The sequence below is a fragment of the Notamacropus eugenii genome, chromosome 4, assembly GCF_028372415.1.
Source record: "Notamacropus eugenii isolate mMacEug1 chromosome 4, mMacEug1.pri_v2, whole genome shotgun sequence".
Lineage (NCBI taxonomy): Eukaryota > Metazoa > Chordata > Mammalia > Diprotodontia > Macropodidae > Notamacropus > Notamacropus eugenii.
In genome coordinates, this window is record NC_092875.1 from 397,909,902 (window position 1) to 397,981,990 (window position 72,089).

The following is a 72,089-nucleotide window of genomic DNA, read 5'->3' on the forward strand; positions in this document are numbered from 1 at the left end:
GACCACCCTGGAAACCCAACTGAGGTAGAAAAAAACTACAAGGTTTGATTGCCTTATCTACAAATGGTTCCCTTATTAAGTAATTATTATAACCAGAATCTGTAATAACAATGATGATGATAACAGCTATTAATAATAACAATAATTAAATCAGCGAGGTCATAAATATGATTCAGGAAAATTTAAATCCTGACTAAATTGAGAAAGGAAAGATACTATGGAATAACTAGAAGATCATTATGAGAGTAAAACCAATTTTTAAAAAAATTCTGTCTGTTTCATTTTGATATAATTAATTTGTCTCCATGTAGATGTTAGGATAGGAAAGGACATTCAAGATTATCTAGTCCAAATTCCAGACTTAGTAGTCTAATTTTAGGCCAGTCATTAACCTCTTTGTTCTTCAGTTTCCATAATTGTAAAATGAAGGAGTTGGACTAAGATGACCTACTAGGTCCATTCCGGCTCTAAATATTTAACCTACTGATTCATAACTATTCACTACTGAAAGGAATTAAGGAGGAAGAAGGGCATGAAAGAGACATTTTATAACAATGTCAAAAGAAGGAAAATGCTTATCTGATTTTATTGAGATACACCTTCTTTTTTACTTTACACTTAATTTTAACTTTAAGCTCCAAAGTCACAGTGGACTAGCCACAATACAGTATGGTTTATAGTGCACTGGACTTCTGAGTTCAAATCATGTGTCATATATTTAATAGCTGTGTGACCTTAGATAAATCACTTAACTTGTCTAAATCACAGTTATCTAATCTGTAAAATAAGAAGATTGGACTCTAAAGCATTTTTTTGTTGTTTAGTCATTTTCAGTCATGTCTAACTTTTTGTGATCCCTCTTGGGATTTTCTGGAGTGGTTTTTCATTTCCTTCTTTAGTTCATTTTACAAAAGAGGAAACTGAGGCAAACAAGGTTAAGAGACTTGTCTGGGGTCACACAGCTAGTAAGTGTCTGAGGCTGGATTTGAACCCATGACTTCCTGACTCCAGGCCTGGTGCTCTACTAGCCTGCCACGTAACTGGCCTCTAAAGCCTCTAAGGCCCCTTATAGTACTAAAATCTATGATTGTAGTTGACATGTGTTTTGGATTAGATGACCTCTAAGATCCCTTGCAGCTCTGCATCCATGGTCCCAAAACCATGCCTCTCCCACCCTGAGAATGCAGGGATAGTAACAATATAACTGTAGAAGTCATAGTCACATAGCAGGACTTTCCCACATACTCTGCAAAAACAGGATCTGACTTCTCCAGGCAAATCCTGTTTACTGGCAATACAAATTACACTTGGGAGGAAAATAATCATGGATAATAAAACATTCAGCAAATTGGTTTTCCTCACCAAAAAACCTAGAGGAAAATGATTTTTATATCCTATAGGGACCCCCAAACAGCTACATTATTATATTTTCACATTTACTGACTAGCAGAAGCAATGAGAACCAGAAGCCTCACATAAGTAAGAGAAATATAAAACTGCTTTTCCATGCAAAGCACCCGTCTTGTGCTTTAAGCAGAGCTCTGGTCAAGAAAAACTATAACTAAAGGGAATAAAGGAGCAGCCCATAAAAGCCAAAGCATATTGGAATCGCTCTGATCTGATGCTCGCGTATGTGTTTCTCAAAGTTCTCCCCCTCAAAAAAAATCTTGAGTTCCAAAACAGTATATATTCCCACCATTTTGTCTTGGGACTACAGTTAGGTTCAGCCTGTCAAGCCTCTTCCCCAAACACTGGAAGGACTGAGACTGTAGAAAGAGCTCAGAACAGAAACAGGAATAAAATGATGAAAGAAACTCTGAAATGAGTCAGTTACAAAGACACACTCTTAAGAAACTAGTTCCTTGAGACAATATGAGACCTGCTTCTTCCAACATTCTTTTCTTTGTAGACAATTTGGGGGAAATGGGTACTCAAAATTCAGTTATCCATAGAAATATTCATGTAAGTCAGAGGATGTTTAAGGTCACAGAGTAGAAATTCTGATTACACTGATCTTTGCCTTCCCCTTTCATGTGACACATCATCCCATCTCACCCCTTTCCACAGTTCTTGTCCAAATTATGTGATCATGAATGAGTCCTTACTCCTCTGTGGCCTCAGTTTCTTTAACTGATAAATGACTGAACTGGGTCAGAAGATCTCCAAGGTTGCTTCGAATTCTGTAGTTCTAATCACTGGGGATGCAAATACAAGAAAGAAAAATAGTTCCTGACCACAAGGAGCTTACCTTCTAATAATGAAAGACAACAAATAAAGGAGAGCTACAGGGGACATGTGTGGTATCTGTGTAGAGATGGCAGTGCGTAGAGATGGACGGAAAAGAGTAAGAAGGCTTGATTTCTTTGACATAAGGCAAAAACTCAACTGTTAGAGATGGGGTACCTACAATTCAAGGTAGGCAGGGGAGAGGGGAAGGTCATGAAAATAAGGATTTTGATCTGATTATAAGCATCATAATGAGGAGCTGTCCAAGAATCATCATGGAGTCTGGTTCTTGGCAATAGTTCAAAGTTCACCTAACAGAGCTAGAGAACCCAGGAACAGAATCCAAGGGAAACAATTAAATAGTCCTTCCCCTCAAGACACAGTTTCCCCACGCTCCTGAGAAGATCAGTGGTTACACAAAGAAGACAAAAGAGAGAGCCAACAACTGGACTGATCAGAGAAAGTTTCATTGAAGAGTTTTTTGACACCCCAACCAAAGAAGAAAACAGAATTTTGAGAGGCAGAAATGAAGCTGAAATGTATTCTTATTCATGGTAGAAAGTGAATTGGAAACAGTAGAGAAGCTGGAAGCAGAGAAATCAACCAGAAGCTATCTGAACTAGAATACTGGCCATGGGAAAGAGGAAACAAGGGCTGTTTTAAGAGATATTCTGAAGATAGAACCAGCAGCATGATATCTCTTTAGATGTGAAGGATAAAATGACAGGGAAAGTAAAGGAAGACTCCAAAATTGCAAAGTCAAGAGACGGGAATAAAAATGGCAGTGTCTTCCACAGAAATAGGGATGTTTGGGGAGTGCCTGGAGGTAGGGATAACAGTTAAGTGCTTATTTCAATAATCCTAGAGTAATATAATATAGATCTGAGTGGAAAGCAGGAAGAGACAGAGTCATTCCAAAAGGAGAATCAAGGTGGGGAGACTAGTTAGATGTGAAAGGCTCCATGTCCAATTCTGGAATCCTTGGGGGATATAAATGTAAGTGGTGATGATGATGAAGACAATGACAGCAATGACAATGAAGATGAAGTTGATACAATGGAGATAATTAACATTTATATAGCACTTTAAGATTTGCAAAGTACTTCACCAATATTATCTCATTTTATCCACACAACAACATGGGAGGTGAGTGATATTATTTTCCCTGTTTTATAGCTAAGTAAACTAAGACAGAGGACTTGCTAAGCCATACTGTCTTATGTTTGAAAACCTTGATATTTAGGTATTACATTATAGCTGTGTAATGGAAGTTGAGATGTAGGTGTTCAGGACAAGGTTTTAGTCTTGGACTTTCCCCAGTTCTTTCATATTTAAAGTAGGAAGGGTACTTATTTTAACTACTATGCCACACTGGCATGAAAATGCAATGAATTGCTATGGATGCCAAAGCTCTTTGAAAAAGTGAAAAATGCTCTCTGTATAGGTTCAAGAAATGGTCATCGCTTTGATGTCCATGGTAAATCCTATTTCCTGTAGCCAACAGGGCCATGTTTTCCTACGGGCAACAGGGGTGGCAGGCAACTCAGGGCACACTGTTTAACAGCAGTACCATATTGACTCTCAAAATAATATCTAAATAAAGGCAGCTGCAGTATCTGTCAAGTTCTGTCAACAAGTGACATTAAAACAAGCATTTCCCAAGTCTGATCCATCAACAGCCTGACGGTAAGATTTCCCAACAGAAATGGCTTAAGAGATCTGTCTCACACTGATGATCACAAACTACAAGGATCCTTTTGGCAAACAAAGCTGATCTAACTTGCAATGAATGAATGTGACCCAAAGTCATCTCCCAAATCTTATTATAGAGAGGATGATGTTAGCATGCTGCAGCCCTGATTACAAAGAAGCCATCTTTTTCTTTAAATAACCCAAAGTCTCAAAAGCTATAAATTTTCTTTGCTTTTAATATGAGGCATTTAGATAAGGGTCAGATTTTAAAAGCTTATTCACAAAAGTTCATTCATGGCCTCTCATGTGATTTAAGCAGCTTTGGCTATATATAGGACATTAGCTTTTGCCATATGTCAAATTGAGACCTAGACAAATATTGTAGACTTTTAACAACAGACAATTCTCTCCACTCTAGTGCATCGCAAGATATTGTTTCCACATATGAGCTATTGATTCCAATTCAAAATAGAATCTCAGATTTTTAGGGAACCTTTGAGATTTTCTGGCATATAGTAGAGCAGCAACAATTGTATCTATAAATAAAAACCACTCATTTTCATTTTGTTTTTACCCATGAACAAAACCAAAGGTAGTCTCCATAAAAATATAGATTTTTAAAAATCACAAATTTCAAGTTGGAAGGTATTTTAGTGGCGATTGAATCAAAATAAATCAGGAAATTGAGGCACATAAGTTAAATGATTTGTACAGTGTTACAAAGCTAGGAAAAGTCTGAGGAAACTGAATCCAAGACTTTTTGACTCCAAGTCCAGTACCTTATCCACTATACCTCAAGCAGGAATTCCTCTAGTCACCTCCCAAGAAAAGTCAGAAAAGACTGAGCACCCCTTTCTTTGTAAGGGTGAGGGACTATGAGTAGGAAAAGCTCCATATAATGCTAGACTTTTCTTCTGAGTTACTTGATGTTACTGGACCTTTTTTCACCTCTTGTTAGTTATAAGGAATCTGGGACGGGGAGCTGGAGAGTAACAGAGACATTGGGAAATGTAAGTGATGTAAAATCAAAAGATATCAACAAAAGTTTTTTTTTAAAAAAACAGATCAACATGTTCTTATACTCACTCATACCTTCTGTCAACTTACTCTGAAAAGGATTTCAGATGAGTGAAATCTTAAATGTCTCTATCACAACCTTTTTTAAAGTATAGTACTTCACCTAAATGAACAGTGATTTCAGTTAAACCAAAATGACTTTTGAAGAATACAAAAGAAATTAAGAATCACAGACTACTTCCTTTCCCACTGTAATCTTGTTCAATTATTGACTCAACCAATCAAGTAATGGTGCCCCCAAGGCCTCCATGTCCCAGGTGGTAGTTTATTTAAACATAAAAATAATCCTTTAGACAGAAAAGTTTCCTTCCATCTATAGACTTCACACTGAGCCAGCTTATTCTAGCAGAGTCAAGGAAATGATTATGGGTTCTTAGCCAAGAGACTGAAAGAACTTGGACTGAGCAGAGTTCATCAGATGCTGAGGAAATAAGAACTTAAATGCCAGAAAATTGACAATGGTACCTGGCACTGGTCTTATCTTTCTTCATGCCACCTATATATTCATGCTCTCCTATTCATCTCCTCTTTTCTTTTCACTGCCAACACATTCCTTTAGTAGCCTCTTATATCACATGTAGATGGATGTGAAAGAACTAAAGAAGAGACTCAGCTAGAACATTATATCTTCTTCAAGTATGTGAAAGACTGCCTTGTGGCAAGGGGATTACATTTATTATCCAGAGAACAAAACTAGAAGCAAAGAGTGGAAGTTGTGAAAGGTGAATTCAGGTTCGATGTCAGTAAAAATTAGGGCTGCCCAGAAGATCTTTAAAGAAATGCTGGATGGAGACTTTGTGGATGTGTGGTGGTGATTCTCTTACAAGCACAAGTTAGACTCAATGACTACTGGAATCCCCTCCAACTCTGAAATTCTGCATTCTGTTTCTCTCCATTTTCTCTGACTCTTTGTCTCTCTTTCTGTCTTTCCCACTTTCCCCCTCCCTCTCTCTCTCTTTCTCTCCCTCTTCCCCCGTCTCTCTCTGTCTGTCTCTCTGTCTCTGTTTCTGTCTCTCTCACACAGAGAGAGAGAGAAAGAGAGAGAGAGAGAGAGAGAGAGAGAGAGAGAGAGAGAGACTTTTATTAACCTTCTATCTGAACTTTCTGTTTATAGTCCTTTTCCAATCCAGCTCCTAGAGATATCTTCCTGAAACCCCCTTTTCATCACGTCTTCATTAAAATCTAATCCTACCCCACCTACCTAATAGTGTCATGTGCAAAAAAATTTATTTTCTAGGCCAGGTTCCTCACTATTACATGTCCATGTCTGTATCTTCGTTCATACTCTTCTCCTTTCCTGGAATAGCTACCTCCCTCCTTCCTCATATCCAAACCTTACCTATCCTACAAAGTCCCACTCAGATTCTACTCCACCATAAAGCCTTCATCATTACCTTTTGCTGTTGTTCAGTCATTTTAGTCATGTCTGATTCTTCGTGACCCCATTTGGGGTTTTCTTGGCAAGATATTGGAGTGATTTGCCATTTCTTTCTCCAGCTGATTTTACAAATGAGGAAACTGAGGATTAAGTGACTTGCCCAAGGTCAGACAGCTAATAATAAGTGTTTCAGGCCAGATTCCAACTCATCAAGATGAGTCTTCCTAACTCCAGGCCCAATCTTCTATCCACTGCATCACCTAGCTGCCCTCTATCATTACTTTAGCTCACATTAATTTCTCCCCTTCCTGATTCTCTCCCCTCCCCCAACTACCTTATAACTCAATTTACTATGAAGGAGATGAAATGGAAGAGGAAGGTCAATATTTGGCATAAATGAAGTCTACTTTGACCTCTACACAAGAGATATTAGTGAGCACTCTCACAAATTAGTTAATCAGCAAGCATTAAGGACTTACTATGTTCCATGTATTAGGGATACAAATATAATGAATAAAAAAGCCCCTACTCATAATTAGATCACATTCAAATGCAAAAAACAATAAATACACATGTAAATATATGGCACTGAAATTTAAAGTTACCAAATACCAAATGTTAAATACAAAATAGACTGGGAGGAAGAGCAGAAGCACTTGAGCAGATCACTAAAGATTAGCCATCTAATGACACATAACCCAAGGACACAAGAAAGTGGGGCTCCAGAAGGAGATCAAAAATATGGTCATGTCCCATATTACAAAGTGACTTTTAAAACTTCACATCATTTGTAGTTCCAGAGAGATCAAATTGGATCACTAGCCTCTAGATTATTCACCCAAGCTCAACACCAAAGAGAGAGGCAAGACATCCACAAACCTATACTCCCACATATTTTGTTTCTCAGGTGTTGCTTCATCTCTTGGAGACAGCCAACTCATACTCTTTATCAGCCCTGCTCCTGAGAGCCACTTGGAGGGGATAAGACCATTTTGGGGAATAAGTTTTTATCAATATCATTTATTTGTAAATCAACTAACTTTCTCCCTCTGGGAGCATCTCCAGTCATCCTGATCTATGTTGTCATTGGATCCAGATGGCTGCAGAGGAGAGAGAGTGAGGTTGGTGACCTTGCACAGCCCTCCTTCACTTAAATCCAATTCATTTGCAAGTCATGGCATCACCTCCCTGGTGTCATGGTCTTCTTTAAGAATGGACAAGCAATAGAAAGAGAAATACTGTTTAAAGCTATGGTAGGCACTGTAAAATATCTGGGAGTCTACTTGCCAAAACAAACCTAGGGACTATATGAACACAATTACAAAACACTTTTTGCACAAATTAAGTCAGATCTAAGTAAGTGGAAAAACATCAGTTGCTTATCAGTAGGCCAAGATAATATAATAAAATGACATTTCTATCTAAATTAATTTACTTATTTAGTACCATACCAAACTACCAGATAATTATTTTCTAGAACTAAAAAAAATAATATCAAAACTCATCTGGAAGAACAAAAGGTCCAGAATATCAAGGGATAATGAAAGGAAATGTTAGGAAAGATGGCCTAGCCCTACCAGATCTCAAATTGCATTACAAAGCAGCAATCATCAAAACCACTTAATACTGGCTAAGAAACAGAGAGGTAGACCAGTGGAATAGATTAGGTACTCAAGACACAGTAGTCAATGAATATACCAATCTACTGTTTGATAAACCCAAGGACCCCACCTTCTGGGACAAAAGCAAAGCTCACTCTTTGACAAATATTCCTGGGAAAACTGAATAATAGTGTGGTAGAACCTGGGCATAGACCAATGCCTGAAACCATACACAAGATTAAAGTCCAAATGGATACATGATCTAGGTATAAAGATTGATACTATAAACAAATTAGGGGAGCAAGAAATAGTCTATGTATTTATCAGATGTATGGAAAATGGAGAAATTTATGACCAAACAGGAGATAGAGAACATAATGAAGTACAAAATGGATAATTTGGATTACACTAAATTGAAAAGTTTTTGCACAAACAAACCCAATGCAACCAAGATTAGAAGAGAAGCAGAAAGCTGGGAAAGAATTTTTGCAACTTGGGTCTGTGATAAAGGCCTCATTTCTAAAATATGTGGAGAACAGAGTCAAATGTACAAGAATACAAGTCATTCCCCAATTGATAAGTGGTCAAAGGATATGAACAGGCAGTTTTCAGAGGAAGAAATTAAAGCTGTCTATAATCATGTGACAAAATGCTCTAAATTAAATTAGAGAGATGCAAATCAAAACAACTCTGAGGTACCACATCACACCTATCAGACTGACTAGCATGACAAAACAGGAAGATGATAAATGTTGGAGAAGATGTGGGAGAGTTGGAACACTAATTCATTGTTGGTGGAGCTGTAAGCTGATCCAATCATTCTGGAGAGCAATTTGGAACTATGCCCCAAGGGCTACAAAAATGTGCATGCCCTTTGACTCAGCAATATTGCTTCTGGGACTCTATCCCAAAGAGATCATAGAAGTGGGAAAGGGTCCCACATATACAAAAATATTTATAGCAGCTCTCTTTGTGGGGGCCAAAAACTGGAAATCAAGGGGATACCCATCAGTTGAGGAATGGCTGAACAAGTTGTTGTATATGAATGTAATGGAATGCTATTGTGCTTTGAGAAACGATGAATAGGAAGACTTCAGAGAGGCCTGGAAAAACTTATATGAACTGATGCTGAGTGAAAGGATCAGAAACAGGAGAACTTTGTACACAGCAACAACCGCAGTGTGTGAGGAATTTTTCTGGTAGACTTTGTACTTCATTGCAATGCAAGGACTTAAAAAATTTCCAAAGGACTTGAGGCAAAATGCCTTCCATATCCAGAGAAAGAACTATGGAATTGGATCGCAGATAGAAACAGTCTATTTTCTTTTGCATTATGTTTTATTTTGTTTTGTTTTATGGTTTCTTCCATTCATTTTAATTCTTCTATGCAACATGTATTTAATAGGAATGTGCATGTAGAACCTATATAAGATTTTACGTCATTTCAGAGAGGGAGTAGGAGGAAGGGGAAAAAAATCTAAGATATAAGAAAGTGATTGTCAAACACTGAAAACAAATAAAATAATTTAATTTTAAAAAAATGGACAAATAATAAATTTCTCCTGCTATCCTTCCCCCTTGCTCCTCCCAGAGAGCCATCCCATATAATAAGGATTTAAAAAAACAAATCCATTCTTAATCCAGTACTACTCCTGGAATGCAGTATGTGTCCTGTTCCTTCTGGAGATCCATCAGCTCCCAGCATTCTTCTTTCCATGATGAATCTAGATTCATGTCTCTAAAAGGATGAATATCCTTGCCTTGTGTTAGAGGTTTAACCTGTGTTATTCTAGACCTATTCCAAGAGACAGGGAATTATGCTCTTCATGGACCCTGTAGAGGTAGGGGGTAGAGGGAAGAAGGTGCTCCTAAGCAGCTGCTCATTTGCCAACACTCAGGAAAAGAGCCTGCTAAGGAAAAGGAGTTGGCCACCCAGCTGCAGCTAAAGAGGAAGGCCTATGGTTCTTATGTGTACCATCATCCCGCCCCCTTCTACAAAGTATCCCTCAGGCTATCCTACTGAGCTTTCTTTTCCTTTTCCAAATTGCCATCATTTTTACACATTTTTCTTTTTTATTATGAACATAAAAATTATCAACAAACACAAACATTTCATTATATAAGGAACAAGAAAAAGGATTGTATAACTGTGAACTTCAATCTTTTTTTTAAAGAATATATTCAGTTTAACAAAGCAGTAACAAAATGGTTCTATTTGTTTGTGTTCCCTTTGGCACTTCCTTGGGTTTTCCTCTGTGCATTTAAAAAAGGATGTTTCACTGATGTTTCTTTCTCTTGCTCTCTCTATCTCTCTCTCCCTCTCTCCCCCCTGCCACACATACACATACACGTGTTTTACCACTCTTTAACACAAACAGCCCTACCTCTCACCTCCAACATATCTATTTTCTTCATGTGTGTAAAACTATGATGTTGCAGTTGCAAAGGAGGAAAGAGGAGAAAAGGAACCCAAAGAGTACTCATATTCTAATCCTAAAAATGTCTTGGGTCCTCTTGTCTCCCAGAATGGCCCTAGCCGTAATACAGCTTGCCTTATGATTCAGTATCTGAGTTGCCCTAAAGTATTTTCATTGTAGTTCAAAATGTTTGAATTTATGGCCTACAAATTCCTTAGTTTCCACACCTAGCCTTCTTTGGACCTCTTCTCAAAAATAGCTTTCCCTAAATAAATTTCCTTTCCAAACATGGAATTCTCTTCAGAGTTCAAGACAGGGCTTGAGTATCAGCAGGCGATATACTCCCTTTAAGGATAACTGGCATTCCCAGTCCTTTCCCCAGAGTTTAGCAAATCATTCAGCCTTCTAAAGAAACAACCTTCCTAGAGCCAATGCTCAGGAAGGAGATGTGGTCATATGATAGACCCAAGTGGGTAGTTTTCATCTATTCCTTTTTTGTTTGTGTTTATGTTTGCTTTGTTTTGTTTGAGACTGGTTCTCACTATCTTACCCAGGCAGGAGTACAGCAACCCAAACCCACTATTCACCAACATGAGAATTTTGACCTGTTCCATTTCTGATTTGTGCTGACTTGACCCTCTCTAGGCAGACTGGTACACTTTTCTTCTGACCTCTTGGAGGATCACCATACTTGTACTGTGCTTAGTGAGGCTACCCAACTGACTTTAACCCTGCTTCAGCTCCCAACTCCTGACCTCAAGCAATCCACAAACTTCAGCCTCCCCATCAGAAGGGACTGCAAGTGTGAGCCAATACACCCAGTCCTTGGTCTGTTTCTATGTCTCAGATTTTGGGCTACTAACTTCTGAAAGAAATATTACTTATATCTTCTGTCCTTCTATCACTGTCTGTCTCTATCTTTTCTCCCACTGAAAAAGCCATGCTTGGTAATAAAATATAAGAGAGGGGGAAAAAAGGAGATGAAAAAAACTAATCAATACATCAACTGAGTGTGCAGTGTTCCGAACCCATAGTCCCCCACTTCTGTGAAGAAGGGAAGGGATACACCTTTCTAATATCTTCTTCAAGGATAAGCTTTGGTCCTTAATATTTGAAACAAATCCCACTAAGTCCTCTTTTTTTCACCTCTTCCCCTGGAAAAGTGAGTTTGTTCTGCTTCTTACAGAGAGTTGTACAGTTTATGCGATAATTGTAAATTGAACTTCCCTTGGGGATCTGCTTCACTGTGTCTGTCTGTGTAGAAAACCTGGAAGTGGCTTCTGAAGGAGCCAATCTCCCACAAGGCATAGCTTATGATTCTGATTGTTCCCAGACTTGTTCCTTTGAGGTACCAGTTATTAGAGTCATTAATTTATAGATAAGGAAACACATCACCTACATTATTTAGGAATGAATGTCTCACATAGGAATTCTCATCCTGTGTCATGAAGCCCTTTGACAGTCTGGTGAAATCCATGGACCCCTTCTCAGAAAAATGATTTAAAAGGATAAAATAAAATACATAAGATTACAAAGAAAATAAGTTATATTGAAATACAGTTAGCAATCTTAAAAAAAAAACTCATAAATTCAGGTTAAAAACCTCTGCCCTGGGACAAACCTGAAGTCAGTTTAGCATTGTAGGTTACTTTCAAGGTGATAATAGCTGATTATGGGCAGCCAGATGATACAGTGGATAGAGTGCTGGGCCTGGAGTCAGGAAGACTCATCTTCCTAAGTTCAAATCCTGCCTTAGTCACTTACTAACTGTATGACCCTGGACATACAGTTTGCCTCAGTTTTCTCATCTATAAAATAAGCAAGAGAAGGAAATGGCAAATCATTCCAGTATCTTTTCCAAGAAAACCCCAAACAGGGTCACAGAAAGTTGGACATGTTTGAAAATGACTCAACAACAATAACAACTAGTTAGTGTCGGAAGAATGATTTAAACTCGGAAATTCTTCCTTGTCCAGTATTCTTTCCATTAAACCACAATGCCTCTAAAAACAAAAAGAGGCTTCTCTGAAATCCTTATTTCTTCCAGGGAGTATGAGATCAGATTTGCACCCCCCACACATATACCACATTTCTAAAGTCACCACCACAGTACACCGGATCACTCATATAATGCATACAAACAGAATACTGGTTAGCAAATTCTAACCCCTCAGTGGCTTAGTGGTCTGTAAAATTGAGTCTAAAGCTATATCTCCAAATTTCTAATGTCTGTCCTTAAACGCTACTCTGCACTGTTTATATTCTTTTGTTCAGAAAATTATAAGGACTGTTTGAATAATCATTGGTACCAACTGACTCTCAGAACTGGTATAAGTAATGATATATCTATATTTTATACGGCTTTATATGTGTGTATGCCTACATGTATGTATACACATACCATTTTGAAAATAGTTGCCTGTTACCTCAGGATTAGTCTACCTAAGTATGGGAAAGGACTTATCTAGTAGGATGACTACTAAGGGGTGAACTTTTTTTACAAAAGCAATTCACAAAATTATATAAATATATATGTACATATATACACATATATAAAATTATATATGTATGTATATGTGTGTGTGTCTATGTGTGTGCACTTAATATCTCTGAGTTGTGTGTGATTCCACTTTTCTTTCATCATGATGGTAATAGAATTATGGAAAAGAGGGCAAAAAAATTTAAAATCTCACAATATTTAAACCATCTGTGAACATTAGTTTAACTATTGGTGCCTTAAATGTGATATTCATATCCAATGGTCAATGTGTTGATTCACTACTGGAGGCAATGAAACATATTAATCGTGACATTCTCATTCCAAGTTGAGCCAGAAGCCATCAGGAAGTAGAAGTTAAAGGCTAGGCTAACTCACATTTTTCCCTTGGAGAGATAAATGAAAGAGTTAGTACAGTCAGTTCTATTATGCACAATTTAATTTCATGGAACATTTGGTCATCCTAACTTGTAGTATGACATGCAATATGAATGGTGAACATAAGCAAACAGACTTTCATAACTGGACTGGAGGTGCCCCAATTTTAAAAGCATTCAAGGACTATTTTTCAACATGTCTAGAAGAAAAGAGCTAAATAGACTAGATTGCCCTTGGAAAATTGTGCAGTACTTATAATAATTCTAGACTGCTCACAAGCAGCAAGGTGGCAGAAGAGATAGAATTCCAGGTCTGGAATCAGGAAGACTCTTCTTCCTGAGTTCAAATCTAGCCTCATATACTTACTAGCTGTGTGACCCTGGGAAAGTCACTTACCCCTGTTTACCTCAGTTTCCTCATCTGTTAAAATGAGCTGGAGAACAAAATGGCAAAACCATTCCAGTATCTCTTATCAAGAAAACCCCAAATGAGGTCATGAAAGTCAGATATGACTGAAAGAACTGAAAACTAAAAAGACTGCTCACACAGACGTACAAACACATGCTCATGAGATTACATACTCCATCTTTCTAAAACCAATACTCTTTCACTGAATGGTTGAAAATTGTGTAACATTAGTCTCCAAAGAACCAAATTTTTAAGTGCTTCAATAGTAAGCATACGCAAGTTTCAGTTTTTCACCAGCAACAATTCATGATCCACAAATAAAGTAAACAATACCTGCCAAGAATTACATGATAAGAAAAATAGGTATACTTATGACAGATCAGAACAAGGGGTTTCCAACAGAAAACTGAGACTCATGAAATGTCATTTGATCTAGAAGAAGATCTCCCAAGTGTGGAGGAGATCCTTGATGGAAGACTTATGATAAGACAAGAATAACCCATGATGAGAAGATCTGGATCACTAGGAATTGGTCATCACTGAAAGAAGTTCCCCAGATGAAGCAATCGTAAACATAAAGGTACAATAAACTATCAACGAAACAACTAAATCAAGCTTTGATTTGTAACCTTTTCTGATTTCTGGGATGTAAATGCTTACATTGAAAATTTATACATATAGATATAGATTATTACTTCATAACAATGGTGTAGAAGAAAGGCAGACCTACTGGAGCCAGCTCATGAGAACTCAATAGAACTGACTGTTAAATTTTCACCCAGGCATAGGGTATTGTAGTCTACTAGTGAGGAAAGAATCCAACACCATTGCGCTTTGGGTCTTGGGTTACATACACAGGATGCTTTGTAAATATTACCTACCTCAATTTCCTCATCTGTAAAAAAAAAAAAGTTTGATAGCTGCTAAGGTCTATGATTCTAAGAAGATAGTACAGATATTTCATAGATAAGGAAATGGAGATCCAGATAAGTGATTTATCCACACTCATACAACCAATAGAAGACAGAACTAAGATTGAAACCCATGTCTTCTACTTTCAAGACTTGGGTCCTTCACACTATACTGTGAGCCTATGTCTGTCTCCCTGGGGTAAAGGGAGAGCCCACTGAATACAGACTAACAGCAGTTGTTATTGTTGATTATCAGTTTATTATAGTTTATTAGATTATTAGATTATAGTTGATTGTTGCTGTTCAATTGTCTTTCAGTTGTGTCTGACTCTTCATGACTCTATTTGGGGTCTTCTTGGCATAGATACTGGAGTGGTTTGCCATTTCCTTCTCCAAATAATTTTCCACAGGAGGAAACTGAGACAAACAGACTTGCCCAGGGTCATATAGTTAGCAAGTTTCTGAGGTTAGATTTGAAATCAGGAAGAAGAACCTTCCTGACTCCAGGCTCAGCACTCTATCCACTGTGCCACCTCGATGCCTCCCAACAGCTGATAGCAGGCTGCTAACAAGTGCTTTCAAAGTCTGCTCAGGGATTATGACAGACTGAACCAATACCACTGAAGAGATTTGGATTCCCTTCACTGTTCTGGGAAACTCCTTAAGAACATAGATCCAAAGCTGTAAAAGCTCTCAAAAATCTAGTTCAACAACCTCATTGTAAACATGAGAAACCTGAACTCAAGAGAGGTTAAATTACTTGCCTAAGGTCAAACAGAGAGTTAGTAGCAGAACCAGAATTCTAATTCAGGTCATTAGACTTCAAACCCCTCACTCCACTCTGTCACACTGCCATTCCATATTCAGTTATTAGCAGAGTAGGATGCAGCTTTGGGGGTTGCTGATACTGTCTGTGGATGCCATCTTTATCTATAGTGACTGAGAATTGCCAGAGAATAAGATATCACACAGATGCCCCTTTATCCTTTTCTTTCAAAATTAGTTTCATCTGGGGTTCAACTTTAGGTTAAAACACATCTTTATTCTTCCAATATCCTATTTTCTTTTCTGATTCTAATTCATTTCCGTACTTTTTATTTAGTTCCTACTGTTTTAAAACTAGATTCTTCTATGCAGCTAAATCCCTTTCTTAGATTGTTCTTTAGTCTTGGAACAAAGAGTCTGGTCTTACACAGGTCTTTTTCCTTCAAAGGGTCATTATCATCATCATTGAATACTATTTATTTAGTCTTTCATGGAAATAACCCTTTTATACACCCACTTATAGTATATCCATTCTTGGTTAGCAGTTATATAATGAGTAGCTAGAGTTTCCATTATCTTAGGCAGCAACATTATTTTATGCAATATTGAGCCCCGTGGACATAGTCAACATGATAGGAATAGATTTTGCATTATTTATATCAATTTCTATGAATAATTAAGCCTATTACAGGTGCCTTTTTTCCCCAAAGTCTTCCTATCATATTTCAGTGAAAGTGGTGATTCTTACTTTCAGTCAATTAAACAATTGCTGCTGAGTGTCTTTTCAACTCATTTTTTAAATCTTCCATTGCTGGAGCCTGTAAATAAAAAGTAAATATCTAAAATAAGATACATTATGGTTTATATTCTTGCTTCTTTATATTGTTGAAATGCCATTAGCTTCAGGGTCATTTGTTTCCTTGTGTTCACAAGAATTATACACCCTAACACTGTTTAACTGAATCTAAAAACTCAGGAAAGAAAATGATAACATAGTGTCCTATATAAGTACTGAACTTCACTTCCAGATACTGCTACCATTCGCTCATCTTGCTAACCATTCTCCTGGTCTCTGATCTACCCTTTAAACCTCTCTCAACCATCTGCTTAGGCACTTTCATTTTTTCCTCATGCTTAAATCTCCTCTTCATTCACTGACTCATTCATTCTTTTACCTAGATACACACACACACACACACACACACACACACACACACACACATTCTTTTCATTACTCTTCCACTATTATGACATTTTTCTAGGACAAATCCCAACAACAAGAATGGTGACTGGCACATAGTAGGTGCTTAACAAATGCATCTTGGTTGATTGATTGAACCAACACTATACATTCAAATAAAAACTTAATAATTCAGTCCTTAGATCAAGATATTTATTTGAGTTACTTGGAAATGTTTGTATAACTAACTTACTGCAGTTTGCATCTGTTTCTGTCATTAACTCTTCATATTTTTCATGTTCTTATTTGTTTTTCCGTTCTTACACTCATTCTTCATTCTCATATCCTTCTTTTGTCTACCATCTTCTGTTCTCTTCCTTTATTATTTTCCCCTAGGTTATTCTGTTCAGTTCTAGCAAAGTTATTAAGGAGGGCATGATCCAGATTGGAGCCCTTTCACCTATTTTATTGACCCTCCCCCTTTTCTTCCCTGTTGTCCACCCCCACCATCCACCAGAGACATTTGTGTCTAATAGCAGACTCCGAAAAACCAAGAAGGTTTTAAAGCTCAAAGGGTAGAACTATGATGGTGTGAGGGCAAGAAAAGTAGGATATTTTGCTGGTTTTGTTTATACCAAGAAGTATAATGTCTCTGAATAATATGATTAAGGAGGATATTTCCCACTCATTATCTGGTCTGGGAAGATTTGTAGTAAGGTTCACAACTTTTGTTAATGAGGCACTGTTTCTCAAAGGATGGGATGCCCTTTGGCTCTAAAACATGTATAAAGACTCTGAGGTGCAGTTTTACTTTGGAGCTTAGTTTTTGAAAGAAGGTTTGTGTGCTAGATGAGAGACTCTGGGAAGCTACTAAGCAGCCCCTGGCTTCAAAAACCCAGATGTTGGTGCTTCCCTCCGGTAACCATGGTCAGTCAGTTGGACCTGTCTGTTGATTTGTGATGGACAGACAGAGGACACCATGTCTGTTGACCTTTGATTTCTCTGTATTTTCTCTGAAGTTCAGGATACTGACTCCACTGAACTAGGTGAATGACGTATATGCTTGATTAAAGGAATTATATACGTGCTTAATTAAAGTGATTGTTAACCCCTCAAAAGTTTCCTTTCCTTTTAGAGAAGATCAAAGAACCTGTCACAGCAGGCCCCCTGTGTATGTTGGGGTGCTTAGTGATACAGATGGGAGAAAGTCATACAGGGGACTGATATTTGAAGACTTGGGGTCAGTTTTGGTTTCATTTTCCTCCTCAGATGGTATGCTCTTAAATCATGCCAAACAGAAGTACCTGCCTACTCTGCCCCCATGTAAGGATGACTAGTCAGGAAGTTCCTAGAGAGGGAATCCAGAAGCTATGATTAAACCTGACAAAGATATCTGTCCCCATCTGGCTTTGTCCCTACACCCAGTAATGGCAGAAGTAGAAACAAAAACCCTCCCCTGAGCCGTAAGAGTAAATGTCTCATGGAAGTTTGGTTTGGTCTTGTTTCTTTAAAGAGGATGTTCCAGCTTCAGGAAGCTTTAAGTCAATAGCCTTAAAAATCAAATAGGAGGACTTGAAGGTAAAGAAAAGAGGCGGGGTGGGGCATTCACAAGCCCAAGAAGAGCTGGCTCAAGTAGGGACTGAGATAGAAAAATTAAGAGGGTTTAAAATAAGTGTTGGTGACATTTTCCTCAGTGTCTTTCTCTGCAGTTCCCCTTTTCAGTAACTGTGCTAAAACCCCTCTCTACTTGTTTTTGTCTTTTGTGGCTTATGAAGAGGAAAAAGGAGAAGAGGAGAGGAGAAGGGAGAGGAGGAGAAAGGAAGGGAGAGGAGGGTAGGGTAGAAGAAGAGGGAAGGGAAGTGGAGAAGAGGGGAGGGAAATTTGGAAGGAGAGGTGAAGGAAGAGAGGAAGGGAGGGAAGGGGAAGGGAAGTTGGAAGAGAGGGGGGAGGAGAGGAGGGGAGAGAAGGGAAAGAGAAGGGAGGGGGCGGGGAGGGGTATTGGAAGGGGAGGGGAAGAGAAGGGAGGAGGGAAGAGGAAAAATTTGGATCTCTTCCAACAGCAATTTTGGTACTTGGATTCAGAAATCAACTACACATCATCAGAAGAGAAACCACACTATCCTGAATGAAAATTTTTCTGATAGATCTTTGCAATACACAGTATGATCCAAAATGAGGATTTAAATTAATTGTCTGAACTCATTCCATGCTCCAGCAAATAGGCTACTTAATTTTTTGGAAAAAAAAAAATCTGAATGATCTCCAAGAGCTCATTTCCCAAAAGAAAGTATGAACTTGAGGTCAATTGGAAATGTCTTTGATTTGAATTAATTGTCTCCTCTGGCTGAGTAAATATGTCATTTAAAGTTTTAAGTGGGTTCAGACCCACAGAGTATCTTGAACCTCACATAGCAGACATTCTTTGGTGGTGGAATGCTGAAAGTTGGAAAATGCCTCTAGTCTCTAGTCTAGATAAATCTGTAATAAGTGTATCTGTCCAGAGTTAGCTAACTTCTGTCAGGCAGCATGGAATAATACAGAAAGCCGTCCAGGGACCAGAGTTCTAGCACTTACCCTGTCATTATTTGTTGAATATCATTTAACAAATAGCTTATTGCCTCTCTGTGCTTTTTAACTCATCTACAAATGGGAATAAAAGTACCTGATGTACCTATCTTACAAGGTTGTTGTAAGGATCACATCAGATAGCAATCATCAAGCTTCAAGAATATTTCAAAACAGCATGACACAGATGCAAAATATTAAATATTAAAATCACATAGTCATTTTCTTGACAATATAGTAATCTCCTTACAAACAATGAAGCACATTGTGGTTGTTCATCCTTCCTTCTCAAACAGGACCAATGACATCACTAGGGTGATGTCTTGACGTGTGCTTGGATTGAATTTAAATGAGGCAGAGCTTTATAGAGTCATCTGCCTCACTCTTCCCTCCAGAGTCATTGAAATCTAGCGGCAAAACAAAGGTTTAGATGACTAGTGATAACTTGGGACTTTCTAAATTAAGATCTTTCCCAGGTTTCCAATGAAGAATGTATAAACTTTTTTTAAATGAAAAGATAATGTTTAATAAATCAAAATTTGAATCAAAGCAGTGTGATTTCTAAGAGGACTTGGGTTTAAGACTTGGTTTTGTGATGTTGGGCAAGTCAATTACCATCTCTGGGCCACAGTGACCTCACCTACAAAATGAGGGACTTCGACTGGATGATTTCGAAGGTCCCTTCCAGATACTGATCTATGATCTTGAGATATCTCTAGTACATTTCCTCCCTGGTTGCCATTTGTTTAATTTTTGACACAATGAAGAAATTAGGGAGACTTGACTGTCAAATGGAAAATTTGGGTGCCTACGACAACTTCCCATTTTCACCCCCACCTTCTTCCTCACTCCCTAACTTTCTGTCAGACCCAATGCTCTACTCACTAGTGGCCCTTGCTGGTTTCTAGCTTTCATTCTCCTCTGTGAACCTAGGTTCCCTTGCTACCCAGCTTAGCCTACATAATTCTCTAATTCCTTTTCCATGAGAAAAGCACAGATATTTTTGGGATTAATTAAAGGGCTACTACTCTGTGGAGAAGCAGAAGACATTAAAGCAAAAAAAAAAAAGGAAAAATTACAAAGTTTACTGAAGTCTTCTCCATTTACTGTGATTCTAAAATACAAATGTTCAGGGGAAATATCTGTTTTTAAAAGTTTTACTGATTTCTTATACTTTTATATCACCCACACCTCACATATCACTCTCTTATAACAAATAATGAGGGGGGAAATGTTCAGCAAAACTAACTCATCAGTCAAGTCTGACATTATACAAGGTTTCCCACATTCATAACTCATTCTTATCTCCTTTAAGAAAAAAAGCGGGGAGGGGGAGTTGCATTGTCATACCTCCCTTTTGGAGCCAAGTTTGGTCAACATAACTTCACAGGGTTCAGTTTCAAATGCTTTGTGTTATTGTTCTTTTTCATTTACTTTATCATAGTCTGTTTATATTGTCTTTTTAGCTACATTTTATTTTGTATCCGTTCATAAAAATTTTCTCATGTTTCTGTATATTCTTCATATTCATCATTTCTTATTGTGTCATAATATCTTATCAAATCCATGTGTCAGTTCATTTAACCTTCCCCAATCAATGGGCATTTATTTTGTTTCTAGGACCTTGCTATGACAACTATTTTAGTACATATGGAGATATGGGAAATGTAAGCAAACACAACATGTTACGTTCAATCTGGCTTGTAACGTTTAAATGAAGTTATTTTCTATAATACCTCTGAACCATCCTCTTAGAGTTGGTTTGCTGATACAAATCCTTTAGACACTATAGCAGCTAGATGGTTTTTTTTTAATGATGAAGCAGATTTCTCAATTTCATAATCTTCATCTAGCATCTGGGTTCACCTCCTCTGTGGAGGCCCTTGTCCCAGGTAGTATGAATGTTTATGAACTCCAAGATCTCATGTCACATTTTTGCTGTGTCCTCTTCTAGGCTGATGTTTTTTAATGTTTGAATCCCTTCCCTTTCGACAGTCAGTTTGCTGACTTCCCACACATTGGCAGAGCTGAAATAATAGGCATGCCCTGAAGCCAATAAAAAATGGCCATCTTTTCCTAGCTCTTTTGTTTACGTTAGATAGTATCCAAGTTAATGATTTATTATCAGGTTCCTCTAACATCCCTTGCCCCAAACCATCACCATCACCTTGACGTTTCTAAACCTAAAGTTTCACAGTTCAAAGACACACACACACACACACACACACACACACACACACACACACACACACTCATAGACACATATCTTAACCAAACCATGAATAATATCCAACAGTCTCTTAGGCCAATAAAAGCAGGGTACAACAACATAAGAAAATCAACAATGATTCATCCTCTGTATTTTGGGGATCCTTTCCAGATGAGTTCCAAAGAACATTTTTGACTCAAAGCAACAATCAAGGGATAAGGTATACTAAAAGTCTAAGCAAACTCTCACATTGTGCAAATAATAAATTTTATTGGAAGAGACCTTCCTCTAATGACTTTTATATTCTAAGAGCTCCACTCACTAGTGGAACTAGCAACAATAAGTTCAACAATTTCAATACAGTTTCAAAACTCTCTGAATAGAAATTTAAGAGAAATGTTCAGTGAAAGCTGGTTGAGGCAGGGATTTGGACTAGCATTTCATTCATTGCTACCAATTCATCACTACAGGTCTTTTTTCCCATAGCACTCAATCTCATCAGCCCTGGGAGAGAAACCAGAAAAGACCACTTAGCAATGCAGAAGGTAATTTGATGGCCTGTTGATTTCTTTAATACGTCCAACAGCCATTTGCCACCCTACCCACTTTGCAGTGCCTCTTAGGTCTGAGGTATCATTTTGGAAAAAGCTTCATTTTCAAAAACAACTTCAGCTCAAACATTTATTTTTTAAAATCCTTTAAACCAGTCACTGAAAAAGTGGCTGCTGTTTGTCAAAGGATTTTCATATTTAGACTGGGGTAGGGGGAAGTATTTTTGGTTCTTTTTTAAACATAAATTCTGAAATAGGAGGCAAAGACAAAGACAATATTTTGCTACTTGACATAGATTGGAGCATGTAGCTTTAAAGGGCACAGTAAATGACATTCTTTGTTTTGATTTCTCTGGTTGTTGTTAGGTATGAGAGTGGGGGTGGGGAGTTCTTTCCTCTCCTTTTCAACATCATCAAAGGGTAGTTTTCAGCACTTGTTTTCTTAGAGGTTCTTAATGTGGGGAATGTGGACTTAATTGCTTTTGTTTCTAATATTTTAACTATATTAATACAATTAGTTTCCTTTGTAACCCTGTATGTTTTCTTTTGTGAATTTAAAAGCAGTTTTCTGAAAATAAGTCCATAGGCAAACTGATACAGAGGTCCACAACACAAAAAAAGTTAAGGATTTCTTTCCCACCCCCCTCAACACGCACTTAAAGCTTCAAAAGCTGACTCTATTTGAGATTTCATTTCCATTTCTGTATTCATCCCATCAATGCCATTCAGGATTTTCTGGCATTCAACTTTGTCTACTACCAGTCAGAGATACATAATTGGAAATTATGGTATATGAATCAAACAGGGGCTAAGGATAGGGTTAAGTGTCACCAAGGGTGTAGCCTCTGAAGAACAAAAAAGTTTGCCCCAGGACACCATAAGGTTTCTAGGCTGCTGAAGGACTGGCTAGTGCTGAAGGGACATGAACTGGAAAATGAGGTTGTAACCAGGGCGATGGTTATAAATTAGATTGTGAAGTGCTCTAGGGCAGGGTCTCTCTTTTACCTTTCTTTACATTCCCAGCACTGAGAACAGTTCGTGGCATATTATTAGATGCTCATCAAATGAATGAATGAATGAGTGATTATAGAAAGAAAATGCATCAGGAGATGTCATCTAAAATTTGCCCCCAGGGTAAAACCTCAGACATACAGACCTAGATATAGCTCTGTTTTAAACCTTTTCCTTTCCAGACTGAAAATCCCCAATCTTTGTAGTCAGTTCTTATAAGAAAGACCATGCTCCTACCTCTCCATTCATTCTTGTTTTGGAACTTCTATACTTCCATGGTATAATTCCTGAGGCTCAGTGACCAGAATTACATGTGTGTTCCTCAGGTAGATGCACCAAAACATTATTTATGTAAGTAGATAGGATAATCTTGCTTTATTACTTGTAATACTTTCCACAATCATATTTAATACTCTTGGCATTTTTTAACTGCATCTGCTCTAAGGCTGTATTCCAATGCTTTATTGTTGCATGGAGTCAGCCCTCAAAGGCAAAAGCCACAGAGCAAAATCCAGGGAGATCTCATCAAGCTGGCAGGGCCTCAAGGATGGACCTGATGATAGACCATGTGCTACTATATTAGATAAAGCCCAGCAGAAAGAATATTGACTCTGAAGTCAAAGAAATTGGGTTCACATCCTGTCTCTGATGTTTACTACCTATATGACTTTGGGCAAAACATTTCACCCCAATAAGTCTCAGTTTCTTCATCTGTAAATAAGAAAATTAGACTAGATGCTCCCAGCTGCTGCACCCCATTATCCCTTTATTTGTTGTGTTCCCCCATTTGAATATAAGCTCCTTGAGGGCAGGAACTGAACTGACTTGATATTTGTATTTGGATCCTCAGAGCTTAGGATAGTACCTAGAATGCAGGAAACAGTTAATAAAGGGTACGAATCTCCTTCTATATCTAGAGCTATAATTATCCCACTATGACAAATTGAAAAAAGTCCATCATCAATGGGTTGGTGATGGATTTTCTATCCCTAAAGTGTAGAGAAGTTTGAACCTGCATGGACAGCTGAAATTCCATGTCCTTGATTTACTCACTTTATCTGCACAGCACAATATCCCTAGAAGAAAATCTATAGGAACTCCTGAGTTATTTTTCCTCAATAGAGTCCCATGTCAAAGTCATAGGACTTAAGAAATTAGAAGTCATCTAGACCAAGCCCCTCATATTACATATAAAAGAAGCTAAAACCTAGAGAGGATAAATGGCTTGCCCTGGATCACACAGACATCCTTCTGGCAGAGCCAGAATTTGAACTCAGGACTGGTGACCCTAGTTTAAACAATCTAATGAACCACACTATCTTGCTTTAGTTCATAGTTTCCACTACAATTTTGGTCTCCCAGGGTGAAGAGGACATTTCAGGGAAGGCACTGGGCTGGGCCTGGGTGTTTAGGACCCATTTCACTTCCCATACATCACAACAAGCAAAGTAGAAGAAAAAGACATCCTAGCAAAGCATCAAAATACATTGCTGCCTTGATTTTCCAGTGTTTCTATTTTGGCATTTTGAAAATCAGCTTAATTTGCTTACAAAAGCAGAAACATAATACCAAGTAAATAGGCAAAAAAGAAATGTCATTTGTTGAATTGCAAAATCTGGAGCTACTCTCAGAAGGCTTGCAGGATACACAGCAAGGGTACTGCAGAGAGCAGTGCCCCTGACAGCTGATTCCATGAAGAATAAACAGCTTCTTTTATGTTTTTTGACATCATGTTATGAAAAAACTTCTCATTGCTTTCTCTGGAATAATTTCAGTTCCAATGCTATTTGCCATTGTGAGAGCAGACTTGGCAGGATTCCAAGCTCAGGTCAGGAGCCCTAACTCCTAAATCATCCCTCATCAATCCTTTTCATTATACAGACCAAAAGTTTTCCTGAGAGTTTGTGGTCAACTAGAGTTTAAGATACCTGCTTAATCTTTTTGAAAAAGGGCTTTGTCATTGTTCTATTACCATTAGGAATCCTGGAATGATGAAAATAGCACTAGATGGGGGGTTCAGAGATTCAGTTCAATATGATAAATGTTCATTAAGTGCCTACTATGTGCCAAGCATTGTGTTGCTTTCATATTTATTTCTTAAACGACCTCGGGCAAGTCTTTTAAATTTCCCTGGACTTAGGATAAAAAGTTAAAAATAAAAAATCCCTGACATCAAGGAGCTTACATAATACTGGGAGGGGGAGGTAAGGAATGGGGATAAATACAAGATATATCCAAAGTAATTTCAAGGAGTCTTACCAAGTGAAGCGATCAGAAAAGACTTCACGTGGAAGTCAGCACTTGAGTTGAGCCTTCAAGGGAACTAAGGATTCAAAGAGAAGAGAGAAAATATTCCAGGAATTAGAATTTTTCAAAATCACAGAGGTGAGAAATTAAATATTGTATAGAGAGAACAGGAATGAGGAAGTTTTGACTAAAACAGAGATTACATGAAAGGCAGCAATAGGAAAATAGTTTGGAAGGTTAAATAGGGTACAGATTATGAAGGTTTAAAAGCAAAGTAAAGAGTTTGTATTTTACCCCAGTTATAATAGGAAGTCATGGAATATCTTTGAGCAAGGGCGAGAGAGGAAAGAATGATATGGTAAGACTAGTTCTTTAGGAATATAAATTAGAAGCTCTAAGGAAAATGAATTAGAGTAGAAAAACTGAAAACAGTGAACTTCTTTAAGATGCTATTGTTATAGTCCAGGCAAGAGGTGATACGGATGATTAGGTGGTGGCCATGGGAGTGGAGAGAGTGGAATGGATTCTAGAAATTGTGTTGTTAAGGTAAGAATCTACAGTATTTGGGAACTGATTAGATATGAGGCATGGGAGATGAGGAATAATGAAGTGTTGAGGCTGACTATGATTGTGAACCTGGATGACTAGAAGGATCATGGTAACTTTGACAGAATAGGTAAGTTTGAAGAAGTGGTTTCATAAGGAAATAATGAGTTCCATTTAAACATGTTGAATTTGAGATATCTGTGGAATATCAAGCTGGTGATTGTTTATATAAGGATTGAACTCAAAAGATGAAAAAGGAATGGATATTTATGTATATATGGAATACCACTGCATAAATATGATTATTGAATCCTTGAGTACAGATAGAAAATAGATAGCAATGTAGAAAGAAAAGAGAATAGAACCTAGGGCACATCTGAGCATAGAAGGTAAGATATGGATGATAATCAATTAAAGGAAATTGAGAAGGGATGTAAGACAGCTTGGAGGAGAGGCAGGAGATGTAAGGGGGAATCATATTATAAAAACCCACAGAAGAAAGATTATCCAGAAGGAAGAGTTGACCAACAATTTTAAATGTTTCAGAGAAACCAGTTAGGATGTAGAAAATGCTATTGGATTTTGCAATTAAGAGTTTTTTTGAAAATCTTGAAGAAAATGCTTTCAGTCAAGTGATGGGTTAGAAACCAGAATGAAAGAACTGAGCAGTAAGTCGGAGGTCAAGAAGTGGAGACAATGAATGTAGACTCTTTTTAGAAGCTTGGCTGTGAAAGGGAAGAGATACATAATGATACCTTAAGAAGATGACATGATCAAGTAAAGTTATGGGTTTTTTAAGGATGGGAGAAATCTGGGGATTTATAGAGAGAGCAGGGAAGGAGCCAATGGGAAAAAAGAGAGATCTCAGATCTAGCCCTGCTTATGACTTACTATGTGGCCTTAGGGAATTCCATCAACTTCTTTTGGACTCAGTTTTCCCATTTGTAAAACAATAATACTTGTCTCACTCGCTTCTCAGGGTTGTTGTGGAGATCAAACAGGAAAAGTATAGAGTAATTCTCTGATACACATAAGGCACTATATAATTTTTAAACCTACTTCTGAAAAATTTTGCAGTCTCTGTAAAGTTTTTGAAAGGAAAAAAAAGGACAATGAAAGGCTAATGGGCAAACCTACGAAAGACTTTTTGTCTTCATTGCTGGTCATTTTTATTGCTTCTAAGCCTCAGGACTCTCCTCTCAGGACCTCAACCTTTTCCCCATACCTTTTGTGTCTATCAGTGAGTCTCAAGCAGTATCTTTAAAAATGCACAAACTACATTATCAAAATGTCATATGGTGGTTCTTGGTATTCAAATCATATACAACCAGGAAATTAGATGAATATATTGTAGTCACAGTCTTGCTTTAATCTAAATCTGAGACATGTTGTCAGATATGGATTTCTATGCCCAGCCCAGTCCACTCCACTCCATACAAACTATTTTTGTTCCATATCTCCCTCCACGTGAACCCTTCAGAATCCTGTATTCTTGCCATTCTTATGGCTTATCAGAAAACCATTCAGCACCATGGCCAGCACTATCAAAGCCTGAGAGTAACTGGCAGGTAAGCACTGAAGTAAAAGCAGACGGTGAAAATAACTTAACTAAACTGAAAAATTACTGTTCTTTTTAAGAGATTTGAATTGTTAGCAAAGTAAGAATAACACCCATGGGGACTTGAGGACACTGGGATCGTAGATCTAAAGCTGGAAGACTTCAGAGACCATCTAGTGCAATCCTTTCATTTTCCAGGTGACGTATTTGAGGCCATACAGTTATGAAATATCAAAAAAGATTTGAACAGTTCCCCTAACCCTAGAACTAATGCTTATACTACCATAAAATAGTGGAGAACTTTTCTTGACATAGGAATTCTGGGTTTTTTCCCCTAGTGTACTAATCACCAAAGAGACAGTTGGGTTAAAAATTGTATATTGACATAACTCTCCTAGGATTTCAGAATATCAGAATTAAAGTATCTCTGTGGCCAGTCATACCTGACAAGAATCTCTTCTACAACCTCCTTTTGAGTGATGAAAGAATGACTACTTTTTATAGCAATCTATCGCAATTTCCAATAGTGTCACATTTTAGGAAGGTTTTTTCATCTATCAAGCCAGATGTGCTCTCAACAACCTTCACCCTCTGACCTTAGTTTTGTCCTCTGAGACTAGGCACAATAAACTTAATCCCACTCTTTGACATGATGGCCTTTAAGTATTTAAAAATAACTACCATGCTCTCTCATAGGAATTCTTTCTTTCACACTAAAAATCTTCAGTTCCTTCAATTAAGCCACATGTGCTATTGTCACAAATAATCTCAAACCCCTGGATGGTTTTCTCTGAACAAATTCCAACTCATCCCTCAGATGCTTGGTTTTTTTTATAGCACCACTCAGTATGATTCCCATGTGTTAAAGAGTAAGTCTGTGATATGAAGTTTTTTTGAAAAGAGTTTTGAGTTCATTTCTAATAGACTCCCTAAGAGGAAGGATTATTCCATTTTTGTCTTGGCAGCATAATGGTAATTTAAATGGGAACATCTTTCTCATTCATTAATAGGCCTATGTGACTTGCCTACTGCACATGGAAGTCTGAGGCACATGGAGCCTGTGGTGGAAGGAGTTTACTGAACAGGTAGAACGGGAAGAGGTGAACCTAGAGTGGAGCTGAGAAAAAATTGATCAGAATCTAGTAAGAGCTAGGAAGGATGCAGGCAAGCAGGTAGCTGGCTAGCTTGAGTGAAAGAGCTAGTTTGTGATTTTGCTTAAGAGGGCCTGCTTGTGATTTGTTTAATGGAGTTGGTTTGTGGGAAGCCTAGCAGGGGGAAGGCTTGGGGATGGTGTTGTCCTCTGTGTTGTTATTGTGCATAAATTTTTGTTACTATGATGGATTTGGCTTTCTGGTATCTGAATAAATATTTTTATTCTGTCTTCCAAGTGGAGAGTCTTTTTGTGATTTTGTGATTCAGAATAGCACTGGGATATTCATGGCTGCTGTAGGCATTGTGAATATTGCATTGGTGCTACAGGCAGCTAAGTAGAGAGTTCTGGGTCTAGAGTCTGGAGAATCTGAGTTCAAATTCAGACTCATACTTTTCCTACCTATGTAACTCAGGGCAAATCACTTCATCACTTTCTGCCTCAGTTCTCTCAACCATAAAATGGTCATAATAATAACCTCTATTTTGAGAGGCTGTTGTGAGGATAAAATGAGATAATATTTTTAAAGTGCTTTCCAAACCTTAAGGTGCATAAAATGTTAGTTATTATTGTTATCGTTATCATCATCATCACTATTACCATCACCTGACATAATACTTGGAACACAGTAGGTTATTAATAAATGCTTATTGATTGATAGCTATTAACTATATGTGGCAATGATACATTTACACAGAGGAAAGGGAAAGCCCTGTAATTTGGAACCAAAGTGTCATCTCTTCTTAACCCTCACAATAACTGTAAGGTAAGTAAGACAGGTATTGTCATCTCCATTTTACATAAGAGGAAACTTAAAGCACAGAAAGGTTGATTCAATTGCCTAAGGTCATGCAGCAAGTCAATAGTAAAACCAAGGATAGAGCAAAATCCTTCTACCCTGCAGTTCCATATTCTTTTCTATTAAGAAAATTGTTACATAGTACTATAACAAAGTAATATATCCCATCATTTTTTAGACCTCTAGGCACTGCTTATTTCTGTTTCCTTGCTTTGCTTTCCTAAACATGAGGCCTCTACAGAAGCATTAAAACATAGACATCAATCATACATCAAAACACATCGATATGATAATACTAAAGAAAAGTCCAGCTGAGAAATCTACTTCCTCCCAGTCAGTCTTCCGACCTGGAGAAATTATCTTTTATCAGTGCCTTCATTTACATGGAGTTCCAATCTGCAGCAGCAGCATAAGGTTAGTCAAATACAAATCGGCTGGGGGAAGGCTTATTCATCTTGAGCAATTTTGCATTTTTCCTGCTTGGTAAAGCCTGGTGAAGCTTATGAATTAGGGCTATCCATATGCTAATTCTGATCCTGCCTCGAGTTCTGGAGAAAGAAAATGTTTGCTGCCTTTTAAAATGCCTGGAGAGAGAGGGAATGAATACACCCCTAAGACAGCTGCTTGACCCAGATGAATCAGTATCCCTCAGTCAAATTCATATTGGTGCATATACCATTTACCATCTTGTCTGGAAGATATGCTGCTTAAAGGAAAAAAGCAAACACTTGCAATTTTTTGTTGATCAATTTCTCCTTCCATGAGGAGAGAAAATCCTCCATTGGATTTGTTATTTGCTCATAAGCTTGAAAAAACTAAAGAAGGATGTTAAAAATACAATCCATAGAATCGTTTCCTTTCGCTTCTTGAGGGAAATACACAAAAACTGTTAACAATGCTTTAAGTCTTAATGCCATGATGTAAGTGTGGTAGTTAGTTATCTGTTTATCTTTGTGTTGATAGGGTAGAGACTGGATTGATGATTTCATACTGGATTCCCAGATGAAGAAACTAGCTCTACCAATGCAAGTGAGCACTTGTAGTACAATTTATAGCCTTAAAGAGTTGCCTGGTTACTGAATGATTAAGTGGTTTGCCCAAGATTACACAGCCTGTATGTTTCCATACCAGACCTTGGGCCCAGTTCTTTGTGGCTGAGAGGTCATCTCTCTTTCAACTATCTCTTTTATTTATCCTAATACATGACTCACATTTACTGCTGGTCTTAGCTTAAAACAGAAGTGATTCTCCGTTGCCTTCAGTCTTATCCTTCTTGTCTCCATTGACAGGAGTGAAGATTAAGTTGGAGAAGCTCTGTAGACAAAAGAAGCCTAGCCAATTTCTGGAGAGACTAAATGGGGTGCTGAATGACCTTTGACCCCCATTCTGTAATCCATCATGTACTCCAACATCATAGTATCAAATAATGCTTGCTAAGAAGTTTAAGGAGATAATATTGCTTGAGATCAGGTTGAGCAGGCAATTCTTGGTCATGAAAAGTCCTAAAATGTTGAGGTATGAGGGGAGAATAAGCAGTAAGCATTTAGCAGTAAGCAACTTGAACTAACCCATTTTACAGATGAGAAAATTAAGGACAAAGAGAAGGAACAGTTAGAGTGAATGAATATATCCCAAAGAGAGATGCATATAGACACTTAATAGCAGAGGAAGGATTAACTCTTATACCTTAATTTTTTTTTTATTAAGCCATAATACCATCTGATGACCATCAGTCTTGATATATACACATTTGCAACTCCTTTTATTTGGTCTATTTATCTCTCAACTTTTTCCTTCTTTATAAATTGTTGCTTAAGCCTAAATAGGATCTATATCAGGAAAAATTGCTTAAATTTCCCCCATGACTCTTAGAGATACAGGAGCTAGTTTGACAAAACTCTGATTTAAAAAAAAGATGATCAAAACTAATACCACTTAATCAAAATTAAAAGAATTAATGGCTTTCTAGTCAGAGGACCTGGTTTCATAGCTTACCTTTGAAGTTTGTTACCTGTGTAACCTTGAATAAATAGCTTTCTGAGCTTCAATTTCCTTATTTTTCAAAGTCCTTATGACTTGTGAGGTCACTTCTAGCTCTGGATCTATGATTTTTTATTTTTTATGTTCATCAATCAATAAACAAGCATTTAATAAGGGCCTATTATATATAGGCACTGGAAATGCAAAAATATAAATGAAATAGTTCCTGTCCTCAAGGAGCTTATCTTCTATTAGAAGGAAAGAAATAAGCATTAATGAATCACTACTATATGTCCAACATGGTGCTAAGCATTCTAAAATATTATCTCACTTCTAATAACCCAGGGAAGTGTGTACTATTATCATCTCCATTTTATAGTTCAGGAAATGGAGGGAGGTAAAATTAAGTGACTTGACCAGGGTCACACATCTAGTAAGTGCCTAAGGCTATATTTGAACTGTGTTTTTTCTGATTCTAGGCCCATCACTCAACACACTATGCCACTTACCTAGAGTAAAAAACATGTACATAAAAATGTACCAAACATACTTAAGGTTCTACCCTAGGTGTTATGGTAGATACAATAATAAATTAGAAGCACAAAGAATTTACATCTTGGGAAGAGAGGCAATGTATAACTACAGATAACAAAGGAAACTATGACAATGTGTTATAGTCACTACCAAGTAGAGAAGTAATACGAAGTAGGAAAAGAAATGGCCTAGGAGTCATGAAGACATGAGTTCAAGCCTGACCTATTGGCAGTGTGACCCTGAGCAGATCACTTAACTTCTCATATCTCTTCTCCCCCCAGGCAACTCGCTAAGACCAGAAGTTGCAGAAGTTGTCTATCTGCAGTTAGTAAGTGGAGTATACTCACCAAGATATCCCTATATCAGTAAAGTCACAGATAGGATTTAAAAAAAACAAAAAACAAAACCAGCAAGCTCACTCAGGCCTGGAATCAGTTGCTGGGGTGTTGATAAAGTGCTGGTCAATGGAAGAGGAAAGTTGACCATGCCTTCTGATAGAGGGGAAATACAGCCCCTGTACCTTCAGGATCACTGGAAGAGAATATGCTAATACCATTTAGGGAGAGAATGATGGATACTAGGGATTTTACTGGAACACTTGATATTGAAGCTTCACCCTGTGCAGTGGAAGGATGTGTTTTCTCCAGCATTTCCAGATCTCTAGAGAAAGAGAATGAAAGGCAGAAGGAAAAAGCTCAGGATTATAGTATAGGGCTGGCAGTGTGGTTGGTAAGCTAAAAAATGGCTAGCTCTGAAGGCAGAGAATCATATACCACCCCTGATATTTACTTACTACTTCTGTGATCTTAGGCAATCACTCAATCTTTCTGGACCTCAGTTTCCTAATCTGTAAAATAGCAGAGTTAGACTAGATGACTTCTGAGGTCTTGTCCAAGTTCAGATCTGTGATCATATGATCCTGTGAGGAAAGAGGGCTGAAACGTTGAGCTGTTGAAGTTTTGACACAGCAGGCTTTTTCAAAAGGACGAGGCAATGATTTGTAACTGTCTCCATAAGAAATTTCTTACTCATCTAGAAATGGAATTTATAGCCAGCATTTTCCCAGCTGAGACTACATGGCTATGGAGGAAAGATGAGAAAGTATTTGAGCAACCCAGGAAAAGACAAAATGTCAACTTTGAGTAGTAGGTGACTAGTCCTAACAATGGGGATAATGGGTAGGGATAGGATCAGTTTTGTGATCTTGCCTTATACAAGGCATGGGATTTCAACTTGCCTAAGTAGCTATTCATCCCTATTCATTAGCAAGTGTTTTTCTAACACCACACCTGTCCAATCATTCCGGTGGCATTTGCTATGGGAACATTGGGAGGTGGAGGGAAGCTTAGGTAGAGAGCAGTTTCTTTCTCTCCTCTTCTTATGACTTTGATTTCAGGAGGGCCTTGAAAGCATTCTTCTACCAAAGGATCTGGGTGCTACAGCAGCTTCTATGAGACCAATGATACCATAGTTTGCCAAAGAGGGTCAGGCAAGTTCATCTGGAACTATTCCACACTGCAGAGGTTTAAAAATTGTACTCTTTTACTCTCTATTTCACTTTAGTAAATGTACTTTAAATATCAACTGAGTAAAAGTATTTTCAAGGACACACTAAGGAGAGGAACAGGATCAAAGATGTGAATGGAATGGAGGCAAAAGTTAAACAAGTTATGAGACTATCCTTACCTGTACCAAGGGTTGTTAACCTCTCTGGTATAACTGACCCCTTTTTCATTCTGGTGAAATCTAGGGGCCTCTGCAGAATAAGGTTTATGATCAAATGAAATACATAAGTAACCCATTAAGCTAAAAAACAGCTATCAAAATATATATATTTTTTAAAGTTCACAGATGCCTAGTTAAAAATGCTGTCTAGACTTTTGGAAGCAGTAAGGGAGTTGCAGAGGCCGAGGATATTCACATGCGCTGAACTAGTGACTCCAGGCTGAGAACTGGGAAGTCCTGTTTGACATGCACATTTGCAGGAGCTTGAAGCTCAAACTATGGTGCCACATGGTGGCTCACCCAGACACAACACTCTAGGTAGTTATTTCAGTCACAAATCCTTGTTGTCAGTCAATCAATAAGCATTTATTAAGCACATATTATGTACCAAGCACTATATTAAATGCTGAAGATAGAAAGAAGGGAGAAGGAGGAGTCTCTGCTCTCAAGGAAATGAAAATGGATATTTGGAACAGTTTAACAAAGTTCTTATCACCACTTATTTTCAATTCACTGACCTTTGGATGATGCCAGAAAATAGCAATACTGTGTCAGTCTCAAGTGGGAAAAATCAGATTAAAGATGACCCAGAACTTCAAGTCTAGGCAGATCCCACCCCAAGACAGAATGACTGACTGAGGATGTTTTGAGCAGCAGGCAGTAAAAAGGCAATCCAAAAGGAAGATAATCAGTGTTGGATGACCTAGCAAGAGATCAGAAATAAAATCAGGGTGTGGTCCTGTTGCAGTTTGACAAGAAGATAATACCCACAGGTTGTTCAAACTGGTATGTGTTTGGGTCAGATAGGTTCAGTGGTGGACACAGGTAGGTACCCTACTAGTTGGACTACTGCCAACAGGCACGCAGAGCACGGTATCAGAAGAATGTAGGGGCAGGCAGAATGTCAAAGGTCTAGGCAGAGAGGTGCCACGATGGGCAGAAGTAGACATCCCAACAAGTGGATGTTTCCTGGGGTTAGGAAAATTTGGTAGCAGGAAGTGAAGTGGCAATCTAGGCAAGCTGGACTAACAAGTCCAGCAGTAGGCAGTGGGGAACTAGTTACAGAGCCTGAGATTCAGGGACATGGTAGGGTTCTAGTACAAGAGGATCCTGTGTGCCAGATAACCAAGGCAAAGTCATGAGGACAGAAGCCCAGTTATTGGAACGAGGGCATGCAGCTAAAGCCCAGGATGAACTGAGGCTTATGTAGAATGCCAAGGATATTGTTTTTGGCGTTATTGTTATTATCATTGGGATACATCCATTCTGTGGAATGCATGGTGGAAAGTTAACCAAGGATAGTAAAATAACGAAACTACGCATCTTGTCTTATGCTGCTATTTTCTCTAAGAAGAATGGCCTTGCCACTGGAAATAGAAGAACCAACTTGGGAAGGAGGAAATTGAAACCTAAGATATTGGAGGGCATAGAAAGGCAGTACTTCCCTGTTTTAAATAAGTTCACACCCTTCACCCAGAGAGATATATGCAGGGTACTGAAAGAAGTCACAAATAAAATTGCTGAATCACTGTCAGCAGCCTTTGAAAAACTGCACAGAAGGAGAAAGGTGTGAGAAAACTACAGACAGGCCGGTACTATCATAGTTTTCAAAAGGAGAAAAGGACAGGTTCAACAAATAATAAAACTTTGAATTTGATATCTATTCTCAGCAAAATTCTACAGTATATTGGTTTCTGAATACTTAGCTAGGAAACAGCTATCACAAGGACCTGTTTAATTAACACTAAGTATGACTCCTGCCAAAATACCTCCTCTCCTTTTTTTGATAGTTACTGGACAAGTTGATAACTTTTAAGAACGTTGTGAACATAAGGTCTCTGGCTTTCAGCAAGGCATTTCAATGCCATCTCTTTGGGGCATCAAAATAGAGACATGGGTTAGGTAACCTCTGAGGTTCCTCACCATAATTAAAATAACTGATATTAACAGAGTACTCTAAGGTTCCTAAAAGATTCTTCTACATTATTTCATTTGAACTTCCATAACAGCTCTGTTAATATAGGTCTGGAGCTTTTAATCATCCATATTTTAGAGACAAGATATCTGTGGCTCAGAGAGGTTATATAAATTGCCCAAGGTCATGCATCTATTGAGTATCTATTGACAACGGAGGGTCTAAGTTGGGGGAACGTTACAAACACTATGACAATAAGTGCCACAAAGCAGTTGCAAAAAAGAAATTTATTAAACCAATGGAAAAGTTGAGATGGGAAGTATATACTTCTAACATCAGAGGAAGAACCCTGATAACAACCGTGCAGAAGTTCCCATCATCTTGCTTTTGATGTAGGTAATAGCCTCACTAAGCTAGGCCATAGCAGCCCTTTTTATGTGGAATTGAATCCTTTGACTGAGAACCAGTTCAGCAATTCCATCTTATACAACACTAACCTATGGTTCACATTTATGTATGAGGGCAAATAAGGAAATTCCAGTGTGCGGATTCAGAGAGAGGTCACTGTATGTCTGAAACCTAGAAAGAGAGCACCTCTTGTTCAACCTGTCTTTATTTAAATAAACTCTTCAGCAATATTCCCTGTCTGCTACAGTATCAGAAGGAGGATTTGATCCCAGGTCCTGCTGATTTTAGGGCCATCACTCTGCCTTACTATGGGAACTTTCACCTCTAAGATTCCATAAATGTAAAATGAAGTTTTCTTGCCCTTTTCTCATTCTCAACAATTCTTCAAAGATAGCTGACAGTGATTTAGCAATTTCACTGGAAACCTCTCTGATAGTACAGTTAGGTGGATTTAAAATGACTTAAACAACTGGAAATCAAAAAGTATTCAGGAAAAGCACTGTCAACCTAAAAGGGGGAATGGGGATATCTCCAGTGGTGAGCCAGAGGGCTGTCTTATGTTTAACATTTTTATCAATTATTAAAATGCTTATCACAGTTTTAGCTAACACAAGACCTGGGGAACAGTTACTATTATACAGTAATATTAAACAGTTAATATTATACAGTAGTTGCCAGAATCAGGACCTAAAATGAAAACTAGCAGAAAACACATAAGCAGTTAATTCTTGGTTAGGACATGAATCTGGCTTAGCATCCAGGTCTCTTTGCTGCTAGAGCCCCATGGCTATTGTTAGACATCTGAGCCAGAGTTCCTGAACCAAGGTTATCCAGTTGTTTACAGCGAAGCTGGCCTCAGGACTTGCTCTACTGTTCCTGGCTCCTGATTGTCTAATTAGCCAGTTTGATCCTTACTGAGCCTTAGCTTCCAATCCAATCTGATCTATGTTTTAAGTGCCTACTATTTTCCAGGCATTATGCTAAGTGCTGGGTATACAGTTAATAAAAAGAAAGACAGTCTCTGCCCTCAAGGTTCACCATCTAAAAGAGGGAAACAATAGACAAAGGAGGCAAGAAAAGGAGTGACAGGAGCCAGAACAGGACAGAACAAAACACAGATTACCCAGCATGGGGGCAGCTTGTCCTATGGAACTGAAACCAGGAGGGGTAGTAAATATAAAGTGGAGTGATCTGAGAGTCCAGTTCCTGCCTCTTACAAAAGAAGGCATTGGGAGGAGTACTTCACTCTACTGCCCTCCAGTCAGAGGGAAGGGGAGGTTAAGGGACGTGATGTCAGCCAAAGTTTGAGTTAGCAGTTAGGCAATGAGATTAGAAGAGATTAGAACTTCTCTCAGAGGGGGCATCTTGTTCTAAGGAGTGAGCCTAGGGAGGGCAACAGATGCAAAATGGAGACTCTAACTCCAGTATGCCCCCTGACTCTTAACAATCTGTTAGATTCTGATCCCCCGTCTGATTCTATGTCTAGTGTTGTGTATAAGGCAGACTCTTGTGTTCCTCAGGAGCTATCAATCACTCAGCAAGAATTTTTTATTCATTTACTATGAACCAAGCATCATATCAAATTCTAGGAAAACAAAGATAAAAATGAAACAGCCCTACCCTCAGAGAGCTTACATTTCTGTTGAGCACACAACATGTACACATATAGTAAATACAAAATAAAAGCAAATTGGTTTGGGGACAAGTTGCTTGGCCTCCCTTGGGACCCATTTCTTCATCTACAAAACACAGTAGTTAAACTAGGTAGTCTCGCAGATCTCTCCCAGTTCTAAATTCTATAAACCTGGTGGAGATTATTGACTTAGCTCTATGCCTCCCAACTGTACTTTAGCCCCTGGATTTCTGACAGATGTTCATTCAACTCATCCGTCTCCCAGGTCTAACCCTTACTCTGTGCTCTTAGTTTTGCCTCAGTGTTCTGACTCTGGATCCAAGACCTGCTGCCCTTGACAGTACCAGTGCTGTCAGGGTCCAAATAAGTTACACACACACACACACACACACACACACACACACACACACACACACACACACACACACACACCACCACCACCACCACCACCACCACCACCACCACCACCACCACCACCACCACCACCACCCCCTTCCATTCATAATTGAGTTTTTAGTGAAACCTCTTGTCTAAATACCATGCATCAACAACACTACTACAATCTCACTTCTGCTTCAAAATTTAAATATGTCTAAATAGATCGGAAGAATGTCATCAAATCATGGAAAAAACATAGTAGATAATGTTGTAATTCTTTGCATTTCCAAATCAAGTGGTTAGAAGAAGGCTGTCAGTGATAAAGGGGATTACAGCAGCTAGAAGAGGTATCCACCAGCCCTGAGCTATATTGGAGTGATAGACTTGAGTCTTTTCTTAAAGCAGATAGAGCAAATTTTTCTCTCCCACACTAGAAAGCTATTCTCTTCAGACTTATGTCTGACCAAAGAAGAGATTAAGGACAAGAGCACAGGAACCCAAGTGGAAAGTAGAGTAAGTAGAGAAAAAAGGAGAATTGCCAAGAGAGAATTAATGCAACTGCTGAATTCTTATCAGCCTCATCCATAGCACTGCCCTATCTCCAAAGAACACTCTTAAAATCAATTCCTAAAGTCTTGGATAAACCCAATAACGGCTGTTGATTTGGTGTTTTGAGGGGAGAGGGAAGGTGTCTTCATCACTGCAAATTACCTTTTGTCCCAAATAATACTTTTAGCACATTTCCTAAACTGCATGTTAACAAGGCCCCTCTGGGATCAGTTCTGGTTTATACTCGAAGAGTCTTGCAAAGTATCTGACAGCGATGCCACCAAAGCCATTGGAAGACTAGAGCTGTATGCGTCCTGCCTCCCAATTCCAATTGTACTTTTTCCCTTTACCATGACTCTTTAACTTTTTACTTTCCAAAAAAACAATTTTCCTTCCTTAAAGCATCTGAGCACTCTGTGTTGTTTTGAAGAGACTGTTGTTTCTCTCTTTGGAAAAGAACACAAATCTCAGTTGTGATTTAGTTTCATGACTTCCATCATAAAGAATGGAAAAGATTTCCCTTTTTTCTTTCTAGGGCAAACTAAATAAACTAGGTTAACCCACAGCAAACCTAGGACACTCAAGTTGCTCAGATACCTGAAGCATTTTAATTTCAAAATTATATAAGCAGCCAATGACAACAGTCTCAATTATCACATAAAATTAGCATATGCTTTCTCTTTTTAAAATCTGGTCACTTCTCCATTTGCTCTTCAAGCCTCTCCTTCCCATCTCTCTCCACCTGGGTCTGATGTGAAGCTTTTCTCTAATGTCCAAGTCTGAAGACTCTGAATGAGAAATGCTGGTTTTCAGTAGACCCTTTCTGGTTTAAACCGAGCTTTGTATTTCTCAAAAGAAAATTCATAAGAGCTAAAGGAAAAGGAGCCAAGGAACCCCTTCTCAGGAAAGACTAAAGCTTACAAGGAAAAGGAACAAGAAAAAAGAGAAGCACACTTTTAAATGAATATACATGGATCAAGCAAGAGTTAGGAGGCAGGGAAAGGTGAAATAGCTCCTTAGGGAACAGTGACCAGGGAGCAAATGAGCAGGAAATAGATGCCAAGGACTGAGCTCAGCTGTGTTTGTGGTGCAGCATGTTCTTGCCACCCTTTTAGGGTTGTCACAGAAGGCACTTATTAGACTCATTCACTAGGACACATCTCTCCACACTTCATAAATTTAGAGCAAGAAGGGACTTTAGAGGTCATCAAGTCCAAACTCTGAATTTTATAGATGAGGCACAGAGAAGTTAATAAGTGACGTTCCTAAAGTCATGTAGCTTGTGAGTTTCTGAAGCATGATTCAAACACAGAACTTCCTGACTCCAAGTCTAATGCTATATTCGTTATTAATAAATAAAACACACTGAGTGTTTAGCCTATCTTTACACAGAGTTAGGAGGTAATATTGCCTAGTGGGATGTGCCCTGAACCCAAAGAGATACAAATTCTCTTTCTGGTTCTAGCACTACTCTAAGCCATAGACCTTTAAACCAGTCTGGGAGTTGAGGTGACTTGGGTCAAATCTCCCTTCTTTCACATACTGTCAATGTAATTTTGAGCAAGGCATTTAACCTCTCAGAACCCCTCAGGGCCTATAAGTTGAAGATGGTATTGATCTGCATTGGGAAACTTACTCCCTTTATTGGGATTTCTCTTCATCAGTAAAATCATTGGTTTTCTACCCTCCCCACAAAATGAAAATCATAATATGCAATTATTTTACCGTATAGGATTATTTCAAAAACCTGATGCCATCCACTCCATAACATACTCCACAACAAAGTCAAGGAAATTGCTAATCATTATAAAAAGCAAATGCATCATGAAGCGGCTTTAGAAAGAGCTAGGAGGAAAACAAAGAAGGTTGAGTTCAAGTTCTGGTGGAGGGAAAAGAAGGATCCAAAACAGCTTGAAATGATGAAGTGCAGCCAAAGAAAAAAGAGAAAAACAGGAGAAGAGAGAGATGGGTATAAAGTAGAATGGTTTCACTGTCTTTATGTTTTAGCTCAATGGTAAGCTTCAAATCCCAGCTGCTTGTCTTGAAAGACCGCGGGGAAGGGATTGTTCTCCTGGAAAAAAAAATTATTTTTAAAAGCAGAAACCAGAATTCCTTTCAAAGGATGTGCTAAACAAGATGGCAGAATGGGGAATAAAGGCCCAGCATCAAAAAAGGAAAAATTAGGCTCCTTAAAAAGCATCAAAGGAGCTCTATACTTATGAAATAGAAATTGATGGATTTGAGGGCATTAAAAGGACCATTAAGAGACTGCAGGAAATGGATGTAGGACAAAGCGGAGAGTTTATGTGGAATGAGTCAACCTCTGTATTACAGCTAAAGTCCAAGATCAAGTTCTGGAGCAAAAGAGAAAATACCTTCCCAAGACCAAAGTGTGGAAGAGGTGGCCACACAGCATTTCTCAGTTTCTGAGCATACAACAGAGGATACATAAAACCACTCTTGATTTCTGGGAATTCAAATTGAACAACCTCCATTTACAAAGAAAAAGTCTGTGGGAAAGACCAGGTCTCACAAATGGAACCCTCAAGGAAATTTTTTTTAAGAAATTCAATTGGCTGGGTAAAAGACAAGACTTTGGCACATAGGACCTCATGGATGGAACACTGTGTATAGAGACTCCAGAACATATGAGGAAGCTGCTAGGAAGATTCTCATCCATGTCCCCCTCCCTATGCGTGTGTATTCCTAGAGGTCAAGCCTTCTCTTCTTTCTCTATACTCTCTCTTCCTGATCTCAGCAGGTTCTATAAGTTGAACTATCATATCTATACAGACAGCTCACAAATCTACAAATCTACAAATCTAGCTTTCGTCTCTGAATCACAATCCCTTATCACCATCTGCAGAAACATCATGATCTCCCCTGGGGAAGGAGCACAGCAGAGACAGACCAGAGAGGGCCTCACTTGGAATGCAGTCCATGATGGATTAAGATGGAGGAAGGGATATAGAAAGTACACTATATGATATCTTATGGGACTTGGAGTCGGACATGAGTTGGAATAATGCCTCAAATTACTAGCTATACTTTGCTTCCATTACCTGGAGATAATAATAGCACCTTCCTCACAAGGTAGTTGTGAGGCTCAAAGATATAACATATGTGAAGTGCTTTGTAAGCTTTAGGATACCACATAAATATTACTTATTATCATTATTACTTAAATAGATGTTCTTGCTAAGAAGGTATTAAGTTCAGTGGTTTCAATTTGCCAAAGCACTGGGAGGGTTGTCAATGATCTTTAAATTTCAAAACCCTGATGAAATATACTACCTGCTCCCTCTCCAGTTTCAGCTCTGAAACTCGGTAGCAGCCATGTCACTCATATCTGTCCCTTTTCTATTTCCACTATCACCATCTTACTTTCATTATCCCTTGCCTAGATCAATGCTATAGCTCTTAGCAGTTTTCTTGTCTCTGCTTCCTACTCTAATCCATTCACCACACCTCTGGTAGATTAAATTTTCATATTTTCGTGTGTGTGTGTGTGTGTGTGTGTGTGTGTGTGTGTGTGTGTAGAGAGAGATGATGATGTTTGATGATGATGAGTCACTGGTGACTCTGGTGAGTCACTGCCTCTCACTGAGCCCCACCTGTGGATTGGGTAACTCCCACAAACTCTCTTGGTCTGTCCTTTGGATGTGGTTTCACTCAAACAATAAATCTGAATGTATTAAATACCTATTTAAAAGAATACAAACAAATAAATACAAAGTAATTAAAATATGACATAGTTTGGGAAAGAGGGTACTATCCGTTGAGGGACCAGGAAAGGTTGTGTAAAAGATGGTACTTGAGTAACATCTTGAAGGAAGAGAGGTATTCTGTAAGATTTTATTTTATTTTTCCAAACCAGTGGGAAATAAAGAGAAGAGGAAATGTCCCAGTACTACCTTCCATTCCAGTTCCATCTTATCACAACTTCATTCAACCAAAGATATTAACCTATTGCCTAGAAATATTGGATTTAATTCCCTACCCTACCCCCCATCCTGGGAAATTACAAAAAAGAATCAATAATTCTCTTTTGACCTGGAAAGACTTACATGAAGTGATACTGAGTGAAGTTAGCAGAAATAGCAGAACATGATACACAGCAACAACGTTGTGCAATGATTAACTCTGGTAGACTTAGCTCTTCTCAGCAGTGCAACGATCCAAGACAATTACAAAAGACTTGTGATGGAAAATATTAACCACATTCAGAGAAAGAACTATGGAGCATGAATGCAGATGGAAGCTACTACTTTCACTTTTTGGGAGGAGGTTGTTTTTTTTCTTTCTTGTGGTTTTTCCCTTTTGTTATGATTCCTCTTTCACGATTTGACTTGTTTAACGTGATTGTATAACCTATAGCTGACTGCTATATGTCTGAGGGAAAAAGAAGGAAGAGGACGGAGGGAGGGAGAAAAATTGGAACTCAAATTTTACAAAAGTGAAAGTTGAAAACTATCTTTACGTGTAATTGGGAAAAAATAAAATACTATTAAGGGAAAAAATAATTCTGTTTTGCTTAGCTTGAGCCCCTAACTAAAATAAAATATCTAGTAAAATGTATCCCACAATTGGAAAAAAGTATTTCAATATCTCTTTCTCATCCTTCTCCTTCTCCCTGCTTCTTTCAGAGAGCGATCATTCTCCACCCACCCCACACCCTTTTAAAGGTATTTCTACTGCATTTGTGCATTAGATCAGTAATGTAATAGTTGATCACAGTTATCATACTGGAAGAGATAAAAAGAAGCAGAAAGTAAACAAAATCTTAAGAAACAGAGATTCTGGGAATAGACTTCTTCAGGAATGGGGGAAGGAAAAAAAGAAGAGGGAAGAGAGTGAGCCTTCAGTGCATCTATTCTCTGCAGCCTAAATAGATTCAGCAAACCCAGTGTTCTGCTCCATGTTTCTTCCTCATTGCTCCTGTCCTATAGCCTAGCAATGTCTCCTGAGTGTTTCATGGTTGGAGTACTCTCTCTCCATGATTCCTGAGAAACTGCCAGTCCCCAGTATAGCTACTGATCGTGGTGAAAGAAAGTTCCTTCATCTTGCCCTCTTTGGTTGACACCCATTCTTCCTCTCTGGAGTACTGAAGTGCACAATCACAGGTGCAAGCTGCAGCATTCCCTTTCCTAGGGTGTGAGATTGTCAATCATAGTCTGGTCCCAGTCTGTCAAATGGTGAGGAGCTACACTAAAGTAGAGGCGGCATGTGAAATGACTCACACAATATATGACTATTAAAGGCCAAGATCAAATTCTAGCGTGAGATAGAAAAGACCTTTTAGAAAGATTTTGTCCACCAGTTGACATTATCTCCATTGCTGTGTTATGCATGTTGTACTTGGACTTGCACCATCTGTTGTGACACATGCTGGCCCCTTCCAGTGGGCCACTTATGCTGACCCTGTGCTGAAGGACTTGATACTCTGGGGTGGCACAACAATTCCTTGAGCTCCACGGTTGTAGTAGGGTGACTATGGAAAGAGGTGGCTGCAACACAGCAACGTCAGAGAGAAGAGCCTTCCTGTTCCATGGTTTGAATGGTGTTCTTGAACCCAGGTCAGGCCCCTGGCTACCTTTTCTGATTTGTGTTTCTTTCTGTGACAAAGGTGACCAAACATAGATCATGAAAGATGGACTTTTGACAAGAGGCTACCTCCAGGAGTTTGTGAGTTCCTGAGCTCCTTGTCATTGCAAGGTATTCTTCAGGATACTTCCTCTGGTACAGCTCCAGTGCTCCTCAGAGGAGAGATGACCAGCAGGGGGATAACCCAAGCCCTGGCCTGACATACCACAAGGTGTGAACTTGGAGGTAGCTATTCAGATAGGGCAGAACAAAGGTGAAGGTGAAATACTTTCCTAATAGTTTCACAAAATGATCCTTGTTTTAATATTTTCAATGTCAAGCTTCAAGGATATTATGATGGCAGTTATAAGTTACTATTTCATGTTTAAGACATTATTTCATACTAGTAAGTTTTGTTTTTTAAGCACCATACTATTACATGCATCCTGTCATATTGCTTCTCTCCTCAAAAATCTCCTACACTTTCTGGGCCTCAGTTTCCTCCTGTGAAAAAGGAGAAGATTAAACTAGATCATTGAATCGTAGAGTTAGAGCTGAACACAATCTCAGAGTCTATCCAGTTCATTTTACAGAGACAGAAATTAAATGGCTTATTCAAAGTGTATTAAATAATTTATTTAAAGTCACACTGGCAAAAAGCAGCAGAGATAGAATCTAAACTCCTGCCCCCTTACTGGAGATCCAGTTTTTCTACTGTACATTCTTCCTCCCTTCCAGCTCTCTATCAATTATTTTATATCCTTTAATAGCTATCCATTGCCTAGTGAGTAAAATTCAGATTTCTTGACCTACTATTCATAGCCCTCCACAGTGTAACATTACTCTCTTTCCAGACCTATATTACTACTCCTCTCTACATATTCAATCTCTGCTTTAATCAAAATGGACTAGCTACCATTTCTCATGCACGTCTTATCGTTTCCCTTTGTTCCTTTGATAGTACTCTTATACTTAGATTTTTTTTCAGTGCATTCAGAGCCCATTGCTAAAAACCAAAAACAAACTCCAAAAGTTTTATACGTAGTTGTAGAATTTTCAGTTTTGGTTTTTAAAAACGGTTCCTCTTTACACCATCAAATGAATCAAATCTCTTCTTCAAACTCCTGAAGATGCATAGATATAATAGCAAGCTGCCTTTGGCAAATTTCAAGTAAATACAATGAGAATTCTAGCAGTATTATCTTGTAAAATATAATAACAGTGCAATGGAGAAAAGAGAGATCACAGTGCTGCATAGGCATCAGCAAGTAAACAATTTTTCCAGTTCTAAAGGAAGTCAACATAATATATAGAGGAAGTGAAGTTAGTGCTTCAATGTTGGGTTTTTCTAATGCCAAATTGTTTTATTTTATATAGGAAAGTTGAACAATTTAAAAATAGCTTCAAGAATAGTACAGTTTCTTAAAGATGGAAGATTACCATGCATTTCTCCAGTTTCTTTTACTTATTTACTTTGGATACTCTCCCCATCACTAGAAAAAAGAAGAAAAACAACCCAACATCTCAACAACATACGCCTAGAATTTTTGATCCCTCTCCCACGATTTTGTGTGTTAAAATTTACAAAGTACTATCCATCCTTTAAAATCTAGCTTAAACGGTGGCTGCTCCACAAAGCCTTTCCTGATTTCCCCAGTGGATAATAATTATGAGACTTCATACAATACTTTTTTTGCATCCCTTTAGTGCACCTAGCATATGTTATAGTTGCATATAAGAGGGTAAGGATGATGTCTTATCAAAGCTTTCCATCTCTGCCAACCCAGGTGGCTGATAAGAATTTGCAGGATTGTCTCCCCAGGATCGTGACTCTCTGTTTTTCCTCTTCCCCTCTCCCTTTTAGCATGATCCCAGAAGGAGCTTTTTAACCGGAGTTTACTCACTTTGATTCCCCAAGAGAAGCAGAGAAATGGACTAGATTCATGATTTCCTTGATTATAGAGAACTCCCATATGAGGAATTCTTTATACCAATGAAGGTTGGGATCTTTTCTTAGAGAATTGTCTAGTATACTGAGAGGTTAAGCCACTTACCCAGGGTCATAAAGTTAGCAATACGTTAGAGGAGAGACTTGAATCTGGGTCTTCCTGGGTCTTCCTGACTTCAAATCTGGTTCTCTATCCATTACGTTTTGCTTCCTTCAGAATCACAGTCAACCTGACTTCAGAAGTCTCTTTTGGAAGAAGTTTCTTTTGTAAGTCTACATATTTTATTTTAAGCATTTAAAAATATTATTCTAAGAAGGAGTTCATAGGCCTCACCAGACTGAGAAAGGTGAGCATGGCACAAAAAAAAAAAAATGTTAAGGATCCCTTCCCTGGAACTTGCAATTTACTTTTAATAGTAGTATATTATATGATTCATTTCACACAATACCTCGGCTTGTTCAAGCTCCATTTCCCACAGCTCTTAATAATATGGTAATGTCCCCCAGTCCATCAATTTCTGCTTCATAAATATAGCTCCTTTGATACTCTTTAGGGTTTTTAATTTTTCCTCTTTCTGTCCCTAGGTTGTCCTAAGTCTTTATCCTCCCATGTATACTCTGGTACAGCACATCCTTTTCATAGGATTCCTTTTCCAATTTTCAAGAAATCATTTCCCAACTACAGAGCCATCCCTTCTTCAGTCTTTCAACATGGGCAGCTAGAATTCGACGGCCCACTTTCCCCTTAATCCAAATGTCATTTTCTGACTTCTTTAAAGTAAAATTCCAAAGGCAATGGATTTTAGATATTTGGGCAAAGATACCATGACTTCCTTCTTCCCCTTGGCTGCTGCTAGCTGCCATATTCTCTTTCTTTTTTCCAGCATCACTTCTTGAAATCTATCTTCTTTCTTCTCCTCATCTCATCCTGAAGAGGGTAAAGCCAATGAAGGAAATCAATGAAAATTTGAGAATAAATTTCTGAAAAATTGATATAAAGTGTCTGAACAATACATTTGCTTTGTCTCATGTCAGAGAACTGAAACTTGTATAATAGGTTAAGATTTTTTATAATTAAAAAAATATAAGGCTGAAGTAAGAGAATACATGAAAATAATATTGGAAAATATAAAGCATTAGACAGTTATGAGGCTTAATATTTTGAAAGGGAGAAGATCATTACTACAAAAAATAAGTTTACAAACCCAAATTCTTGACCCGGAGTCTACAAACTTAGATAGAGAGATAGAGATAGAGAGAGAGAGAGAGACAGAGAGAGAGAGAGAGAGAGAGAGAGAGAGAAAGAGAGAGAGAGAAAGAGAGAGAGATGGATAGATGGATAGACAGACAAACAGATGGACGGATGGACAGATGGACAGACAGACGGACGGACAGACGGACAGATGGACGGATGGACAGACAGACAGACAGACAGACAGACAGACAGACAGACAGACAGACAGACAGATAGATAGATAGATAGATAGATAGATAGATAGATAGATAGATGAAGACAGATTGTATATATACATATATATACACACACATATATATGACTGTATTTCAATAGAAATTATTCATTTTGGGGGGGCGGAGTCAAGATGGCGTAGTAGAAAGACGCACATACACATAGCTCCGAACCCACAACCCATAGAACAACTACAAAGAAGTAACTCACGGCGAATTCTGCACCCAGAGGCCACAGAACATTGGAGCAAGGGAGATTTCTGTTCCGGAGAGACCTGCAAACCTCTCGTAAAAGGTCCTTCGTGCTGCGGACTGGGCGCCGGGACTGGGAGCTGAGTACAGCCCTGCCGTGGCCGCGGCACCGAGAGGAACAGATCCGAGCGGGCTTCAGGGACGGGATCTCCAGCGGCCGCACAAGTACCTCCACCCACAAGTGACGGGGATCGGTGAGAGAGTCTCTTTGGCAGGTCGAGGGGGGAGTGGGGTGCCCCCATGGCTCGGGCCCCCTCGGGAGACAGAAGCTGAGGGGCAGCGGCAGACCAGGGCTCTCCAAGCAGTCAGGAGCCTGGATCCATTGTTGAAGGTCTGTGCATAAACTCCCTGAGGGAACTGAGCCTGAGAGGCAGCCCTGCCCTCACCTGAGCATCTGAATTAATCTCACACTGAATAGCAGCCCTGCCCCCGCCAAAAGCCCTGAGGCTGGAAGCAGCATTTGAATCTCAGACCCCAAACACTGGCTGGGAGGATCAGGAGGTGAGGTGGGTGTGAGGAAAATATTCAGAGGTCAAGTCACTGGCTGGGAAAATGCCCAGAAAAGGGAAAAGAAATAAGACTATAGAAGGTTACTTTCTTGGTGAACAGGCATTTCCTCCCTTTCTTTCTGATGAGGAAGAACAATGCTTACCATCAGGCAAAGACACAGAAATCAAGGCTTCTGTGTCTCAGCCCACTCAATGGGCTCAGGCCATGGAAGAGCTCAAAAAGAATTTTGAAAATCAAGTTAGAGAGGTGGAGGAAAAGCTGAGAAGAGAAATGAGAGACATGAAGTCAAAGCATGAACAGCAAATCAGCTCCCTGCTAAAGGAGACCCAAAAAAATGTTGAAGAAAATAACACCTTGAAAACTAGCCTAACTCAATTGGCAAAAGAGGTTCAAAAAGCCAATGAGGAGAAGAATGCTTTCAAAAGCAGAATTAGCCAAATGGAAAAGGAGATTCAAAAGCTCACTGAAGAAAATAGTTCTTTCAAAATTAGAATGGCACAGATGGAGGCTAATGACTTTATGAGAAGCCAAGAAATCACAGAACAAAGAGAGAAGAATAGAAATATGGAAGATAATGTGAAATATCTCATTGGAAAAACAACTGACCTGGAAAATAGATCCAGGAGAGACAATTTAAAAATTATGGGACTACCTGAAAGCCATGATCAAAAGAAGAGCCTAGACATCATCTTTCATGAAATTATCAATGAAAACTGCCCTGAGATTCTAGAACCAGAGGGCAAAATAAATATTCAAGGAATCCACAGAACACCGCATGAAAGAGATCCAAAAAGAGAAACTCCTAGGAACATTGTGGCCAAATTCCAGAACTCCCAGGTGAAAGAGAAAATATTGCAAGCAGCTAGAAAGAAACAATTCAAGTATTGTGGAAATACAATCAGGATAACACAAGATCTAGCAGCTTCTACATTAAGGGATCGAAGGGCATGGAATAGGATATTCCAGAAGTCAAAGGAACTAGGACTAAAACCAAGAATCACCTACCCAGAAAAACTGAGTATAATACTTCAGGGGAAAAATTGGTCTTTCAATGAAATAGAGGATTTTCAAGCATTCTTGATGAAAAGACCAGAGCTGAAAAGAAAATTTGACTTCCAAACACAAGAATGAAGAGAACCATGAAAAGGTGAACAGCAAAGAGAAGTCATAAGGGACTTACTAAAGTTGAACTGTTTACATTCCTACATGGAAAGACAATATTTGTAACTCTTGAAACATTTCAGTATCTGGGTACTGGGTGGGATTACACACACACACATGCACACACGCACACACACATAGAGACAGAGTGCACAGAGTGAATTGAAGAGGATGGGATCATATCTTAAAAAAAATGAAATCAAGCAGTGAGAGAGAAAGATATTGGGAGGAGAAAGGGAGAATTGAATGGGGCAAATTATCTCTCATAAAAGAGGCAAGCAAAAGACTCATTAGTGGAGGGATAAAGAGGGGAGGTGAAAGAAAAACATGAAGTCTACTCTCATCACATTCCACTAAAGGAAAGAATAAAATGCCTACTCATTTTGGTATGAAAACCTATCTTACAATACAGGAAAGTGGAGGATAAGGGGATAAGCAGAGTGGGGGGGGATGATAGAAGAGAGGGCATGGGGAGGAGTGTGTAATTTGAGGTCAACACTCATGGGGAGGGATAGGATCAAAAGAGAATAGAAGTAATGGGGGACAGGATAGGATGGAGGGAAATATAGTTAGTCCTATACAACACAACTATTATGGAAGTCATTTGCAAAACTACACAGATTTGGCCTATATTGAATTGCTTGCCTTCCAAAGGGAAGGGGTGGAGAGGGAGGGAGCTAAAGAAGTTGGAACTCAAAGTGTTAGGATCAACTGTAATGTTCTTACCACTAGGAAATAAGAAATACAGGTAAAGGGGTATAGAAAGCTATCTGGCCCTACAGGACAAAAGAGAAGACAGAGACAAGGGCAGAGAGGGATGATAGAAGAGAGAGCAGATTGGTCAGAGGGGCAATTAGAATGCTTGGCATTTGGGGGGGAGGGGAGAAAATTTGTAACCCAAAATTTTGTGAAAATGAATGTTAAAAGCTAAAAAAAAAAAAAAAAAAAAAGAAATTATTCATTTTGTAGTCCTATGTACTTTATTTTTACATTTAAAAACAGAAGACTGGCATAGTTTCTACCAGTCTACCAAAAATTAATGCTAAAAAGAAAAACAAAGAAAATTTCTCTACAGTCACAGGAGCTGGGTTCAAATTCTAACTGAGTTGTACTATTTGTGTGACCTTGGACAAGTCACTTAACTTTCCTAAGACTCAGTTTCTTCATCTGTAAATTAGAGTGTTTGCCTATAAGATTGGTTGATATGACAAAAAAGGAAAATGTTGGATGGATAACCTTTTTTTGCGGATATTCATAGACCCAATTTTTTTTGATGATCCAGTTTCTCCTTGGACATGTCGCCCAGTTATTTTATTGACTAACTAGTAAATTTATATTCCAGCATAGCCACTAGCCTACTCTCTTCAGAAGGTTAATGAAGCACCTCACCATGCCTTAATTAGACAGGCTTCATATCCCAAAATACCAGGAAGAGAGTGCACCCAAGGGTACAAGACAGCTCCCCAATATGCAATGAGGGGCAGTAAAATACCCCTAATGGCAGCCAATATGATGATTAAGAGAGGTAAAAGTCATTTTTATTGGATCCTGTGATTTTATTGGAATAAGAAACTCTTTCTACCAATGCAGATTTGCAACTAATTATTCTACATCTTACATTCTTAGATAGTTGCCAAAGGTCACAGAGCTGGTATGAGTCAAAGGCAGGACTCAACTCTAGTCTTCCTGATTTTGCAGTCAGCTTTCTATCCTCAATGTCACAAAGCAATTACGAGTCATAAATACCCTATTCGTTAGATCACAGAGGGGTGGAAGGTAACTGGGAACTAATTAGTCCCACTCTTTTATTTTACAGATGAAGAAATCAGGGGAAACCTAGAAAGGTGACTTTTCCTAAAGTTACATAGGTAAGGAAGTGAGAGAGGTGAGATTCAAACTCAGGTACTCTGACTCTTCTTCCTATGGTACTACCCTGCCTCATATCATCCATCTAACTATGATTTATTCATTTAGTAAACATTTACTTAGCCCTACTCTTTACAAACATGCAAATATGCTAAGTAAATAAGACTTGGTTCTGATCCCCCAAAAGCTTTTAATCTAGCAGAAGTGATTATGTTCCTTCATTCGATAAGACTTTATTAAGTATTTGTTTTGTACCAGGCATTGTGCTAGATGGTTGAATTCAAAGACAAAAATGAAACAATCTTTGTTCATTGGAATTTACATTCTATTTAAGGGGAAACAATACAAAAAAACAGAAAAGCAAATACAAAACCTATGGAGTTGATGTAAAACTAATTTCTGATAGAGAGGTCACTAAGAACTGGGAGCTCAAGATAGATGTTCTATAAAAGGAGGCACTTGACAAAAGTGACAAAACCTGAGCCTTGACAAAAGCTAGGGATTCTATGAGGTGGGAGTAAGGAGGAAGAATTCTCCAGAGAATGAGAAACAGACTATTCAAAGGTATGGAGTTAGTATGTCACACAAGCAGAGCAGTAACCAAGTCAGTTTATCGGAAATGTAGAGTGTGAAAAGAGTAATGTCCAATAAACCTGGAAAATTGGATCAGTGTCAAGTTGTGAAAGCTTTAAAAACCAAAGAGAAGAATTTGTTCATTTATCCTAGACACAAAAGGGAAATATTGGATCTTCGTGAACACAAAAAAGGTATGTCAGACCTCTGCTTTAGGAATATCCATTTGGCAGATGTATGGTGGATGAAATAGAGAGGAGGCAAGAAGCAATTAGGAAGCGGCTGCAAGTCTAGGGAAAAGGTGAGAGTCTGAGCTATGGTAGTTATAGTCTGAATAAAGAGAAGAGCATGGGTGTGAAAGATACAATGGAGGTAGAATCAATAAAACTTGACATTTTTTTCTTTTTGAGGGGCAAGGGAAAGGGAAAAATAATGGTTTTGAAGATGCAAACCAAGATGTGGGGAAAGATGTTGGTTTCCTAGACAGAAAACAGGGAAAATAGAAATAGAAGAGAGTGACGATAGAAATAAAAGAAAGAGAGAGAAATTTGTTAAGAAGTGAGATGATGCAGGCAATATATTGAATTCTATTCAGGGGAAGAAATCTATAATGATCACCTTAATCAAAGTCATAATCACAGTAACAGTAGGGATTAGCAAAGAGAATTAGCAACTGACAAATTACCTAAATTTTTGAAAATTCCTGCAGTTCTAGCTCTATAGATGAAGAAGCCTCAGGTAAATTAACAATGGAATAAGTAAAATAAGATGTGTCTATCTGTGTATAACAAGTGCTCAGCAAAGACAGTAGGGCTTGATATAGAGATCTGGGATTCCTTTCTATAGAGATGATAGTTGAACCCTTGAAAGCTAATGAGATCAATCAGAGAGGGTGAGAAAGACAAACATAGGCAAACAGGCAAAGACAGAAAGGAGAGGGAAGGAGAAAAGGAAGGGGAGGAAGAGAAGAGACAGAGAGAAAGAGAAGAAACCCCATGAAGAACACTGGAATAGACAATCCCAAAAAAAGGACACAAATAATGATCTAGGAAAAGAAGAATGAAAAGGAGAAATCAGATAGGTAGAAGGAAACTTAGGAGAAAAGAGTGTCAGGAAAAAGTAAGGAGGAGAGAGCACATAGGAGAAAGTGGGTATCAAATCTTCAGAGTCCTGGCCAAAGGGAGAAAAAGCCTGGGTTCAGATCTAGTTTATCAGCTAATAAGCAAGTAGCCTAAGGACTGAGTATTCTTCAAACATAAAGTGCTGATGGCTGCCTTCCCTGTCTCATGGATGCCTGTGGAGACAAATAAAATGACAAATTTCAAAAAATCTGGTTGGTTGGAAACCAGACATAAAAATTCAAGCTTTGTCTCTAATGGAAGACAAGGCAAGAAGACTTGAAGTCAAATACTTTAACCTTCATGCAAAGGCTCTGTCCAAGAACCTCAGAGCAGCAGAAACCTGATTCTGACCAGACCAATGGTCCGTGGTGGCACTTTTCTGCCAATGCCTACCTTGATGTCTCCTCATCATACTCATGTACATTCAGCTGTCAGTCAGTCAACTAGCATTTATTAAGCACATAGGAACACCTAGAAGATAGGTGAAAGCCCAGTGATATTGCACACTGTGAGGTAGACCAATACACCCCACTCCCCCTCTAACCATGATTATATCTATAGTATTGGGAGAGATACAACAGATTCAAGGGAGATGGCATCCATGAAATGTTGTGTCAACCTCACCAAAGATAACTCCAGTACTCAGCATAGTACCTGACACATGCAGCAGGCCCAGTAACATTGACTTATCAGGATCTCTTGCATAACTTAATTTTTTAGTTGACTCATTAATTAATTTAGTTGATTAATTAAGCTTCTCCACTAAAGATGTCTTCTGATGCCTCATTCTGTCAAAGAGGTGACATCTGGGTTCTTAAAGGTTGGATCATAGTTTTTTGTCGATACCTGTCCCTGATATTGTGGTCTAGTTCAACTGACCCTCATGCTCAAGGCCTTACTGCCAAAGATACGTTAGCCTAGACAGGAGAAAAACCAACGAACATAAAGAAAATCATAGGGTCATATTTCCTTCTTATTAAATCCTGAAATTTGTGAAAATTAAAACAAACACATCACGCTCACATCTGTTTTTCCTCATACTAGTTGCCCCCTGTGGTTCTGTCACCATCCCGCCACCTTTCCAAATTCTACCTATCCCTGAAGATATAGTTCAAGGTTCTCCATGAGACAGCAAGGTAGAGTTGCAGTAAACTATATTTGAAGTCAGAAAGCACTGAATTCTAATCCTGCCTCAAGAATTTTCCAACTACATGGCCATGGACCAGTCTCTTAACCTCCCACAGCATCAACTTCTTCATCTGTAAAATGGGGGTAATGACAAAACCTACCTCACAGGATTATTGTGAGGATGGAATGAGATAAATAGCCCACATGCTTTGAAAACCTGAAAGCATTATATAAATGTTAGCTATTTAAGCTAACCCTCTCCTCTTCCTAACTCTGAACTCCATATGCACTTATAGCCATACGAGTCATCATTCCATTTCTTTTAAGCTAGATTGTTGTTTCTTTGAGAGTAAGAGTTGAGTTTTGAATTTTTTTTAATATCCCCACCCCCGCTACAGTGCCCAGCACAGAGCTGGGCATGTAGTCAGGGCTCAACAAAAACATATTGATTCACGATCATATCTCCTCCTGTGCACAAATGTTTTATAGTCATTCCTTGCAATTTATTTGTTTTAGGCCCTTAAGTAAGAAAGTTATTTTAAAACATGCTTCCACAGCAGTTGTCTAAGTGCTCGGATTCCATTGCTATGTCTTCTGCTATAATATTAATAAAAAGTAGATTTGTGATACTTTGCAATGCAAATTTTTTAGAAGATGCTGCATGGATGAGCCAGTGTAATAACAAAAAGATAATACAATTTCTGTTTAAAATTGAAGAGCTTGGGATTAGTCACTAATTTAGTATAGTGATTTTTTTTTTGACTTCTAGCATGTGTGCAGTTAAGTTCTTTGATAAAATTTTTTCAATAATTACAAGGGTCTATAAAACGTAAGGCTTCCCCAAATATAGCTATTAAATTCATAAATATGAGGTTCTGAAAGCAAATAAACTTTCAAAGCCTTGGAGATTAGAGGGACTTTGCAATAGCTCAGCACAGCAAAAAATAAAAAAGTGGCAAATTGTTTTTTACGGAAATTCCTGGATGGAAGATTGGCAAGAAATCTACTTCTACAATGATGAATATTCAATCAATCAATAAGTATTTATTAAGTACCTACTACACAACTGGCACTGTGCTAGGCACATAGAGACAAAAATGCAACAAACAGCTCTGCCCTCACGAAGTTTAAATTTGATCAAGGGAGGCAATATGTACACATGAACGTTGATAGTAGAAGTCTACAAAATGAATACAAGAAATAATCTGAAAGTGGGTGGGCATGAAAAATGCACTACCCATGGGGACAGAGGAGAAAAATAAATACATAATGAAGATCAACTGACAAGAGAAAAGGCTGGTGTAAAGAGGTTGTTACTCTGACTAAAATGATAGTGGTTGCCTCATAGGCATAGAAGCGTATCACTGCTTTTCAGATATTCTTGCTGAGTCATTCAGCTTGATTGAATTTCTTGGTCCACTCCTCCCCACTCGTCTTGGCTTACCACGTCTTTAGCAACTGACATCTATGAGAGTCAGAAAGACTGAACATATTAATATGTTCACACACTACTGGGACAATGAAATGCCTTAATACCACAACTGAGCTATGAAGACTCCAGGGAACTGAAAAGACACTGCAACTTGTAGGAGAGATTCTGGAATCATTGCATTTTTCCTCTCCCTGCCCTTTGTCTATTCCCAAACGTTAATGTGGATCACCACTCACCCCAGATCAACACACCCTTTGGCTTTCCAAAAGAATGTCTGCTTAGTTAACTGCAGATGATCAAACTTAAGCTCATCTTTGTGTTCAACCTCCCAGCCCAACTCAAGAAGATATTAAGCAGGAATGTGGCTATAAATATTTAACAATTGGCTCTCAGGTGAGAGTGGGGGTACAGAATGTATGCAGGACATACTTTACAGTTGAATTTGCATCATTAACACATTCTCCATTAGTTTTTTAAGTCTAGACAAACAAAAAATAAATCAAACCCTAATTTGTAGTATTTGCTGATTTCAGAGGTATAAATATTCACACTGAAAACTGGACAATTGATTCTCTGGCAATTTGAACTGGCTCCAGCAGCCCCCTAACACTAAGGCAATTCAGGCTGGTCAGCCAATCTCAGCATTAAGTTCTAACCTTATATCTCATTTTCAGTTACTGAATGCCTGTCTTTTTCCTGGTTGCCAAGTCTCCACCTTATCACCAGTTCCAGTAAGGGCCCTGATTTGTCTTCCTTTCCTTTTGTGCCTAAGTCCTTGCTGGGTTCTTTGCTTCCCCATTAATTCCTCCTGCCTTGTCACATCCCCATTCTTCCCATTCAATTTCAATTTAGTTCCACAAACATTAATTGTCTAGTTGGGAGACAGTATAGAGTACGGTGCCTGACACATAGTATGTGACTAATAAATGTTCAATGACTGACTACATTTAGAAGGATAATGCAGCACCTGAGTTTGATACCAGTTCTGAAATATCACCTGATGACCTTGGGCAAGTCGCTTTTCTCTGGGCCTGTTTTCCTACCTGTAAAGTGAATGAGTTGGACTAGATGACCTCCAAGGTCCCTTCTAACTCCAGAGCTATGATTTTCTTATCCTAACTAGCGATGGAACTATGTGCTAGGCATGGTGCAGGCTCTGAAGTTTATATTTTACTCTAGTCTTGTCCCTGAAGCCTAGTACCCACCATTGAGTCTTGGGTACCCAAAGTCAGTCCCATCTTATGCCTAAAGTTACATTTATTATTAACTTCCATACCCTTGGCCACCATATTCTGCTATCTGCTTGGACATCTAACTTGCCTATTGCTGGATCTCCCTCACACTGATTGCCCACCAGCCTGCCTTGAATTCTTTTTTCTTTTGCCTACTGCCTTTAACTTCTCAAACTACATCATATTTCTAATAACCAAGGCCTGATTTTAGTACCTTCTTCACTTAACAGATTTAGTCTGTTCAAGCAAGCATAACTAATGCAGATAAATCCAAAATGCCTCGTTAGAACAGGTTTATCCAAATCCTTCAGAATTAGGTCAACTGGAACACTGATCTTTGAAATATCAAAGAAATCAAGCCAACTATTTGTTGATGCTTTTACTGCCATCTCTAGTACAGATCATAGTCCCTTTAGACCTCAGAAAACATTCTTGAACTGTTTTTGTGGCTGCCAAAAATTCATCATCCTGTGACTAACCTGGTGACAAGCTACTATAAATTTATCTAAGCTAGTCCTCAAACAATAGTGAGACCATCCAATACTAAAACAATACTCAAAGACTTTCTAACTTGGTAGAAATAGAGCTTTTCCTCTTCTAGTACAGTTTTTAAGAACCCAAATGTCACCTTTATGCAACAGTGAGGTATCAGAAGAGGCCTTTAGCAGAGATCCTTACCTAATCAACTTAAAATGAACCTATACAAGACATCCTAATGAGTCAATGCTACTAGGCCACATGGAGCAATTGGAAACCCAAGTTCCTACTAGATTCCTAGTGAGGCTGATGAAACACTTCATGTAACCCAGCCCTCTGAGACAAACGCAAATCTCCCAAAACTACAGACAGAGTTATAGCTAGAACAGCATACGTTATCATTTGTCAATCAGCCACCATGTATTGATTAAACACCTACTCATAGGGACAAGCAACATCTGGGCATTGGTACTGGGTATACAAATTTTCTTCTTCAGTCATGTTCCACTCTTCATGACCCCATTTGGGGTTTTCTTGGCAGATACTGAAGTGGTTTGTCATTTCCTTCTTCAGCTCATTTTGCAGAAGAGGTAACTGAATTAATCAGAGTTAAGTGACTTGCCTAGGGTTACACAGCAAGTATATCTGAGGTCACATTTGAACTCAGGAAGTTGAGTTTTCCGGACTCTAGGCCAAGCACTCTATCCACTGAGCTACCTAGATGCCCTGGGGATATAAAAATATAGTGAATGAGTTCTAATGGAGAGCAATAAGGATATATCTACACATATTCAATAAAAATATAAAGAAAATATTATATATATTTATAAAGCATACAAAATAAACATATATGAAGTAGTTAATTGTAGTGTAGTTTAGGAGGGAAGTCACTAGCATATGAGGGGATATAGAAAGGCTCCAGAAATGGTGCTTAACCTATGTCTTGAAGGGAGAAAGGGATTCGATGAGACTTATGTCAGTAGGGAGAACATCACAAGCATGGCAAGATAACAAGAACGAAGGCAAAGAATTGGGAAATGATATATCATGTGTAAGGAACAAAGAAAAGTTCACTTTGGCTGTGTATCAGAGAACAGGAAGAAAATAATGTTCAAAGAGGCTGGAAATAGAGGCTATATGGGACTTTGAAAGCTAAAGAGTTTACATTTGATTCTAAAGGCAATGGATGACTCTTCTACAAAAGAGAAGTCATTTAAACATATCTATAACTATAGATGAATATGAGGAGGAGATGTCAACACAAGCATTGACAATGGTAGCAGTAATTGCCAAATGGACCATTGGTCTGGTCAAACTGTACCATCCTGAACTTCCTGGGCAAAGCCTTAGACTTGGATTTGAATTCTCATCTCAATCCTTAGCGAATCATTTGACCTGCTTTTGTTTTCTCTTCCAGAAAATGATTTTATAATGACTTTAATTTATACATTTTTCTGGTTTTCAGTATGATTTTTCATCTGATGTTATAGTTTGTCTCCATGGGTATTTCATGAGGTAATGAGGGCAGCCATTATCACCTCCATTTTACACATGAAGAAAACAAGAGACCTTGCCCATAGCTTGTCAGCTGAGTAGCTCAAACATGATTCCAGGCCTTCCGCCCCTTTTCCATTAGGCTCTGTGGCTTCCCAGATAATATCAGTGGAGTATTGTCTTTGAAGTACATAGAGCTAGTTGTAGTTATAAATTTTAAAATACCCTAAAATGTCTAAAGTTTATCATTAAGACAATTGGTAAAAGAGTTATTTTCAAGTAAAATGTATTAGGTTTTTGTTTGGCTGGTTGGTTTGGGTTCTGGGTTGTGGTTTTTTTTTTTTCTCAACTCAAATATGGGGATGAATTTTTCCATTGTGAAGAGAGAGCTGGCTAACAATGACTCTCAGAGACAGGTCATAAGGGTAAAAATATGCTATGGAAGCTTTCCCAGAGCTCTGCCATTTCATCTAAATTATGACCCCAAACAATTCAGCCTTTGCAGATCTATCTTTCTTTAAATTATTGGAGACCTATTATGGTTCTTAACTGTAGCAGCAAGATAACATCTTCCAAGAGATTTGTCCCTCTAATAACCAAAGGAACAAGCAAACTGGGAGCCGAATTGAAGGTGAATTTTATTCAGTTACCAGCTCACACTCTGGGATGATGAGATAGAAGAAAGTGAGAACAACAGCTAAAAAAATGGTGGTGATTTGTTCATTCAAGGCTCAGTTATCTAATAAATTGCTACCATTCTCAGGTGGAAATGCCAGCCAAGAGTCCAACACATTTCCTTTCGTTCGCTTCTAAATCTATTTCCTGGTCGATCAGTTCCCAAGAATTAAATTTAAATGGCAGAGATGGCTAAAGTCCAGCCCAGAAATTGCAGGTTTCTAAGGTCAAAGGAATGGCTCTTAAGCTCCGCGTCTGAACTCTAGAAATAATAGAGAGGCAACATGTTGCAATGGAAAAGGGGCTGGATTTGGAGTCAGAAGAACCTGGTTCACTTTCTATCTCCAACTGTGTGACTTTGAACAAGTTGCTTAACCTCTCTGGGTCTCAAGTTTCCTCATCTCTAAGTCTTCTCAATGGCCTCTAATATCCCTTCTAACTCTAAAACAATGATTTTATGATCCTATAATTTTATGATCTAGGACCACATTCAGCCCAGTAGCTTTCATGCTTTTAGCATTTTTGCCTCAGTATCCTTAAATGCAAAATGAAGATTACAATAGTACCCACCTCATGGGGTTGTGAGGATCAAATGAAAAAAATAATTATAAAGCACTCAACACAGTGCCTGGCACATAGTAGGTGATTAATAAATGTATTTTTCCCTTACAGAAGATGGAATCGAGGCCCTGAGAAAAGAAGAGACTTGTTCAAGGTAACAGAAGGGGTAATCAGCAGAACCAGAATTCAAATTCAGCTTCTCTGAATCCAAATCTAGTTCTCTCTCCCCATATTCTGAGTCCCTTCTACCACCAGAGCGATGGAAGGAGTGACAAAACTATGGGAGAAAATAAAAGACAACCCAATACCCTGCATAAATAAATGTTGCTTCCATCTCTCTTACACCCCTGCTTCTGCCACCCAGCATGTAGAATGCTACCAATGGCTCCAGCTGTTAGCAACCTTGGAACGTTTCCAGCTTGGTAATGGATTTGAGAGTGCTAAAATGCTCCCAGTGGGCCAATGGAGAGGTAATGATGAGACTACAGGGGTTAGTTTGTGTTGCTGTTTCACTTCTCCCCCTTCTCTTTCATCCCATCAGTGCACGAGGAAAACTTGAGAGGGAAGAACAGCCTGGACATTTGCAAATGTCTGTGCAAATTTGTTGACACGCTCCGATAAGCATCTGCTAACGTTCACAGAGAGGATTCTGCAGGCCACATGCCAGGCAATCTGGGGACGCTAAAATGAGCATCCCTCCAGAAAAGACGTCAGGCAATGTGGAAAGAAGGAAAAAGGAGAGACATCAGAGGATAACTGAGAGCTGAATATAAAGAAAGGAGAGGAAGAGCAGAAGGAAGAGGGAGAAGAGGAAGGGATTTCTTCCACACCAAAACAATGTGCAGTTAAAAAAAATCCTTTTAAGGGTTGTATAAATGCTAACTCTCAGTATTTCTGCTATTATTGTTGTGGTTTTCAGCTATAAAAGCAAATAAATAAATACAGGTCAAACCAATGGCCCAAGCCAAAATTAAATGCTGGTTTCTTTCTGTGTTGCACTTTTTCTTTTTTAAAGACACACTGAAACTTACAATAAAAACAAGTCAAAATTCCGGTAAAAGATCATCTCAAAGCACTTGTGCTCTGATCCTCCCCTACCCTCTTTAATAATTTATCTTTGATATTTTCTTTCTCCTTTGTCTAAAAGTTCAATAAGCAACTGCAGTCAACATAACACAGTGGAAAGAGTCCTGGTGCTAGTCAGAGCGCTTGGGTTCAAATTCCATCTTTGATATTTACTACCTGTACTACCTTGAGAAAGTCACTTAACTTCCCAGGGCCTCAGTTTTCATATCTGTAAAATGACAAGACTGGACTAGATGGTCTCTTTGAAATCTAGAGCTCTGATCCTATGAACAATACTGGTTCTTTTACGATAATTACAGCCTCAGTCCAAGGGTCCCTGTCATCCCTTCACATTCCATCCCTTAGAAGGAAAAGAGGTGTGGAAGGTGGCAGCTTTATCTGTTTGTGATCACATAAGAGGTTTAACTTAATAAAGGCTCTTCTGCCCTGGTTCCCTCTTTCTTGTATCTGATTTATTGCTATACAAATCCCTTTCTCCCTCCATCACACAAAGGCCAAGTCCATAGGACAGGCTGGAAAAATTCCTGTGATACTAAACTACCAGTCTGACTTTCTAAAACCAACAGACCTTTGTCCTTGTCCTTCCATTTATCTCTGCAAAAGTACAGAAAATACTGAATCATTCCAGGCCAATGGACAAATGACCAGCCTCTCTTTTGTCTGATCCAAGGTCCCTTGGTTCCAATACCCTTGTCCAATGTAGTTCCTGATCCTCTACTTCAAAAATCTCCCTTCTCTTTCCTTGTCACAGAGAACCACTTTGCTTAACTTACAAGAATGCCTCCAAGTCCTTTAACTGACCTTGCCTCTCTTTTTCATCCTTGACTCTTCTAGTCTAATATGTACCCTCCTGATAAGCTCCCCATGAAGAGCAGCTCTGGGAAACACTGCCATTTAGGAAACCCAAAGAAAATGTGTGTAGTTCCTTATCCATAATGAGGCCAATGAGAAGTGTCATTCTTCACAGCTCAAAGGAGGGACTGAAGAATCATAGGAGGCAGAAGCTTCTGGAAACTTTGGAAACCACAGGCCAGCACCAGAGGCCAGCTGATAGCAAAAGAAGGGCATTGTAAGGCTACGACTGACCCAAGGAAGGAGTGAATTTTGCAGCTTCCCTGACTATTGCTGCCACTGAGTCTTGGTGAATTTTTCCCCTCTCAGGTTCTTCCCTTTTCCTCTGCTTATTATTGCCTGCTATACTGGCTTCATTTATTCGCAGGAATTTCTTGTTATCCCCAGACTTTAGTTGCTGTATGCAACTAAAGTCTTTATGCAATGGGTTTTATCTCCTGATAAAAATAAACTGATCTTTACTGCATTCTCAGCAAGTGTTTGCTATAAAGGAGTAGGAATCTGTCTGGAGTGTTTCTCTCCTCTCCTCTCCTCTCCTCTCCTCTCCTCTTCTCTCCTCTGCTTTCCTTTTCTCTCTCTCTCTCTCTCTCTCTCTCTCTCTCTCTCTCTCTCTCTCTCTCTCTCTCTCTCTGGCTCTGGCTCTGTCTGTCTCTTTCTCTGATTCATCTACCTATGAAAAATATGTAGCTGGGGGAAAGACATTAGTTATTTCTTTTTAATTTTTCAGTGACTTACCTATGTATCTTTCTGTAGCATCATGTAGATTCAGTCATTTGAAAATACTTCTTCATTTATTTATTCAACACCCAATATTAGTTAATTTATGCTACAAGGAGCTGTGCTTGATGCTGTGGTGCAATGCAAAAAAGACAAAGCTGTTCCATCAAAGTCCTCCTCCAATGCCTTGTTATCATGACTGTGGTTCTTAAAGGACATGGTAACCCAGCACAATTATAGGCACGTTCTACCCAGCTGGGAAAGCATTCATTGCAGGATCAACATTGGACTTTCCTAAATTTCGGTTCCATGTTACGCCTTATGACACAGTTCCCCACAGGCAACACATATATGTGTGTGTGTGTGTATGTATGTGTATATACATATATTAAATCTGTGCATATTCAGAGACTGCCCATTCAACCTGGAATGTGGTCCTGGATATTTCACTGCACAGAACATCAAAGAGAGACTATAATCATTTATACCAGAGAGCACACTCTCTATTTGCAAGCCCTGTTTCCAATATGTCATGACTAAGAGGTTTGAAAGTAGTCTTACTCATGCTAAAATATAGAAAATAAAAAGGCCCTTTATTTCCTCGAAGGGCCTTGCTGTTCTTGGGAGTCTTTTGTGAATAATACAGGTCCAGCCATAGCTTTTCTATAAAGGAAATACTTTTAAATGCTATTCAACTGAAAGTGAAGCCCTAGATCCACACTTGCCAAATGATGCTGCCTTGCCAGTTCTAAAGAACCACATTCAGATTAGCTGACATGAGACAACAGGTGATAACGTGACTATTTGGTCCTATTGCTTCCCAGTGCCCAAGTGGCAGTGATCGTAGATGTGCTCACAGAACGTAGGACAGAGACGCAGGTTTGGTTTTTCACCAAAGGAAAAACTATGCAGGACAGAAAGAAACCTGCATTTAACCTTGGATCGGGCCGGTGATTTGGCCTCAATACTTAGTATTTATTTACTTTTAAAGCTGAAAAACATCGTCATGATCACTAGCATTTATAAAGTGCTTTACAGTTTGCAAAGCATTTTTAAAATGTTTCATTTGATCATCACAACAACCTTGAGAGTTAGGAGCTTGTATTACTCTCTTTTTACAGATGAAGAAACTGAATCTGAGAGACATTAGATTATTTTCCAGGGTCATATAACTAGCAAAGTGTCTGAGACAGGATTTAAACTTGGGTAGGTCTTCCTGACTCCAAGTCTGGCACTCCATCCACTGCGTAAACTAGGCCACCTAGTTGTCTAGAGTACATAAAATTGCAATTAAATAAATCTGTAATGTGTGCAAACATCCTTTTGCCCAAGATCCATCTCCACCAAAATATCCTTTACTCAAAACCTCAACATTGAACTATCTTTTCGTATCACCCAATTCTTTCTTATTTTTCATCTGCCTTGGCTCCCTTCCCTGACCACAAATCCCTTCTCCCTCATATCTGGACATGTCAGTCCAATCCTTCCTGTGTTCCTATTCTCATTGTTCCCTAACATTCCATTTGGCTTCTGGAATTCTGTTTTTAACAAACTACCCTTCGTATTAAGCCTGTGTCCTTCTCCCAGAAATTACTTGATACAGATTTTGCATTTTCTTATATGTGTATCAGAGAAGCTAGGTGGCACAGCAGATAGACTACCAGGCCTGAAGTTAGGTAGACTCACCTTCCTGAGTTCAAATCTGGCCTCAGATATTTAATAACTGTGTGAGTTTGGCCAAGAATTTGCTTCAGTTCCTTATCTATAAAATGAGCTGGAGAAGGAAATGGCAAATCACTTTAGGATCTTTGCCAAGAAAACCTCAAATGGGGTCACAAAGAGCCAGGAACAAACTGAAACTACTGAACCACATCAACAGCATATGTTACCAGCTGTTTCCCTCATGGGGTCAATTTCTCTTTTTTTGTTGTTGCATTGTCAGCTCCTTGCACAGTGTCCAGAACATAGTAGGAGCTTAACAAATGTTTGTTGTGATAGACTACTATAGTCTAGGATAAAAATTCTGGTGTTGCTTGGGTTGTTTTTTTTTTCTCTTTTCCTAGCTTAATCTTTCTCTGTCTAATAAACTCTGTATTCCCTAGCCAAGCCCTTTCCTCCTACTTACCATCCCCTTCTTTCAGCCCTGTCTCTTCTCTGAAACATTCTTCTTCCTACTCCCCACCCCCAACTCTGGATTCATCCTTTCCAAGCTGGAAACTCACAGTTTACTGACTGGCTGGCCAGTCCCTGGCAAGATATTAGCCCACCCACCCACCCTCCATGACAGCAAGGGCAGGAAACCAATTAAACCCACTAGGACTGGACTCCCTCCTTCCCTCTAAAATAACGCTGAATTGGTATGATTCCAGTTCCAGCTCTGCCTTGAAGCGTGGTCATAGTAATTTCATAACCTGTATCTCTGCACTGGCTATCTGGAATGCTTTGCTTCCTCACCTCCTCCTCTCAGTTTCCAAGGCTTCTTTCAAGACTCAGCTCAATTTCCACTTTCTGTGGAAGGCTGTCCTGGCCTCCTCTAGCTGCTAATGCATTCCCCTTTTTACTCTGTATATGTCTTGCATCTACCTAATTGTTTACATGCTATCTCCACCATTAAAATATAAACTCCTTCAAGAAAGAGACTATTTTTGCCTTCTTTTGTATTCCTACATTTTAGTATGATGCCTGGAACATAATAAGCACTTAATAAATGCTTTTTGACTGAAAATTATTTCCACTTTGAACTTGAAAAATGAAATACCTGTTATCAATAGACATTTCAACTAAATGTACCTTAAGCAGTTAAAAAAAATGGCACATGTCCCACTTCAGGAAAAAAAATCTCAGATTAATTATTCTTTTAGCTTTTCCAGATGAATCAATTTCATATTAATTGGTCACACCAGTCCCTCCAAAATCATTTGACTGGAACTTTTATAACTCACTCAGATAGTCCAGTGAGGGTCTCATCTGACAAGTTTATTTTCATATTTCATGCAGTAACCAATAACCAATTAGATACACATTGACTCCTGACAATAATAATTAAAAATTATCTCCCTCAAAGATCAGATCTTACCTTGGAAAATAGAGTCACTGTTAACCTTAAAACTATCCTGACACATCCATCTTCCAAAGTCAGCATTGTGGAACCCACCTGACATATTTCCTTCCAAAATGAATCACAATGAGACAAAAGCTCTGAAGTAAAGAATCAGCCTTCAAAATGGTTTTGCTTCCTTAGCTATATGTTGAAGGAAGGACATGGGAAAGAACAAGAGCCCGGTGGAGAGCTGTGGTCATAATTAAGAGGTTAGAAGAGGAAGAAAACAGGGATATTTTAGCCTTTAGTTTGGAAGAAAGAGAAAGAAGGAGGACAGACGTGGGGGTAGGACTTCATGGGCTTCATGGGAAAATAAGGATTTGTTTCACAGAGAACATGGTCAGTTACCTGTTCTTTATCTTCAGGGATGTGCACTGCATTAACCAGAATTCAAATTAAAGAGATTTCTAAGCAACATTTATTCAGCACAGCAATATCTGCCAACCAATCAATAAAATTTTTACTAAGCATCTACTATGTACAAAGGACAGCAATATTTTGCCAACAATGAATTAAATTTTTATTAAGCACTTACTACGTACAAGACACCAACTGTGTACAAGACACACAGCCATGTGCCCAACCACTGGACACATTGTTCCATCTGCTTACAAGATACGCCTGGAGTTGGAGAACAGAAGTTAGGATATTGCCATTTCTTATGTCAATTAACTGTGCTCTTTTACAAACCAGGAAATCAGTCAAAAGCATTTGTTAAATGCCTGTTGTGTGCTAGGAACTCTGCTAGGTCAAACCATATGACCTCTTTGGGCCTCAGTTTACTCATCTGTACAATATAGGGCTTAGATTAGATAACATTTATGAAATCCTTCCAGTTCTTAATCCTAATCCTCTGTAATATCTGACTTGACTTGTCCTCCTTGTTTCCTCACTTGTCATTCAACTTCCTTCACCTTTCTCATATTTTACACACCTAGTTTAACTCATTCCTACTCAGAAAATATTGCATACATAGCTGGTGGAGATTGGGTGGAGTTGGCATTAAACTCAAAGAGGTTCAAGGTCAGATTTTAAAATATCGAGAACGCATAAGAACCAGTGAATGTGAGTAATTCTGAGAAATACAAGATTGATATGAAGTGAAGAAAGTACAGACAAAAGAATATACCATAAAGGATAATGCTAAAAAGGCAGATAAATGCCCATGAATTGAAATGAACAGTCTCTGTCCTGGAGAACTACCTGCTGTCAGTAAAGAGATAAAAGCTATGGGAGGCAGAGCCAAGATGGCTAAGTAGAAAGATGGACCTGCTCTTGTTCTACCTCTATAGCCCATAAAATACTTCTTAAAAATGACTCTAAACAAATTCTAGAGCAGCAGAAGCCAGAAAGCAACAGAGTAAAGGAGATTTCCAGCCCAAGACAACATGGAAGGCTGACAGGAAAGGTTTATTGCCCCAGGCTCAGAGCAGAGCACAGCCATTTGAATGAGGAAGAGCAATGCATGCCATCTGTGCCCAAAACCTCCAAAAAATATATGCAATGGTCTCAGGCCATGGAAAAGCTCAAAAAGGATTTTGAAAATCAAGTAAGAGAGATGGAGGAAATATTGGGAAGAGAAATGAGAGTGATGCAAGAAAATCATGAAAAGCACGTTAAAAACTTGCTAAAGGAGACCCAAAAACTGCTGAAGAAAATGACACCTTTAAAAATAGACTAAACCAAATGACAAAAGAGGTCCAAAGAGCCAAGGAGGAGAAGAATGCTTTAAAAAGCAGAATGGGTCAAATGGAAAAGGAGGTTCAAAAGCTTGCTGAAGAAAATAGTTCTTTAAAAATTAGAATGGAGCAGATGGAACTTAATGACTATAAGAAACCAAGAAATTACAAAACAAAACCAAAAGAATGAAAAAAATACAAGACAATGAGAAATATCTCATTGGAAAATAGATCCAGGAAAGATCATTTAAAAATTATTGGTCTACCTGAAAACCATGATCAAAAAAAGAACCTAGACATCATCTTCCAAGAAATTATCAAGGAAAACTGCCCAAATATTCTAGAACCAGAGGATAAAATAGAAATAGAAAGAAAAAGAAGTGTCTACATAGAAGTTCTAACAAAAATGAAGTTGATAATTTAAGAAATAATATTATGAGTCAAAAAAGTTAAGTAAATGCACACATGCCTTTGGGTTCAGTCATTACCAATGAAGTTTTTTTGTATGAATCATAAAAAAAAATCAATTCATGAATTCAGAAGTCCACCAGACATTCTAGAAAGGGAGAAGGGAAGAGAATGAGCAATTATATAGCGCCTACTGTATGCCAGGCCCTGTGCTGAGCACTTTAAAAATTTGATTTTCACATCAGCCTTGAGGAGTAGATGTTATTATTATCCTTATTTTACAGTAGAGGGAACTGAGGCAAATAGAGGTTAAATAACTTGCCCAAGATCATACACTTCTGGTCACAGAAGTCACACAATACACATCTGAGCTTGGATTTGAACTCAAGTCTTCCTGACTCCAAGCCCAGTGTGGTCTCTAGAGGAAAGACTTTCTAAGACAGTGTACTCCATGAGGGGAAAAGAAAGGGGTCTACAGTTTAGATTTTAAAAAAGGCACGGACCATCCATCCTTCATTTGAGGGATTTCATCTCCATCCCCCTATACAGGTGCATCCCTGCTTCTGATCTCCTCCTCCCCCCAGCTTTTCAGCTTCCTTTTTCATGTTGTCTTCCTCTGTGAGAATGGAAGCTCCTTTAGGGCAGAGAGTGGCTTTCTTTTTCCTTGCATTTGTGTCTTCAGAACTCAGCACAGCATCTGGCCCATAGTAAGTACTTCATAAATGCATTTTTACTTGACTGCACATTCTACTTAAAGAGCAAAGCAAAGTTACAGGGACAATAAAGATCTAATGGGAAGGGGTTCAATGTGGGAACCCACAAGATGCTGGGAGGAGAAGGTGCTTACTAGAATGACAGAGGGTTTCCTTGAAAACAACCCTAAAAATTCAGTGCTGACACATGTGCATTATGTATTTTAAAATGCACATATTCAGAGAGAGCTCCCAAATCTTTTGTTCGTGCTATTTCTTTTGCTGGAAATGTCCTCTCTCAATGCAGTGCAGGTTGGTACTTGTAGCTCCCTATCACTTCCACTTTCAAACATTAAATCCTCTATGTGGTTTTTAAAGCCCATCATAACCTGTTTGAAATGCCTTTCCTGTCATCCAGCATCTTATTCTCCTCAATGTGCTTTGCAATCCAATATCTTTGCTATACCTCCCACACAATTCTTCATTTCCCAGTTCTGGGCATTTCACTGGCTGATCTCATGTGCATGGAACTAACTCCCACTTTATCTCCACCTCCTGGCTCCCTTGGATTCCTTCAAATATCAACTAAAATTCAACCTCCTGCAATAAGTCTAACACAGTTCTCCTTAATCTTAATACTTACCCTCTAAGACTATCCTCAATATATATTTTTGTACATAGTAGTTTCCAGGTTGTCCCTTCCATAGACCCTGAGCTCCTTGAGAGCAGACACTTTTTTGCCTTTTTTTTTTTTTGCATCCTCACTACAGTGTCTGATGTATCCTTAGTATATCTCAGAGAAGTAGGGTAGGAAAAATACTAACACAGACTTCTTATTATAGTCGCTATTATATGAAGAATGCATTTGAGTTGCTAGAGCAAAGCGTTCCATGAGGAGCAGGGGGAATATCATTGCTGACTGATACTTCAGTATCAGTATGGCATTCTCCCTGACTGTCAAGCAAGACCTCTTGAAAAAGGGGGCATTTGAGTAAGAAGGTAGGCAATAAACATTTATTAAGTGTTTAACATGTCCTAACTCTGAACTATTCTAGAGAGAAAAGCAAGCAGTCTGGAACTGAGATCTAGGATAAACATGTATTGGAGATGAGACTTCTTCTAAGTTTTCAATGACATTTGGATTAAAAATGAAATTGTTTGAGTCAGACTCTAAAGGATGGCTAGGAATTCAGCAGACAAATAGGAGACATGACAACATTTCCAGCAAAGGAAGCAGCATGAATAAAAGACATGGGAGAAGTCAAATGCAGCACATGTGTAGGAAAGAATCCAGTTTGGAGCAGAGTACATGGAGGGAAGGGAGGGGGAGAGGGGATGTGACACAATATTACACTAAATAGATGGCATCACATGCTAGACAAAGGAATTTGGCATTTCCCTGGGAGGCATAAAGAAGTCACCAAAGATTTTGAATGAGCAAATGAATGGGACAGAAGAATAAGTCAGGCAGCAATTTAAAAACTGGTACAGCTTCCTAAAAGGGTTTTTTACCTTAACCCTTACTCCTGAATTGGAGGAAGATGAGGGTGAAGGTGGGAAAACATGTAAAGAAGTATTAAAACTTTAAATTGAAAAGAGAAATAAAATTCAACAAATACATCAAATACACATGTATGTATATATATATAGAATGTGTGGACATATTATTATATGTAACATAATATACATATTATATATGTACATTATTAAATATTAATAAATAAATATTATATATTTCTATAACTATCCCTATGTCTACAGTGCATCTCTATATATAAATATCTAAATGGAACAATGGATAGAGAACCTGACCTGGAATCAGGAAAATCTGACTTCAAATCCTGCCTCAGACATTTACTAGCTTTGTGACCTCAGACAAATCTTTTCACCCTCTTGGGCTTCAAAGAGCTCATTTGGAAAATGGGCAAAATAGTAATAACACCCACTGCATTGGGCTGTTGTAGAACCCAGTGAGATAAAGTGTTTCGCAAACTTTGAAGTCTTATGTAAACTCTCACCATCATTATTTAACATTGACCAATGAAGGGATGTGGAACCAGGGAGGGAAAAGGAAAAAATGAAGGGAAGTAGAGGATTATATTTCATAAAGAGTAATGGAAAAAGAAATTCACTATAAATTGTAATAGAGAGGGACACATAAGAAAGAGAAACAGATAGAAAACAAACAAAAAAGAGAATACTTAGAGAAACAGACATATCTGGGCGGGGGGGAACATAGAGAGACCCATAAAGAGAGAGAAAGAATATGATGAGTGACACAAAGCCAGGTTATGCTTTTTTTCTATCCAAAAGGAGATGCTTCTTTCACCTTGGTTTGAGGACCAGATGAAATTAAACTCAGTTAAAATTCACCTCCAGGTACAGTCAAGAGGTTTCCCACCTATGGTTAAGATGATATATAGATATTTAAACTTCAGCAGGAGGTTGAATCCAAGGTTGAACAAGAGCAAATCCAAGTAATTGCAACAACAAAAAAGTTCTAATAAAGAAAAGCACAAACAAACAGAAGGGGAAGCGTATAGAAGAAAAGAGGAGGAAAAAAAGAAAGAAAACAGGCAGATAAACTGAGACAAAGAAACTGAAAGAGCAAATACACAAAGCACTATCCATTCTTTTGTTGTCCTTCAGTCATTTTTAGTTATGTCTGATTCTTTGTGACCCCATTTGGGGTTTTCTTGGCATAGATACTGGAGTGGTTTGTCATTTCCTTCTCTAGTTCATTGGTAAGGAAACTAAGGCACACAGGGTTAAGTGACTTGCTCAAAATCACAGTTAGGAAGTATCTGAAGCTGTATTTGAACTCAGATGCTTCTAACTCCAGGCCTAGCACTCTATCCACTGCTCCACTCACCTGCCCTAGTATCCATACAGGAACCAGTTAAGAAAAAAATCCAAAACTTTAAATTATGTCAGAAAATTACATCTATTGCTATGGATAATATGGATATGATGAAATATATAAAAGTGGAATTGAGGGAATAGATTTAAAAAGTAAAAGTAACAGAATGATATATTCTGGATTCTTTTCTAAAACTGCATTTTACATCTTTATATCAGATAATCCAAACCCAAGCAGGACCTTGTCAGTGAATGGCTTTAAATGAAATTCTACTGGCTTGCCCTACTTGGTGCACCGATAATTTCTTCAACGACCACTGTGGAGGTATGACATGCAGAAAAACTCCTGGGGGTGACTTCCCAAGTCATTGAAGAGCTGAGGGAGAGAGCCCTCACACTGAAACTAATCTAGTCTTTTGAAACATCCAGAGAACAGAAAGTAGTTGAATGCTTTAGAATGTGGAGGGAAAGGGAATCTTTTTTTTATTTCATCTTGGACTTCTGAACTCTGCAGAATTCTCTGGTTGTCTCTGAACTTTTCTAGCAGTGAACAGAACTGTATCAAACCAAGATTTTTGGTGGTGGATTTGTTGCTGGATTTTTTCTGATACATCATTTATAACCTTCTACCAAGAAATTCCACAAAGTCAGTACAGGCTCCTACAATAACCAAAAGAGAAATGGCAAGATGTTTTTATTCATGCTGCTAGGCTAGGATGCTATCCAGGCAAACAGGCAAACTTCTTTCCATTTTTTAGCACTTGAAAGTTTTAAAATTTCTTTCAATATGTATTATTTCATCTTGATCTTCATAAGGGTCCTATGAAGTAGCTGACATTTAAAGAATACTTTCAGGTTTATAAAGCATTGGCATCATTCCCAGTATTATTATTCCCATCTCACAGCTAAGAAAACTGAAATTCAGAGT